This window comes from Cajanus cajan, chromosome 4 (assembly GCF_000230855.2).
Source record: "Cajanus cajan strain Asha chromosome 4, NIPB_CcT2T_4, whole genome shotgun sequence".
NCBI lineage: Eukaryota > Viridiplantae > Streptophyta > Magnoliopsida > Fabales > Fabaceae > Cajanus > Cajanus cajan.
This window is the reverse complement of record NC_138520.1, coordinates 10904526-10976614: the sequence shown is the minus strand read 5'-3', so window position 1 is coordinate 10976614 and position 72089 is coordinate 10904526. Positions and strand designations below refer to the sequence as shown.

The 72089-nt window shown below is 31.6% G+C and overlaps 2 protein-coding genes across 5 annotated transcripts; both read left to right on the top strand.

The window, feature by feature from the left end:
- Nucleotides 1–23270: 23270 nt before the first annotated feature.
- On the top strand, nucleotides 23271–37889 carry LOC109801987 (transcription regulator NOT2/NOT3/NOT5 family protein). Of its 4 annotated transcripts, none has more exons than XM_083072222.1 (17): nucleotides 23271–23494; nucleotides 23593–23724; nucleotides 24454–24591; nucleotides 24731–24781; nucleotides 25185–25274; nucleotides 25357–25503; nucleotides 28678–28785; nucleotides 29216–29296; nucleotides 29957–30658; nucleotides 31443–31610; nucleotides 32480–32588; nucleotides 33031–33176; nucleotides 35799–36077; nucleotides 36171–36305; nucleotides 36376–36557; nucleotides 36686–36768; nucleotides 37578–37889. In XM_083072222.1, the coding sequence occupies exons 1-16, from the start codon at nucleotides 23402–23404 to the stop codon at nucleotides 36750–36752; spliced, it is 2628 nt and encodes an 875-aa protein (XP_082928348.1). In that variant the 5' UTR covers nucleotides 23271–23401; the 3' UTR covers nucleotides 36753–36768; nucleotides 37578–37889. The 4 variants fall into 4 exon arrangements, with proteins under 4 accessions (XP_082928348.1, XP_082928347.1, XP_020218755.2 ...); XM_083072221.1 differs by having other exon boundaries at nucleotides 23272–23494; nucleotides 29972–30658; nucleotides 32423–32588; XM_020363166.3 differs by having other exon boundaries at nucleotides 23272–23494; nucleotides 32423–32588.
- Nucleotides 37890–52122: 14233 nt separating this feature from the next.
- LOC109803025 (glucan endo-1,3-beta-glucosidase 8) lies at nucleotides 52123–55982 on the top strand. Its single transcript, XM_020364479.3, has 2 exons — nucleotides 52123–53095; nucleotides 54738–55982. Exons 1-2 carry the CDS (start codon nucleotides 52761–52763, stop codon nucleotides 55840–55842), a joined length of 1440 nt encoding a protein of 479 aa, XP_020220068.1. The 5' UTR covers nucleotides 52123–52760; the 3' UTR covers nucleotides 55843–55982.
- The last annotated feature ends 16107 nt before the right edge of the window (nucleotides 55983–72089 follow it).

Below are 72089 nucleotides of genomic sequence, written 5' to 3'. Positions count from 1 at the left end.
CGGAGGGGTATAATGGTCCCTTAAAAAGTAGAGACCAAAAGTGATACATACTCCTGTATCCCCTTTATAATAGGTATAAATATAGATTAATTACGATATCATTTATTTAATATTAAATCAGAACTAAGTTATAATTTTAATGATTAATAAATAAAAAAATTATAAATTTCATAAATGACTAAAATTGTATAATTAAAAATAAATGAGTTAAATTGAAGATTAGATATTATAGGAGATAAAAGAAAATAATTTAATATTTTTAATCTAATTTTGTTTTGTGGAATAATTTTATAGTTTTAGAAATCAAAAAAGAGAATTGGAAGGAGGGCGAATCCGGATTGCGCACCATGGGCAATTATATGCATTTTTGCAAAAAAAAAAAATTATAACACTAAAATAATTTCATGTCAATTAATTTATGTACTCGGTAAAATATACATACACATTTAACAACTTGTAATTATCGATGATTAAATGATTAATATTTTATTTTAATAAATTAAATTTAAAGTATATATTTAAGATATAGATTTTTGGATTTTCATATAATTATGGTTGTAAAGTAGCCGCATAAATACTTGTGATTTTTCAATTACATTGAATGTCTGATACTTTTAAATATTGAAGTGTTTCAAAATAGTCATTTCCTATATCAATAAAAATATAATATTCATGTCATCTAAGCTGTTTTTTTTTTTTTTTTTTTTTTTGAGTTTTGCAATTACATGTCCCCAACACCCTAACATTATATCAATCACCATACAAATAAAATAATGGAAACATTTAAATTTTAAACTAAATTAAATCTAACATAATAGAAACTTGAATGTTATTAGTCTATAAATCAACAGTATGAAAACCCTTCAAATTTATAAGAATATAGTAGAATTTCTCTTACACTAAATTTATTTTCCAAGAAGGGTGTATACAAGAGATGAGAATGAACTTGCCATTAGATTTGGTTTGATATTTGGACAAAAATCATTTTACCTACACAATTTGATTTTGTTTGATTTAAATCACAAGATATTTGTATTAATTAGATAACAATAATGTCTTGTTAGATACCTTTTATTTTTTTTATAAAATTTAAAAAATTAATATTATTGTAAATGTAATAAAAACTTATATAGTCACACATATAAATCGATATAAAGGAGGAAAAAAATATTAAGTATGATTTTAATGTTTCTCTTTGAAATGGGCTCATAATGTCTAAGGCCCATTTAAAAGGCAAGTCAAGATAATGAAAAAATAAAAGTAATAAGCTACCTTCTTGTAACTATAATGGTTGATCTCGTGAAGAACATCGAGTGGATGGCTCTTGGACATTAAAAGCTTATGCAAATGTTGCAAAGAGTTTCATGAGGTTTCATACTTTTTGGAAGTTATTAAAAATCACACAAAAAAAAAAGATAGATACTACAAAAAAAAAAATGGGTTGTTTTTGACAATTATTTTTGTAATTTTTGACGGTTAAAAGTCATTACAAATTGTATTTTCAATGTCATTAATAACATTTAGATCTTTAGAAAATTCAATTGGTATGCGATGATTTTAAACTGTCACAAAATGTATTTTAATTTTACTTGATTCAACATTTTTAGCGATTTTAAACCATCACAAAATTATATTTTAATTTGGGACTTCACATTTCTAGTAGTATTACACTGTCAAAAAATGCATGTTTGTTTGATTTGTTTAACATATGACGATTTTAAACCGTAAAAAAATGTACTTCATTTTACATAATTTTGATACATTTTTATTATTTTAAAAATATATTTGCAATTATTTTTAAAAGTACGTTCTTATGATAAATTAATAAATAATAGTCTATATATTTTAGATATTTATCAAATTATTATTTAAATTTTTCACTAATTATATTAATCATGTAAAATTAATAATGATTATATTGTATTATTATTTAATTCAAGTAACTCTTAAATAAAAATTGTACTTATTTAATTTTAGAATCACTTATTTTAGTAAATTCTACCTATAATTTTAATAATATTTATGTTTTTTTTTTATGTTTCTTATTAAAATATAATTACATAATGAAACATTGAATTAAACAACTTTCAACATTATAAAATAATCAAGACAATATCTAGCCATATGTCTAGTATGACACATATTTCTCATTATTAAGACATTAACATCCATCAATTCTAAAACATATCCAACCTATTAAGTAACTCAAAAAACCAAATTTGTAATCAATGCTCAAAAGAAAAATATGTAATCTTGTTCCAAAATTAATCCACTGTTTTCTATTTGGACTTTAATTGGACCGGTAATTCATATTTTAACTAATTTGAATTTTCTGAATCTAATTATTCCAAAATTTTATTTTCAGGGCAGTTTAATAATTATTCGGGCTTGGAATTATTTTCTGGACTTCAAGTGGAGCTGCCACATCATCTGCCATATCACTGCTCCACCATTTTCCACCTCAGCATTTATTTTCAGTTTTTTTTAGTCCATTTTACTGTAGTGGGTCAGACTTGTATTTTATTGGGCCCAATTCATATTTTTTTGCTGATAGGACCCTAGGGCTAGTGTAGGGCTGACATGGCAGCCACTAAATGAAGGGGCTGAGGTGACTACGTGAACAGTAGCCTCCCCTCTCATTCATTCACGTTTTGTCTCCAGGAGTGGCTCACGTTTTTCTCTCTTGTTCTGGCTGAGACGTTTTTGGCTTCTCTCTTTGTTCTTCTGTTTGACGTTTTGCTCTCTTTAGCTGCCATTTTCGTTTTACTTCCTTCTTCTCTTTATATATGCATTTTTGTATCTGAACTAAACCATTTGCATTGAATAAATACTTTCGTTTCCATTTCCGTTTCCAGTTTCGTTTCCAATTTCTGTTCCATTTTCGTTTCTGTTTGTATTATTTTCGTTTCTGTTCCATCTTAATGGAAGGCTAAAAACCCCCGGGTTGGCTCCTTGAGCAGATTGCAATCTTTGTTTGAGGTTCAGTTATGTATGTTTATCTCTGTTCTGCTTTGTCTTCTTCATTTAACCTCTGTATGAGTGTCCATGCTTAATGGGCTGTGCTCAATGCCACAGTTGCTTAATCTGTGTGAAGAGGTTGATGTTGTATACGTTTGCTTAATTCGTGTAGGGAAATCTTGGGTTAATCTTCGCTTAGTTGGTTAACTCGGATGGAACAAGGGTTAAGTGGTTAATAGAGTAATCTTTTGAGAACTAGGGATAAAAGAGTTGCAATCTGAGCAGGAACCAATCCGTTTTAATTGCTGTTTTATTTCGTTTTATTGTGTCACCAACTGAAAATCTGAACCAAACCCCCCCATTTTGTGTGTTTAAGCCTTTAACAGTAAAAAAGACGGTCATTGGGAGACGACCTAGGAGTCACTTCCTAGTACTACACTTAATTGCATTTATTTGACCGGATACGGCTTCGATCACTACAATAATATGAGAACTTTAGTAAAAGTAAGTAAGTAATTTTTTACAAGTCTAATTGTTTTATCTAATTTGAAACATTAGAAAATTTGGGTTTCTCAACCAGTCAGTTGTGTGTAAAAGGACAGTTAATAATTAATATGTTTAATTCAAATTTACTTGTAACTTACCTCAATAGACCTTGTCTCCTCATTGACATAAGATCCATCTTTTTTCTTATGAGTTGCAATATATAGTTCACCTTGACCCACAATACGTCCAAGCTCTTGTTCATAATAGAAATGACATTGTAACTCCAAATGAACATGTAAAGGGATCTTAGAGTTAGTTAGTGATTAGTTTTATTTTCTGTTATTTTGTCCGTAATATTTTGTCCAAGCTTATTATATAGCCTCATTCTCTCTTATAAACATAGATATATTTTTGAATACATTTAGTTTTATATTCTCTTTGTTTTTTCCCTTTCTCTCTTTTCCTTCACTTGTTCGCTGCAACTTTACAACCTTTATAGTATCCAGAGCCTTTTGATCTTAAAATCAATGGCTTCAATTACCCAATCCTCATCCCTCCCTTTAACAATGCTTCCAGTTTCCATAAAATTGGATGAAGAATATTTCTTAACCTGGAACATGCAAGCATTAGGAACGATTCGAGCGCATAAACTGCAAAAATTTCTTGATCAAGCATCCTAGGGAGGCATGCCTGACAGGTTCAAAAGCGACGACGATAAGCTTTCCGGTACAATCTCAGATGCATATGCCTTGTGGGATCAACAGGACCAAATGATCTTTACCTAGCTCTAGGCATCTATGTCTTCCAATCTTCATACAAGAATGATGGGTTGCGAGCACGCATTTCAGATTTAGAATACATTGCAGGTTTATTTTAAATCACAGACTCGTGCGAAGGTGAATCAGCTAAAAACGCAACTCAAAGGTATCAAGAAATCTACCTCTTTGAATGAATATCTTCTTTCTATCAAGAAAATCGTGGATACCTTAGCCTATGTAGGTTCCCCTATTGATTCCTCTGAACATATTTCAATTATTCTTGATGGTCTTCCTAGTGAATATAACCCTTTTGTCACATCCATAATCTCTATAACTGATCCTTACACTGTAACTGAAGTCAAAACCCTCTTAGTCACTCTTGAAAATAGACTAGAAAGACAAAAGAAAGAAGAACATGATGCCCTTACTATGCAAAATATACAAGCCAATCTTGCTCAGATTCATAGCAGATTTGGAAGACATCAAGGTGGAAGGTTTCAAGGTAGAGGAAACAAATTATAAAGGTAACAATTTTAGAGGGCGTAGCAGAAGTTTTGGTAGAAATAATAACAATGGTGGCAAGAATTTTAACAATAAACCACAGTGCCATATCTGTAGCAAACTTGGACACACAGCTCTTGCTTGCTATCAATGATTCAACTCAAGTTATTAAGAAAGTCTTTCTTCCAGTTCTCTGACTCAATACTCAAATTGTCAGAATACTGCTATGATGACAAAAAATTCTTTTGATACATAGTCCAACATCGCAACATACATGGCAATACATTAAACCCTCTATGACCCCTCATGGTACCCAGATACAGGTGTAACAAATCATGTAACGCTAGACTCCACAAATCTGCAAGGTAAGGTGCCTTATAATGGAAACACAAAAATGAAGATGGCAAATGGAGAAACCTCTTCCATAAAAAGTATAGGTACCTCTTTCTTTTTTACTCCTAATTCAATTTCACCTCTTTTTCTCAACAAGTTATTACATGTACCTACTATAACAAAGAATTTGCTCAGTGTTTCCCAATTTGCTAGGGACAATAATGTCTTCTTTGAGTTTTTTCCTGACAAGTGTTGTATCAAATCTCAGGCAACTAGGAAACTCCTGCTCGAGAGCAAATTAAGACATGGACTTTATGCATTTGATGATATTTCTCTTATTACATCTCCTTGTACATTTGTTCCTACTAACGTAGCTTCATGTAATTCTATTTCATCTAGTATCTCAGTTGCTAATAGTACTAATGGTTCTACCCAATTGAGTTTGTACAAACTATGGCAGTCTAGATTGGGGCATGCCAATTACAAAATAATTCAACATGTTCTACATAATTCTAATATTTATGTGCCTAGAAATTATACTTTCAATGTATGTAAATCATGTTGCTATGGTAAATCTCATAATATGCCCTTTTATTCTTCTAAGACAGCATATAATAAACCTTTGCAACTAGTTTTCTCTGATATATGGGGACCTGTACCTGTACCTTCATCAAATGGCAGCAGGTATTATATCCACTTTCTTGATGCCTATTCCAAATATACATGGATTTATCTAATTCAGTTTAAATCTCAGGCTCTTGCATATTTTATGCATTTTAAGAAAATGATTGATAATCAATTAGATATGAAAATCAAATGCTTACAAACAGATGGTGGCAAAAAATATACTATTTTTTCAAGTTTCCTAAATGAACATGGCATTATACATAGGCTTAGTTGCCTTTACACTCATGAACAAAATGGGACAATTGAAAGAAAACATAGGCATATTGTTGAAGTAGGTTTATCCATGCTTGCAAATGCATCTATGCCTCTAAAGTTTTGGGGCGAAGCTTTCTCTTTTGTTGTTCATATTATTAATCAATTACCTACACCTACCCTGAGTTATTCTGCACTTATGGAAACTTTTTTTTTTCAAAAAAAAACCCTGATTATCATCACTTGAGGATATTTGGTTGTGCTTGTTACCCTAATATGAGACCTTATAATAAAAACAAACTTGAGTTTAGGTCTCAAGAATGTGTTTTCCTAGGATACACATCTAATTATAAAGGATATCTTTGTCTGTCCAAAACAGGTAAGGTGTTTATATCTAGACATGTAATCTTTGATGAAGATTTGTTTCCTTTTGCAGTAAATCCTAAATTTCTAGAGGAAAATGATTCTGCAGCTGCGGTCTCCACACCTACTCCTTTACCTTGCATACCTATATATATCCAACCGAATACTCCAACAATACCTTCTAATCTTGAACATAACAACCAACAACTTCTTTACATACCACCACCACAAATTGCCCACCAGCCACACCACCTTGCCCTACAAATACTCATTCTATGATCACTAGAGGAAAAAATGGAATTAGGAAACCCAAAATACTGAATGTAACAACTACTTCTCCCAAATCAAAAGATGATCTCTTCATTGAGCCAAAAACAGTTAAGATGGCACTTAATATTCCACACTGGAAACAAGCTATGGATATAGAATATGAGGCATTGCTTAAGAACAAGACATGGAGCCTGACCAAACTACCTCCAAGTTGTAATCTAATTGGCTGCAAATGGGTCTACAAAGTTAAGACTAATGCAGATGGAAGCTTAAATAGGCATAAGGCACGCCTTGTTGCTAAGGGATTCCATCAAAGAGATGGCTTTGACTTTCATGAAACCTTCAGTCCAGTAGTTAAACCCACAACAATCAAAGTTATGTTCAGTATAACACTTACACAAGGATGGCATCTTAGGTAGCTAGACATTGCAAATGCCTTCCTCAATGGTGATCTTCATGAAACAATTTACATGACTCAACCTCCAGGATACATTAAAGGAGATGGCTCATTGGTTTGTAAACTTCACAAGCCTCTCTATGGACTCAAACAAGCTCCTAGAGCCTGGTTTGTGAAACTCTATACTACATTACATTTAGTTGGGTTTCAAGCTACCAAAAGTGAGTTATCACTCTTTGTACGATTTCATCCGAAACATACAACCTTTATTCTATCTTATGTAGATGATTTGGTGATTTGTGGCAGTTGCAGCATAGCCTTACAACATCTGATCAACTTCCTATCATACAAGTTTCCCATTAGAGATCTTGGTTTTCCAAGTTTTTTCCTTGGAATTCAAGTCAATCAACTAGTGACTAACACTCTTATCTTAACTCAAACCAAATACATTAATGACTTACTCAAAAGAGCCAACATGGTGAGTGCCAAACCACACCAATGGTGGCCAATCTGAAGCTCACTTCTTCTAATGACAGTCCAGACTTTGATAATCCCACTCTTTACAGATCCATTGTAGGAAGCTTATAGTACTTGATAATTATAGGACCAGAAATCTCATTTTTTGTCAATAAGGTGTGCCAATTCATGCAAACACCTAAAGAAAGTCACTGGCAGGTAACAAAAAGGATCCTAAGGTATCTTTGTGGAACTTCTACATATGGAATTAAATTAACAAAATCTGTTGATCTACAGGTATCAACATTTTATGATGTTGATTGGGGAGCTGATATGGATGATAGAAAATCAACAACAAGGCTATGCGTGTTTCTTGGTTCCAATCCAGTCTCTTAGTCTTCAAAGAAGTAATATGCTGTAAGTAGGTCCACTACAGAAGCTGAATACAGAAATATTGCAGCTGTAATAGTAGAGCTTACATGGTTAAAGTCTTTATTGACTGAGCTTCGTGTATCAGTTCCAAAACCACCACTGACTGTGATAATCTTAGTGCTGTTTTACTCTCAGCAAACTCAATTCTGCACTCAAAAACAAAACATTTTGAGCTTGATTTGTTCTTTGTTAGAGATAAAGTTAAGAAAAATGAGATACAAGTTCATCACATTCGATCAGTTGAACAAACAACAGATATCTTCACAAAATTGCTTGTCGTTGTTGCATTTTCAAACTGTACGTACAAACTTAGGGTTCATTCTCATACCCCATGAGTTTTAGGGAAAGTGTAAAAGGATCTTAGAGTTAGTTAGTAATTAGTTTTATTTTCTGTTATTTTGTCCGTAATATTTTGTCCAAGCTTATATATAGCCTCATTCTCTCTTGTAAACATAGATATATTGTTGAATACATTCATTCTTATATTCTCTATTTTTTCCCTTTCTCTCTTTTTCTTCACTTGTCCGCTGCAACTCTAAAACCTTTAGAACAATATAAATAATTCTTTATTAAGGCTCAATAACAAAAGACAAATATTTACCATCTAATGGTGTTTCATAGACAACAATTTTGCACCACCGATATGTGGAATCATTTTTTTTCCTACTTTAGTATTTTTTTTGCACAATTCCTATGAAAAAATTTATTTATTAAAATGTCAAGTTGAAAAAATAATTAATGGTCACAAATATTTGTTAAAACTACTTGATAATTTGGCCTTAGATGATAGTCAACAAATGATGATCATTGATCTTCATGAATGCCATCATAAACTTTAACAATTAATTGTTTTCTTGACAATGAAGGTTATAAACACGGTTCCACATATTCATCTTTCCATTCCTATATTTTTTTTACATGGCAAGTGAACAATAATGCCTAGCAATCAATTCTAAAGCCTGAAAATGAAATAGATTTTTTAAGCAAAAAGAAAAATACATGTTAGTATATCATAATTAAAGAAAACATGGCCACAAAGTTTGACTCAAGCATATACCTTTAAAGTGTTCAAGTAATCATCCTTATATGATTTTGGAACATTTATCCAACTATCAAAGTTAATGGGAATATTTTTTGAATAAGTAGAAATACGCCCTAAAAGAAGTGTCGCTACTTCTCCATAAGCTTGTTTTTGCCTATCAAATGGCACAACTATACGTTCACCACATGGCATCTCAAATACTCCTGGTTTTGTCAACTTAGTCTTTTTTGTATTTTCTTGCTCATCAATCAAAATGTGACATAGTTAGCTTATATAAAAGTTTTCAATGAGTACTTAACATATATAAGAAGTTTTCTTAAGAGATATAATTTTTGTATAGCAAAACAAAAAATAATGTTACCTATGACTTGTACAGTCCATACCCTACTTGACTGACGAACTACACGTGGTCGCTGAGTAGGTACAAGCGACTGTTTAGGAAAAGTCATGGGAGGAATATGTGGTTGTTCAAGAGGAGTCATGGGAGGAATAAGCGACTATTCAAGAGGAGCCATAGGAGGAATATGTGGTTGTTGAGGAGGGGCCATAGGTGTAATGTATGGTTGTTGAAGAAGAGCTATAGGAGGAATATATGGCTGTTGAGGAGGGGCCATAGGTGTAATGTGTGGTTGCTAAAAATGAGTTATAAGAGGAATATGTGGTTGTTGAGGTGCATGTGACAATTGAGTACGAGTCATAAGATGAATATGTGGTTGTTGAGTACGAGCTAAATAAGGGATGAAAGAATGTCTTTGATATGCTTCTTTATTTTAAATGCTTGAATTTAGGATGCATGATTACTGTTAAGTACAACTTTGGGCCTGCAATAAAAAGTAGGAATTTAAAGTATTCTTCTATAGATAACCATATTTGTTTAAGAAGAATGAAAATCCACCTTCTTTAAAAGAAATATTCATCAAACAACTAGTACTAATAATAGGTAAGGACGATCAATTGTGACTTTTTAAGCATACTAAACAATTGCAATTAGAGTTTAATAAGAGAAATTAAAATATAACAAGAAAGGTAGCAACAAAGTTTAAATTAACGAGTAAAATTAAAAACAAAGCTACCAAAATCTAATTCTTACCATAAAATAAATTAGTTTTTGATATTTCTCTTAATTATTCAAGTATATTTGCATCTCCTAGTTGGTTTTCAGTATGACTTATAATAACAAATTCATCATCTACACCATCCCTTACCAAAATTATTGTATCTGTTTCATTTGTAAATAAATTGCTCAAGTTCTGCTCATAGTATAACTCATTTTCAAATATAATATCTTCTCCAACTTCTCCCATATCATACAAATCTCTTGGCATCATGTGGGCAACAACACTCCAACCTTTATTTACCTCATCATCAACATAATACACTATTTGTGCTTGTGAAGCTTCAATATAGGGGTCATATTCTTCACGTTCACCTGTGTGAATTCAGTGAGAAAATTTTACTAAAGTAAATTTCCAAGCATCCTTTCTAATTCCGGTTAGATGTGTAATATTTGCCCATTTGCATCTAAAGAGAACAACTCTAAGAAAACCATAATAATTAAGCTCAATTATGTCTTCCAACTTTCCATAATATGACAAATTTGCTAGTCTCAAATTTGCATCAGCATTACTTGCAACACATGATGTGTTTGAAGTTAGAAAAACTCTATTATTTTGAATTTTTAGGCCTTCATCTCATTTTATGGTTTTAAACTTGTACACATTGATGTTGTATGCAATATATCTTCTTGCAATTGGCATTGAGCCCCTAGCTAAATACTTTATTTCATTTGGCACCACATCCATAATGTCTGGATTTGTAACCTAATTAGAAATTGTGTGAGTCACATAAGTACATTATAATTTTCACATGAAATTAGTTTGGAACATACCTGATGAAGAAACCAACTCGCAAACTCTTTACTGGCTATCTTTTCCAACTCTTTAACTGAAAGCCTTCGATTTCTTGTGTTCCTCTTAGTGAATGTTTTGAAATCACTACCATAAAAGAATATCATGTTAAATCTAAACATGACAAGACTCACACTTTCACCACATACAATATATTTAAATACTTACTCTACATATGACTGAACTTTTGGACAATTTAGTAATAAATATCAATGTGCTTGTATTTTTTGCAATAGGGTAAAAGCGAAAGTTGATGAACTTCCCATCGGTCTACCTAATTAAGGATAAACAATTTAAGATGTTTCATTATCTTTAGGATGATTATCAATACGTCGACTTCTATTCAACCTTGACTCAACTTCTTCATACAGTGAGTAAATATTAAGAGTCTCTTCGGCCAAATAAGCTTCACTTATAGAACCTTTTGGTTATGCCATATTCCATACAAAGGACTTCAAATGTGCCAACTTCCTATCATAAAGGAAGCAATATTTATTTAAAATACTTTTAAAAAAAGTGAGATAAGCATAACAAAACACATTTATCTCTTAATTGGATACACCCAACGATAATACACTGGCCCTCCCAATTTCACTTCTTCAACAAGATGACAAGTTAAATGGACCATCACTGTAAAAAATGATGTGGGTAATAGTATTTTCAAATGACAAAGAGCGAACACAATCCGATATTGTAGCTTATTAAGATCCAATATATTCAATCTTTTACAACATAACTCCTTGAAAAATGAACAAAATTCTACCAACATTGTAGTCACATTATTAGGTAAAATATTACATATAGCTAGTGGAAGTAAATGTTGCATGAGGATGTGACAATTGTGACTCTTCAACCCAAATATCATAGAGTTTTGGTCATCAATGCAACGAGATATGTTACTTGAGTAACCATCTGGCATTCTTACATTCTTTAATGTAGTGAGAAATATCTTTTTTTTTTCTTTTGTCATTGAAAACAATAAAGGAAGATATTTTCCATTTTCATTTGGCCAAAGATCCTTTTTTATGCCCATATCTTGTAGATCCTAATGAGCTTCAAGGTGATCTTTTGATTTTTCATCTTTAATAGATGTATACAACACATTGTCACAAACATTCTTCTCGATATGTATGACATCAAGATTATGATGTAAAAGATTATCCTTCCAGTAAGGCAGATTAAAGAATATGCTCTTCTTTTTCCACTAGTTTGGTATATTTTCTTCACAATTTCGTTTTCCTTCACTATTTAACTCAAGGTTTTTTAAATAATTATTAATTTGCTTCAAAAAATTTTGACCCAAATAATAATCTTGGTTATCCCTTTCTTCAATTGTGCCATCAAAATGATTTTTCATCAACATAAACTTATAACCCTCTCCAAAAATTGTCGATATCCCATAAAACACCATTTATAACTACCTTAATCGATGGGAAAAAGTATCAAAATTACAAGTCAGACATGCATACCCAGTATAAGTATTCCACCCAGATAAAGTACAAAGCCTAGGGAAATCACTGATGGTCCACATGAGAGCTGCTCGCATTTTGAACATTTATTTTAGAGAAGAATCATAAGTTTCCACACCTTCAACCCATAGCTCATTTAGCTGTTTGATTAAAGATTGTAGGTACACATCAATCTTATCCCCAAACATTTTTTTTACCTGAGATGATCATATAAGGAATCAAAGAAGTTTGCTTCATGCATTCCCAAGGCGAACATTTATAGGTTCTAAAGTAAATTTTTGGTGAAATTGATCAAAATACCTCCATGCTTTGCCATCTCTTGGATGTCTTAATAATCCATCTGGGTTACTATTTAAAACATGTCATATCATGGACTTTGCTATTTTGGAACACATAAATAACCTTTGTAACCTTGGTTTTAAGGGAAAGTATTGTAAAACCTTTGCTGATAATTTCTTTTTACCATTAGTATCTTTTTTGTTTCCATTTAGAATTTTTACAATGTTTGCAAATCTCTGAATTTTTATTTTCCCCCTAATGCAACGTGCAATTTCTTGGGCAAGCATCTATCTTGGTATAATTGAGACCAAGCTTGTAAATCACCTTCTTAGCCTCATAAAATGAATTAGGAATGTTTGCATATTCAAATGCATTTTCAGTAACTCTAAAATCATTGTCATCGCCTTGTCGGCCACACCACATAAACATTTTATATGATACAACCTTAATAAAAAAGACAACTTTGAGTACCTGTGACACCTTTCATACAATTGTTGGTTACAATCTCTTAGCAAATCATCAACTTACTTATTTCCTTCATTAGGTGTGGTGTCTACAAACTCACACGATCCTTCATACATGTCATGTTCCACATCAACATGGCTATTGATCCCAAATGCATCATTTATCATATTTAGCACTAGATTTCCATTTTCTAATGACTCATCTATTACTTCAGAGTCCCCTGATGCCATATCCAATGTAATTTTTTGGAAATTGCTTACAAAACAAGTGGTCAACACACAATGTCTTTAGTTTTCCATTTACTAAAATGACATTTAGGACATTGACACCTTATTGCACCGTTGACAAATTGATTTTCAAAATAAAAATCTAAGAATTTATTTAACTTATCTAGATATTTTGTCATGAAATATTAATCCATGATTTATCCATTACTACATCCATCCAACTAAGTTCAAGAAGAAAAAAAAACTAGATAAGTAAATTAATTTAAAAATGGCATATATAAAAATTAAAATCAGATAAGTAGTTTAAAATATATATAAAAAATGAATTAGATAAGTAATTTTAAAAAATTCTAAATGCAAAATTCATGGTTACCTAAGGCGAAACACTTAATTAATACAAGTGAAATAAATTTGAAAAGCTTTTTAGTTAATCCAAGAGAATAAGAACCTGCTTCAATATAAATTTGTATACAAATAAATTAATTAAATTAATTTAAATTTTAGTTAGATTTAACATATATCAACATTCTATTAGTTAATCTACTTTATTTTCAAATATTCAATAGTCAATTATCAATATTATATTCAACTAACATATATCCGGACTAATTTTGCATGATGGTATGTATTGCATAACACCCTTTAAGTGCATGGTCTAACTAAGGTAAAACACACACACACACACACGAAAGAAACCAAATTTAGAAAACTTGAGCCTCAACCAAAGTGTAGTTTCTGAAAACAAATTCACAAAATACAAAAGAGAAACTAATGGTGTTAAACTAGATCCAAGAACCAAAAAGATAGTTAAGGCATCATGTCATGGATCACAAAATATTGAAAACATACAATTAAAATAAGAAGTCAATCATAAAAGTGAGGTTGGAGAACAAAGATACAGTGGCAAGGTTACTACAAAACATTGACCTCTAAATCCTCCAAAATTGTCCAATTATTTCTTTGAGAGACTGAATCAATGATTGATCAAGTTCCCTTTATACTATTACGTCATGAATTTCATGAACCAATTATTCCAAAATTCTGTTACAAAATATGCATTTTCCCACTCATATACATCAAATAAACGGAGGATAAAAAAGAAATTCAAATATACAAAGTGACTATTGATAAAAATAGAGCCAGGACAATTTTTATGTTTCAACTTTTTCTCAAATTTCTTATTCTCTAACTCAAGCATCACTTTCATATTTCTGGACACTAGCAAATAAAGTTACAGTGAAGACATTGCTAAAATTAGGTTATAATCTAAAAGAGAGTCAATTATAAAAAAAAATGTCCACTTTATATATAAAAGAGAAATTCAAACAACCATATCATTCAATTAATTAGCATTGGTATAAAAAAGACATTATTCATGATGTAGATATAAAAAATGCAACACGTTATTCAACAAGAATATAATAGTATAATTATAATTGCACCATATTTTATTTTCCAACAACAATATTTGAATTATTTAACAGTATAATTACATGAATCTCTTAATTCAAAATGACATAGGTGATAGGTGTTTCAGAAGGCTTAAATCAAAGAAAATTTAATCTATTTCTTCTTTACCAAAATTTGCCTCAAAAAGCTATTAAAAACCAATTATTAAATATAACTAATTATAATTATTTACTAAAAATAAGTCAATCCAATCAAATCAAATCAATAAATTATGCAGAAAACATCACTAATCAACCACTAATAATCCATAACTAGATTCACACACATATATACAAGAGATATAGAGAAACTCACACACAATAATAGATAGTGGTGTGGAGTGGCTTTCCCAAATATATATATATATATATAAGTAATTTCAATATCATGAGATTGTGTTAGTTTATATTACAATCTATGATTAATGGAAAGAATACAATGATACTCACTGTTCACTAATATCTATTTGATTTATCAACCCAATCCTATCAACTTAAATTTCAAATTCATTAAAATATTAATAAAAAAGGAGGTAAATGAAAAAAAATTACGTAAGCATAATACATAAATTGTGATATTACTTGTTTAGGATATGCACCATCATCAAAATACAAGTATGGTCTTTACCCTTTACATGGATCGAACCTAACTTTATCTATGGCACTACACTTGTGAGGATTATAGGAGCATCTATACCATGAATTGCAAGAATAATATTTTTTTTATTACTTATCATCACACTAAATATATGGCAATATGGTCTAAAATCAACCAACAATCTTAACCACATGAAACTAATATAATTGACTATTTTATACGAAGAAATATGTAAATCCATACATTCAATACACTGTCCTTGAACCAATATGACTGGCACATCAAAATGAAATTCAAATATTGTAATCCTATTTTATTTTGTGAATAAAATCTTACTCATGCAATTACTATTTTAAAACTGATATTTAGCATGGTACCATACATTTCCATTAGCAAGTTAAAGGCCAAATTAGAACCATGCAATTTGTGTAAACTTATTACTTAATAATGCAATTACTATGTAAATATTTTTTTTGCATTATATCTTAATTTTTAATTTTTAATTTAATAAAGTCTTAATAGTGTCTTTAGTCTCTGACTTTTACAACCGTAAATTTCCCTCCCTACATTTTGAAATATCTAGACTTTAGTTCCTAAAATCATAATTTTTCATCCCTTATAATATTACTAAAAATTGAGTATTTCAAAAATGAAAACTTGTTGTTTTAAAAGCTACTTACTAATAGTACCAAAGATGAAAACTCACTACACACACAATAAAAATGAATATGATTAACAAATTTTAAAAATAATTGAACATGAGAAATGGAAAATTCTTATTTTCAAGGAATTATAAAAACAAAGTGATCGATTCACTATCTCAAACTTGAGACAAGAAGTCCAACAATGGGATCTAAAAACTTCACTCCAAGAATAGACTCACTTACATAGAGATGAAAATCTATGGTTAACAAATGTAAGCAAGACTCAATACATAAATGGATCAAGTATCAAAACATACGCAATGCAAAAAGTTAACTTATTTAGAGGCTAAGGGTCTTACAACATGTAGTCATTATAAACATGGGAAAAAACTTAACCCATTTTTTAGTCCCAAAAGAAATATCCAGTTATCATTTATTCCTTGATCAACTGATCATATAGTTTCTTAACTTGAGCATCAATCACCTCATAGCCTTCTCAATACTATCTTTGGTCACCAATTTTTTTCCTTTCCCCAAATCTAAGGTTGCTCCACTCGGATGCATATCAAATTGAAGCACAAAAAAGGAAAATAATGTTTGCACGAAAATGAAAACAAGATTTAAGTTGAAAATAGAAATTAAAGCATTTATACCTTTTTGCTTGTTGTTCCCTCATTCTATATAAAACCCTCCCTTATGTAAAATGGTTTCTAACAGAGGATTCAATCAAAGATAAAAAAAAAAACACCACCATGAACAACATCTAAAAGAAAGTAATGACCTATTTGGGATTCTATCTAAACCCTAGACACATTAGGCAACACAACCTTCACTTCATAAAGAAACAATTGGAAGCATCTCAACGGAATCAACGAAAAAAATAAATAGAAATGGAAGTGATTCCATGTTCAAAACTCACCTTAAATGGATATGAATAAAAACGAGTGAACGTAACTAATCAATTGAATGTGAAGAGTAGAGAGTTCAAAGAACTAGGTTTTTCATTGTTGAACGAAAGAGGAATGGAGGTTCTCATGAGGTGAGTGAGACGGTTTCTTATTCTTTTAATTAATTTATTTATTTTTATTTATTCTTCTATAAAAAAATATTCATAATAAAAAAATCTTTGACCACTTGAAATCATGAAAAAAAATATTAAAATATTATGACAATTTAAAACCGTAAAAAATGTAACAATTTTGTAGCGTTTAAGAAAATTGTCACAATTATTATATTTTGTGGTGGTTTGATTTAAACCCCAAAAATAAAATGTTACTAAACGCACTATCTTTTGTAGTGATAGAATAATGAAAGCTAAGTGATGTGACACCCTTCTACCCCATAATAGATAAGTAACAACAATAAGAATAATTCAATAAATATAACATCAAGAAGGGTCCACATATTTTAATAAAAACTCATAGGTTCACAAGTCTTGAAATAAATAGAAATAATAATAATAATAATAATAAAGTTTTACTCTTAAAAGAAAATTATCAAGGTCTCTAAAGAAAAATGAAAGGGATCCAAAATTTACAAATATAAGGTGAATATAAAACTCCTAAAAATAAGTCTCCTCAAACGACAAATAACAATTCATAACTAAAGCATCCTAAATTCATGCCCCAATGTCACATCCTATCAGAGCAGAACCCTTTCTATTTAGAACTCAACACTATGAGTGCCTTCATCTTCACCTAAAAGAAAACCACATAAAAACAGGACGGTGAGAGATAGATAACATCATATATGAACATAGAGCTACCCAATTCCCACCCCACACCGTGCACCAAAATATCATCATTAACTATAAACAACAAATACATCTCATATAATTACCAAACATCATTTTTTTTCAATCATACAAGCTTTCATACACATGCTCACTATATGCTCATACACATCTCCTCTCCTAAGAGTCTCAACTTGGCACTCCGCACAATGGGCGTACCTCGTCAATTCCCTTAGTTGTTGCCAATGCGGGCATACCGTTCTCACACCCTCCCAGGGCCGGTATGTTGCACGGTTAAACACCCAGCGGCCCGTGCAAAGGCAATCCACCCACCGTTAAACCCTCTGTGGCCAGTGAGCTGCGCAGTTAAACACCCAACGGCCCACGCATGGAATGCCTCCCGTCATGGTCCCCCCTGTCTCAACCCCTCTCTGGGCCCAGGGTCCAATGCAATATAGCCACGTCTGGCTTCTCAAGCACCACACGCAACTCATAAGTCTCATGCAACTCATGCATCCCACGTAACTCATAATTAATGCATCTCCATTATATAACATCATCACATGTCAATAACAATCCATGCAATATCATCCTCACATGCTAGGTACCTATCATTAAGTTATCAACATCATAGACCACAAATTTCACATAATTCTTCACACACATCACAATATCTATGACATTCAGTTAATAATTTAACCATAACTCGAGATATACATATCCTTTCTAAGTGATCCCAACTCCATTAGAATCCTAACATCAATATCTACAACTTTCATGAAGAACACAAATCCTAATAAAGTCGTTTAGGTTAAAAATTGATGTTGTGGTTCGCACACAGATTGGAAGGCTCAAATTGCAACTCACATAACTTGATCAAATATTAATATTTTTACACGATTCTTGTGTCTAAATGGTAGCCCAGATGTCTAGTTTCTAACAAAACAAACAGCACTCGATTTGGATAACTACACAGAAAGATATCGCAAAATTACAAACATATGTCGGGGTCCCGACGCCCGACGCCCGACTCCCAAAACTGGCGCTGAGCGCCCAAATCTCTGCCCAGACTCCCCTCTGTGAAATTAAACCTGCGTTTTACGAGTTTCAACAAGGTTTTTACCAATTTTCACTACTTCTACACCCCGTTGGTTCAGTTTAACTCCATTTATATTCTTCATACGTTCCAAATCAATCCATACACATCTCAAGCCTCAAAAATTGGTTTCCATTGGTTTTACAAAAAAAAATCTAAACTCTTCTTAACACATAAAATTCAAGTCATCAAGTTTAAGGATAAAGAATTAACAAGAAAGCCCCAATGGAATTCAAAGACAATTCAAGAAATAAGTTCTTCCAAATGAATTAAGAATTTAGAACATCGATTGCACAGATAATCGTTCAGAATTTTAAATAGAGTTCCTAGAGGGACTTAGGGATTGCCCTCACTACCCGAACACCCCTATATTCACATATGAAGAAACCCATCTCCCCCGTACCTGGATGAGCAGAAGATGAATGGTCTTAGTGTGATCTAAGATCGTTCCTGAGTACTCTTCCTTAGAGCTCTTTGTTTCTCCTCTTTTTTTCCCTAACCCTTTAGAACGCAAATGAGGCAGATAGGGTTAAACCACCTGACTCTTTTCTTAAAATTAATCCATTGGACTGGGTCAACCCAACCCATTTTCCTTCTCTTCTAACCTACTTCTAATTTTCCTCAAAATAATTAAATAAAATAAATACATGTATATTATAAAATATTTTTTCTCTATAATAATAATATATTTCTGACCCTAAATATAATAATATAATTTCAATAACAAAATATCATATAAAATCAACCTTCTCTTAAAACATATAAATATTTATTTAAAATGCTAATAAAAATACTTATTTAATACGTACAAAATAATTGTCCAAAATAATAATTATTTAAAACGTACAAAATAATATTCCTCTATAATTATTAAAATAATTATGACCAAATACCATCTAATAATAATAATAATAATAATAATAATAATAATAACCTTTTTGAAAATTGGGGTGTTACAATGTGATGCATGTGACTTATTTAATAGTGTTAGTATATTTGTTTTAAGTCTTATCACAAAGAAGTTTGAGATGGAGATTAATTTATTAAGGTTAATGTCATTCTACATTTTTATTAAATAATTAAAAATAATAAATTATTAATTGCAATATTATAATGTGATCTACTTAAGTTAAAACAATGATCGGAAAACAAAGAACACATCAAGTTCAACATTATGGTCTTTTTAATGAGTTTTATATTGCAAATCGCGCATTAGGACATAGGGGTTTAACTCCAAAACAAATACATCAACCTTTAAACAAAGAATGAACCAATTGATTTGAATGGTGCATGTTATGTTATCACCATGAACATTCAAAGATTGGTAACTTATATGATATATAAGTCTCCAACCTTAAATGTTAAGTCATTCAATCCAACATATGCACAATCTAATAAGTCTATCGGGACTTCTAGTTATTGCATCACAAAATGTAAAGCATCAACGATGAATGTAATTAAAACATAAACGAACAAATTAGCAAATAATTTTAATCGGATGATAAATTTTATTATAAATTGAAATGTTTTGATGGAAAAATATATGATAAGTAACAAATGTTAAGTGACATACAAGTTTTGACAATTGATGAGAAGTGTAACATGATCATCAACAAGTAAAATGTTTTGAATCTATTTATTAATGTTTATTGAAATGGATATATTGGGAGTTGAATATCTATAGTGTTACGAGTTCCTCTACAACAACAAATACGATAAGTGATTATTGTTTGGGATACATTCTTATATGTGAATTTAATCCTTGATTAAAATGATGTTTATATTGGGTTACATTGACGTGTTATATTTGTGATGTATTTTGCAATCTTGTGCAATACTTTATGTAGGGCACCTTGTGGACTAATACAAAGTAGTTTTTTTTTTTAAACTTATTAGGTAATTTACTCTCACAAATCTAATATCAAGCTTGTTATACAATTTTAATGGATTGAATTTCACAACTAATCAATTACATCTTAGAGTCGTGTATTCATGTTCATTGATTTGTCATTTCTATCGATTGAAACTTATAAGTAATTGATTAAAAATATAATCAAGTATTCATGATTTGCCATTTTAATCGATTGAATTTCAAAATTAATTGATTAAATCTTAGGATCATGTATTCATGCTCACAATTTTTCATTTCAATTAATTAAAACTCTTAAGTAATAGATTGTAGCATATAACAGTGTTTTCATGATCTATTACGTGTCATTTTAATTGATTTTAACTACAAAGTAATCAATTGAATCATTTAGACACGTGATCCATGATTAATTATTTAATCGATTGAATCATTTTGCACTAGAAATTTTATATGAATATGATTCCAATTAATAACTAAGTATTACACTTATTAAGTACAATTTGCACTTCAGCTAATGCCTCAGGGTAGTTCAATTTGATAATAATCAATTACACATTGATTTTGGTGTCAGTGTTTGTTTCAACATTATCTTGTATACTCACAAGATGTAGAGATTTTACTGTGATCACTCTTTCTTCATTTTCTCTAAGAGTCAATTATTTTTTAAATATTTTATTTAATTGATTGTAAAATTAGTTATAATTGATTAAAGAGAAATGTTACTCCCTTCGAACAAAAAAAATTGAAAAATCCTCTAAACTACTAAAAAGTGACATGTTATTTTTTAAATAGAAAATATTATTTAATTTTAATCTTTTAACATTTTTTCTTTTCCAAACTTACCCCTTACACTTAGCTACTTAACCCAAAAGACAAACTTCTAAATATTATGAATACTTTGTTGCGATGCAAATGAGGTTGTTATACTCTGACAACATGAAAATGCATATGTTATGGATGGACAACACCATGGATTTTGGGAACTAGCGACACTGTGAGATTATGATAATGACATTTAACACTATTTCACATAGTAAAATTAGTTTATTATTTTATTTTACATGTTGTAATTAGTTTTACTTATTGACATGGGTGAGTTGTAGTGTTAAATAAGAAAATTGTAAGCCAATATAAACATAGGTAATAAAAGAAAATGAACTGATATTAGTAATAGTAGTTGGAAAGATAGATGAAGCAATGACGTTACCATTTTCATTTTGGTTTTCAAACATGGGTCCTTATCTTGTTATAGTTTAAATATTTGTTCTTTGCCCATTTTATAATACATGTTTATTTACAAGAAATTTAAAGGTGTTTTGAGTTATTTTTCTTTTTACAATGTCTAATCATACAGATTTGTTATTATTGACTAGCTCATCCTAAAAAAATAAAATCATCTTAACTACTCAACTCTAATAGAAGGTCCTACATGTGACAACATCTACCCTACACATATGTATAACTTATTTAGGAAACAATAAATATAAGAATACTAAAATCCATGCATAATTAACAAAACAAAACTTCAATATAAGATAAAGAAAGTCACATAATGTAGATAAAAGATAAATACTAAAAGGAGGTTGAATAATGTATACAAAAAAACTCACGTTTTTCGCAGTGAAGTAGTAATGCAAGTTAGATAAGGTAAGAAAAACAGTCAGATGGAACATTAAGTATTTTATTATTGGTTCGCTTCAACCATCGAGATTACGTTCAGTTTTTAATTCAATCAGATTGAATTTCATTATCTTTAAATAAAGATACATATATTCTTTTAACAAACCACATTTGACTCAATTTTAAGTATTCTTTGACTTGCTTCTTCATGCAACTACCCAAATATTTTTTTAACAACAAACCTCTCTAGACTTAACAACCAAGTATTCATTTATAATCAAGCCTCTCCAGGCTCAAAAGAAGTTTTATTTTATAAACAAGTTTCTCCAGACTCAATCTTATAACAATGATTATAAATATTACTCAAATGTTGTGTTAGTCTTATTTAGCCGTTATACAAACAATTATAAAACAATGAATACATATAAGAAAGAATAGGTTTTTTGAGAGTGTTTATATACAAATGTATATGTATCAATTACAATTAATATCTCTCTTTCTTATGATTCCAATCTTTTTATGTAGTTCAAATCTTCAACTCTCTGTCTAACTCATTTTTCTCTTCATTATTGTTCCTTTATTACATATAGTCTACATCACAGTTTAGATTTAGAGTAGAGATGATGCCCACACTAGAATTTTAAAAATCTTTTTGACGACATTATTAACTATGTAGTCGAGTGAGTCATGAGTAAATTTATAAGTAAACAAACAAACTTTCAAAATGTTAAATCAAGTTTGATAAATGTCACCTTCTAAGTGCGTCGTGGGATTGTTCAGTTTCTTCTGTTTAACATTTCTCTTTATTAAATACACAACTTATAAAGTGAACATAATTTCATGTCATGTGTGGATCATATTAATACACTAATAAAGTCATAATCGTAATCTTAGTAATATTCTAACATCCTTCTTTTCTTTGTATCTAAATCATATAATTCCGTAACATTATTTTTCGAATATTAAATTTGATATTAAAAAATACAAAAGAGTTTACCGTAAAAAAAAAAAAAAAAGAGTATAAAAGGACGCAGAAAGTGTTGTCGCGGTAGAATCTCCGCATCTTCTGAGCAAGCAATCGAGCGTGCAGAAACAAACCCTAAAACAGTGAAGTTGATTATTCACAATTGGACCGTCACTCTGGCATTGAGTGAAGTGAGAATCGTAATCAATGGGTGCGAGTCGAAAGCTTCAGGGAGAGATAGATCGTGTTCTTAAGAAGGTCCAGGAAGGTGTTGAAGTCTTCGATAGCATCTGGAACAAGGTACTTCATTTCTTTCTCTCACTTTTTTTCAGTGATTGTTTATTGGTTTTGGATTTCCACTGTTTCCGAACGAAATGACGGGTTTGGTTTGGGGATAGGTTTACGACACGGACAATGCTAACCAGAAGGAGAAATTTGAAGCAGACCTCAAGAAGGAAATTAAGAAGCTACAAAGGTATCGGGACCAAATTAAGACTTGGATTCAGTCCAGTGAGATCAAGGACAAGAAGGTATTGATTGAATTGAGCTCCTTGATTGTTCCAGAAACCAATCGAAGTGCCACATTTCTAGTTTTCAATCTTTTTTTTTTCTTCTTCAAATTAATTAATTTCGCCAGCACTCTGAATGGTGTGTGTATATTTGACTCATTTTGTAGGTATGTTTTAGGTATAGGAGAGATAATGTTAATGCATTTAGGATTTTGGTTTATATTTAGGGAAAATCGCCTCCCTCCTCTTTCCCCTTCCGCGTTAAAAAAGCTCTCTGATTAAGATTAAGCTTATAAGCTGTTTCGCTAATTCAAACACATTGTCAGTGCGAGGAATTTCGGTAGGTAAAATGTGGTGTAAATTTTACAGTTAGACTTGGGAGTCGTCCAATGTTTGGAACAACTGATTTGAAGGTGAATAATTACTTATTTTGCAAGAGCTCTATCAGGATAAGCGATTTGTTTCTTGGAAAAAGTTAAACCAAACATGCATTAAATGTGTTTCGTTGAAAGTGGCATTCTGTGGATGTATGTTCTGGCAAGTCACGTTGCATTGTGTCGTGTTAGTATGAATATGAGCTGAGTGGATTGTGTTAACCCATTCATTGCCTGTCTGGTCTGGTTAGATGGTAGTGCTCCTTTGGTTGCTGCGTGATGGTGTGTTGTGTATAATGTTTTATATATTGAATGCTGAGTTTTATCTCCTCGGCTTTGAGTTGACAATGCTTTCTCTTGTGACATCTTGACATAGGTTAGTGCCTCATATGAGCAGGCTCTGGTGGATGCCCGCAAGCTAATTGAGCGAGAAATGGAAAGATTTAAGATATGTGAGAAGGAAACTAAGACCAAAGCATTCTCCAAGGAAGGATTAGGTCAACAGCCGAAGACTGTGAGTCTTTGACCAGGGGAATATTGCCCTTTTGTTGGTTATAGTTTTACAACTTTTTTGGGCCTTTTCTTGGTGTTCTATGATCAAGTTTATGTCAATTTTGGGCTGAGGAATTTGTTATGTCACTGTCCCCTAATAGGATCCAAAAGAGAAGGCTAAATCGGAGACAAGGGATTGGTTAAACAATGTGGTAAGAAGTCAATTCCTTCAAATAACTTTCAACTTTGCTTTCTTGTGTTCAATATGGCTAATACATGTTTTTTGTAGCTCATGTGCAAAGTGCTTACTCAGGCAAATGGTCAGCCTCATATGCTTTGTATTTAATATTTTATGTTTATTGCCACATGATAAAATGTATGTGCTGGTTGACTGTTGAGACCTTTCCACTATTGTCAATATCTATGTTCATATTGGTTCTTAGGATTTTCTTCTCTTAGAATGCTGTTTATACTAGTCAAATGCCTGGCTTCTGGGTGATTCTCATCAGGATGTCTCTTTGATAATGTTATTTAGATGAGTTCATATTGGTTTGACTTTCACTCGACTATCTCATCATTTGCAATATGCTCTTGTTATTTTAAATATTTAAATAGGTTGGAGAGTTAGAATCCCAGATTGATAGCTTTGAGGCGGAGCTTGAAGGGCTTTCTGTCAAAAAAGGAAAGAGCAGGCCACCCAGATTGGTATGAATTATTGGACATATATTTTGTAGAAATGATGGTTTACCTTTCCTGTGGTCATTGACATGTTCCTTTTGTTTCCCAGACACATCTAGAGACATCAATTACTCGGCACAAGGCTCATATAAAAAAATGTGAATTCATTTTGAGGCTACTAGATAATGATGAATTAAGTCCTGAGCAGGTTAATGATGTCAAAGATTTCTTGGACGACTATGTCGAGCGTAATCAGGTTTGTCTCTTAGAAACCATTCTGTAAAAATTGGACATGAGTAGTGTGGAAGAATGATAAACATTTTTTTTTATTTTCTGAATATGCTTAAGTGTATTTTCCACCCAGCGGAATGGTCTATTTTATATTCAAGAGTATTACAAAGATAATTAATGCTAAATCAATTTACAAGAGAGAAATTACAATAACACTACTTCCTATGATGCATTGAACCTTGCCATACCAAGTATCTAGGCTATCTCCAAAAAGAAACATTAAAGAAACACATTTCCTAAAATACTCCTATTTCCGATACTCTCCCTTAAGCTGTGGAATAGATGTTTTCTATTCTCAGCCAATGTTATCAAATAACCGTTATAGGGATGTCATAAAGGTATAATGTGGCGTTTTTGAATCCCTCCACCATGGTGACATGAGCTCGGCAAAGTTTTCTGGCAAACAAATTTGGCGACCCATAAGAGTTCTTTTTTATTTTTTCTTCCATTTTTTTTTCCTGTTTGTTTTTCATCTTTTCTTCATTTCTTCATATGTTCCTTATCTCTTTTTCTCTCTTCTTATTTTTGTGTGACTGTTCTTGTTTTTCATCTCTTCAATGTTTTTGTGCTATGTTTTTTTCAAAATTTGGGAATTTGGTTCTCTGTTTTTTAGAATCTCATAATCATGTTCTTTATGTTGTTTTCTACTTTCTTTATTAAACTTACAATGTTGTTCCCAATTCTTTTTCACTTATAGCACAATGTTAAGCAGTAAACACCCAACATTTAATTCATGCATCCTAAAACTCTTTATTTTATTTATTTTTGTTTTTGTTTTTTTTTTTAATTTTTACACACACATACATATATAATTTTTCCCCGCCATGACATCCACCATAAGCCACCACGCCATCCATCATATGTATATGTCAATGATAACCTTGTTCCAAGCTTGCATACAATTCTTTCAAAATCTGAACAGCATAATCCTTTGGTAAGAATATCTGCAACTGCAAGTTAACTTTGTGAAGGCACATATGGACTACAAATCAAGCAGCATTTGAACTTTTCCTTGATAAAATGCCTATCCATTTCAATGTGCTTCATTCTATCATGCTAAATAGGATTATGAGCAATATTCAAGTTAACTTTGTGAAGGCACGTATTGAGTACAAATCAAGCAGCATTCGAGTTTTTCCTTGATAAAATGCCTATCCATTTCAACATGCTTCATTCAATCTTGCTGAATACGATTATGAGCAATAAGCTGATGGGTGATTTATTAACATTTATCACGCCATCCATCATATGTATATGTCAATGATAACCTTGTTCCAAGCTTGCATACAACTCTTTCAAAATCTGAACAGCATAATCCTTTGGTAAGAATATCTGCAACTGCAAGTTAACTTTGTGAAGGCACATATGGACTACAAATCAAGCAGCATTTGAACTTTTCCTTGATAAAATGCCTATCCATTTCAATGTGCTTCATTCTATCATGCTAAATAGGATTATGAGCAATATTCTAGTTAACTTTGTGAAGGCACGTATTGAGTACAAATCAAGCAGCATTCGAGTTTTTCCTTGATAAAATGCCTATACATTTCATCATGCTTCATTCAATCTTGCTGAATACGATTATGAGCAATAAGCTGATGGGTGATTTATTAACATTTATCATAGTAGAGTTCATAGGTCCATCCCATTAATCTTCAAGTCTTATAAAATAATTTCCAGCCAGAATAGTTTACCAATATGTTGTGCAGCACTAGGTCATGCCACAACATTCTGTTTTTTACTTCTCCAAGTTACTAAATTTCCTCCCAAGATAGGTGCAATATCCAATAGTGGACCTCTTGCCTGTCATTGACCTTGCATAGTTAGCACTAGTGTAAGACTCAATAATTGCATTCGCGTTCCTTTTATATTAAATTCCTCTTCCTAGGGTTCTTTTAAGGTACTTCAGAATTAAATAAGTGGCCTGTAAGTGGACTTCTCTCAAACAGTGCATAAATTGATTAACCAAACTTACAATGAGTGCCATATTTTGCGCTGTGCGAGACAGATAGTTTAGGTTAAATTTTCAACCAAACACTGATATATCTCCTTAGTCCTTATCCATCAGTGGACTATCATATCTGCATTACCCAATTTAAGGTTTGAATCTATTGGGTTATTACCAGTTCACAAGCTGTCTTACCTATCTCTTGGAGGTAATATGTGACATTTCTGTTGAAATATGAAAATGCCTTTCTTGGAGCAAGACACTTCAATTCCCATAGAATACGTTAGCCTCCTAAGGGTTTTTATGTCAAACACCGTTGCCAGAGTATGGCTCCAGACTCACTCCTCCCAATTGCCACCGATTACAATAATATCTTCCACATATACCAACAATACAGTGATTCCCCTTGAACTCAATTGTTTCTGAATATGCTCTAGTGTATTTTCCACCCAGCGTAATGGTCTATTTATATTCAAGAGTAGTACAAAGATAATTAATGCTAACATATGGAGGCTAGTTGAAAAACAAACGTTAAAGAAACTCTAATTTCCCAAAATAGTTCTATTTTCAACATAAAATCTTATTGGAAGCCCGTAAGCCTTTGTTGGATGGTGAGAACTGAGAAGAAATAAGAAAAATAAAATGAAGAGAAAGAAAATTGAAGTTCTCTCTTCACTATTTTAGTTGGATAAAAAATGGAAGAAAGAAAATATAATTATGTTAAATGACCTTTTTACAATACTTTTAAATAAAACTAAAGTAAGCATATTTTGGTCATTACAACAAAATACCATCTCTTTTCTCCCATTTTCTTCTCAAAACAGAGACCAAATTAGAGGTGTTCCCATGGCAGTTTTCTTCTCTCATCATCTCTGCAGTTTTCCTTTCAGCATCACTGATTTCAGACAAGTGTAAGGATGTGTTTGTTGGGGGTGGAAGAGGAGGGATAGTTTTTTATTTAAAGTAAACATTCCCCTTAATTTAAAAATGACGGATTATCACATATTACCTTCCAATAATTCCTTAATCATTTATTATATAAATTTATATAATTTTAAAATTTTAAAATTTTCACAATTTTGAAATGAAAAATTCCCTGCTTTCCCTAATGATTGATTCTCTACAATGTTTATGATTTCTTTCTAGTTTTCTGTTTTATTTTTTTCTTTTAATTTCAATTTTCTTCTGCAGGAGGATTTCGATGATTTTACTGATGTTGATGACCTATACAGTTCATTACCTTTAGACAAGGTGGAGACCCTAGAAGATCTTGTTACAATTCCCCCTGGTATTTCTAAGGTATCTGTTTAATCGATCCTGCCTCGTTGCAAAGATAGCTTGCACACAAATATAAATGGATGTCTATGTTATAGATTTGTGTTACAGGATTGAAGTATATCAATTAATTTTGGCATGCTGGAATTTCCCTCCCTGAATTATATATACTGGGTGGTCTATTTTCTGATGCTTGTATATTGTCTTTGTAAAATTAAGTTAATGCATGTTTTGGGTTCTACACATGGAAATAACTCCATCTACAAACAAGGGTAAGACTAGACTGAACAGTATTGGGAGCCCTGCCTTGGGAATCAATGACCATTCCTTTTTTATTTATTTATTGTTATTTATTTTGAGCATTTTGGCTCTAGGCTCCTCATCTTTGAAATTCATTTTTTAGGCTAACATTTCCTTCATTTGTGGAATCCTAATTTATGATATATTCTTTCAGGTAGCACCTAGTCTTAGCTTGAAGAATTCTTCGACAGTATCAGTATCACAATCAGCATCTGCATCTGCATCACAAACATCTGTATGTATTTTTTGTTTCTGTAACCTGAAAATATCTTTTAGGAGTCTATTGAAAATTGAAATGGTAGGATGTTGTTTCAGAAATCATCTGTGCTGTTCTTGCTTTTATGTAGTTTGTTTTACCATGCTCCTATTAGATATTTCATTGTGTAGATGAGGTTTATTTTTTACCCCTTCCAATTTTATTTTGTGGTTTGATGTGATGATAAATAGTGAATTCATCTGTTCTGATAGGAAAAATCATTTTCTTTGCTACAATTAGTTGGTAATTAAGATTAAACTTAAGAGGCTTATTTGAAGTGGTACTGCATTGTAGGATGGTGTAGATAAACAATAAGGACACAGTGTAAAGGATTTATATACTAACAACATGAAGAAAGCACTCTCATAACCCAATTTTTACAACATCAATCTTACATTTAGCACTTGATAACCCAAATTAAGCTATTTCTGATGATACATCTAATAGCACCTCATTAAGAATAACAATTGTAAGCAATGGAATTATGACTGGAGTTTCAGCAAGTACATGTGACTGATTACCATTTTACCTGACTAGTAGTTAAAGGGAAGGAAATCTGCATTCTCACTAGTGGCCATTAAAATTGATAAACATTATTATTAATTCCCATTTCATGAAATTGTGATTTCTAATCATCAGGATACTTCTGTCCAGGAGCAAGCTGACGACACAGCTTCCCAGGATAGCAATTCTGACATTGTTGCCAAAACTCCACCTCCTAAAAGTGCTGGAATTAGTTCTGCTTCTTCAACTCCTGCTGGCAACCATAGTTCCCCTGTTTCTGTGAATGTATCTGGTCATAACTTGTCTAGTCCACCTGCTGTTGCAGCCCTACCTGGTTCAAATTCTGTGCGGAATGTCATAGAGAATACCAATGTTTCCAATTCATCTTCTGTAAATCAATCTACCTCTTCAAAAGAAGAAGAGATTAATAGCTTCCCTAGCAGGAGACCATCTCCATCACTTTCTGATGCATCACTTTTGAGGGGCAGAAATGGACTGTCAAATCAAGCAACAGCCAGTATTCCTCTTGGTTCTGGAAACATGGTTTCTGGCAATGGGGCCCTAGGATCAGTCCCCACAGCCTCTGAAATAGCTAAAAGGAACATATTGGGAGCTGATGATAGACTTGGAAGTAGTGGGATGGTGCAGCCTCTTGTATCCCCGCTAAGTAATAGATTGATCTTGCCTCAGGCTGCAAAGGCTAATGATGGAACAGTTTCAGTTGACTCTAGTACTGTTAATGAAGCTTCAGCTGTATCTGGGAGAGTTTTCTCCCCTTCTGTGGTTCCTGGCATGCAATGGAGACCTGGAAGTCCCTTTCAGAATCAGAATGAAGCAGTAAATTTTCTGTCCTAAGTTTGCTTTTGATTTGCTCATTTTGCACTTTGTTCATTTTGCTGATTTGTGGAACCTGAAGTGTGAACAATTGGTTAGTTGCACCCTCCAAAAATTATGCATTATCGGTTGCTGTTTTTAATTGTAATTTGTTTAAAGACATGCTGGTTGCAAGTTGTTTATGTGGTTTCAAAGTACAGGGTTTGTTTATGTTTATTAAAAACTACTTTCAATTAGGTTGTGTTACACTATTGGTTGTTGATTAGTTTGTTCCTGCAGTGGTATACAAGGATATCAGGTATTTGGATTTAAAACCAAAGCTAAAATCTAACTTGTGCATGCATTTGAAATCTAGAATCCATTTTTTTTATGAAATTCAGTCGTACCCAATCATCATAATTTAATTTAATTTATTTATTGGTTGATTATGGTATGCCATATCATATTGAGTACCATAAGATACATTGTCACATTCATACAGGAGACATTGGTTCTTACGTATGTTGATAACTACAGAATATTTATTGCTCAACTATACAATTTCCATAACACACGTATATATGTTTTGCCATGTATATGTGCATGAATGCATTTACATCGAAAATAATTTCATGGCTTCATTAGATAACTACATTGGTGTATTCAAATTCTAGTCAGACTGCTACAAATACTTCATTCAATATTGTTATTGCTAGGTTGAATGAAATTTTCATCCTGATCCTGTGTGTTTTGTTGTATATGTAAATTTATTATTGTTGAAGGGATTTATTTATTACCAATACCTCAGGGCCAGCTTCGTGGAAGAACTGAAATTGCTCCTGATCAAAGGGAAAAGTTTTTACAGAAGTATCAGCAAGTGCAGCAAGGGCACAGTACCCTTCTTAATATGCCTTCTCTTGTTGGGGGAAACCATAAGCAGTTTTCTGCCCAACAGCAAAATCCCCTTTTACAGCAGGTACTTCTTGTGTATCAAATTTGTCTTCTCTTTGCTTATTGGTTCTTTTACTTTTATTGGAAGATTCATTATGGTCCCAAAAAATTGAGTTGCCAAGCCTGAACATGCATGTTCTTCTAATATCACTTTACTCTAGATTTTTACTGTGGTTTTTTACTATTGAAGCTTGGGCACTCTTTATAACATTCAAAGCTAAATTGGAATTCAATTTTAATTTTTTATGTTTCTCTACAAAATGATGGAGAAAGATGAAGGGGGAAAAGGAAGAAAATTCATGTTTCTTTTTCTGTTGGTTATAATATACTTCTTGATTATGGGTGAATGAGTGAATTATATAGTAAGGGAAACACTAAGACCTTCTGTGCTTGCTTTGAGAACAGTAGAAATGAGAGGAAAGAATCTTTTGTGCTCAGGGTAGAATATGAATTCATGGATCATCCAAAATCACCTGACATTTCATCCTGTAGTCTCACTGTCGTGTACTATTTAAATTATTCATTGTAGCCGTAGCGTATGCCTGGTTGCATGCTAATTAACTGTGTATATGTCATTGAGGATGATTGAGTGGTATAAGTATCAGTAAATATGGCATTACTGCTAGTTCACATATTTTAAAATTTTGTTAATGGTATTTTTCTTGAAGCTTTTGTTTTCAATTTTCCTTCCGTAGTACTCTTCTGTATGAATTAGCGGTTTGATTAATATCTTATTTTTCTGTTGAATGATAATATATAAGTTATAACTCCTTGTATGACCACATTTTTTCTACATCAGAAAAATATATTTTGCATGACTTAGTGCAACGTGTGCAGTTTAATTCTCATGGCTCATCTGTTTCTTCTCAATCTGGTATTGGACTTGGAGTCCAGTCCACAAGTCTCAGTGGTATTTCTTCTGCATCACTACAGCAGCCACCCAATTCTGTCCATTCCCCCTCTAGTCAACAGCCATTGGTGCCAGGTGTTTCTAAAGATGCAGGTATGTTTTGTTACTCATATATACTAGTTGTGTTTTGCTGAATAACATTTCCCCTTTTTAAATTGGATTACTTTCTCTCTTTTCTTTATGGGTCCTCAATATGGGGGTGATTAGAATAGTGTAATTATTCTCCTGTAAAAAATGTGTATCTGTTTCTTCATGTTAAATATTGTTTTAGGAGACTATTTTGTCAGCCCCCCATCCTCCAGATAAAAAATATCTTAGAGGTGGTAGTTTTCTATCAAGTCATTAGGGAATAACATATCTGTATAGTTGGACTGTGGATGAAATTTAAAATATTACTGAAATGACTGAATCAATATCAAGTTCAATACATGGACACGTTTGTTATAAGAATTTATTTGTTTAAGATAGAAAAATACCAAATACCAATGTTGGTGTTATTATGAGATGGCTATATCATACCATTTCTATTATGCAGATGTTGGCAATTCTAAGATTGAAGAACAGCAGCAACATCAGAATTTTCCTGATGAGTCAACAGCTGAATCTACTTCTAGCTCTGGGATTGGCAAGAATATCATAAACGAAGATGAATCAAAATCAGCATATGCCGTAGATTCTCCTGTATGTTGACTAATTCCTAATTATTTTATTTTCTTTTAAGATATATCTTATATAAATTGCTGAAGCCTATATCCGTTATCTTTTTATTTCTTTTTTAAAAAATTTCCTACATTTGCTGTGCTTTTATAGCACCATATATCATCAATAAATCCTGGGATCGTAGGTTGTGGAAAACCAGTTGGTCAGCCTTCCTAGTCTTTCAATTAGGTAGGGCAACAAAATGGACTTACATTAAGATTCTATTTGGATGCAAGCTATAAACGTTTTTTGGGAGCTTCTTTACTAAAAATAAAGTGTGTTTTCCAGTACAGAAGCTCTCAAAAGTGCTTTTAAGCTTGTATCCAAAAGACTCTAAATTACACTTGTAATCCTTATCAATTTCTAAGACAATTGTAAAATATAAATTTTGTAAATATGTTTGGGGAGAAATAGAGAGAACACGTGTATATATGGAATTTTTTAATTTTTTTTCTCCCATTTAGTTGTTAGATGTGAAAAAATTTATTCCTTAGCTAGTATCCAAAATACTTAAAAAATGGAAAAGTATCGGTGTTGTACCTGTGTCAGATACCGATACTCAAATACTTTTGAATACGTATCCAAAATGTATCCAATTTTTTTTCAATTATTTTTTAAACTTTTTTTCTAGAATACTTCTTGGATACGTATCCGAGAAGGCGAGAAGTTTCCGAAAAGCTTGCCTTAAGCTTCTTGTGCAACCATATTCTTTCTCATGCTTGAGAGGAATCAGAGTACACACTCCTCAATTCATTCTTTGAAGAAAAACAAAATAGATCCAAGATAGGTAGAATATTTGGTCTGTGTATTTGAACCTTCAACTTTTGTCTATGATTAAGGGTGGCAAGGTTGTGGCACAGTAGTAGAGATATACATCATCCACTTGCTAATGGTGCTAGACTTGAATTGACACAATTTTCTTTGGAAAAACCGACTTAGAAGCTATGCTTCTAAATGATGGTAAGGGGGAAAGGAGAGTGATACAAATAGCATTAAACAATAATATAGTAATGATGCTTTTGAGTCCTAGGCTATTTTATAGAGCTCATATTTGTTTTAAGTTCTACCAAAAATGCTTTTTATAAATATGGTGAACTAAAATTGGTTATGGTATGAGCAAAAACTGTATTCTATATTTTTTTTGTTTTAATCACAAATATCTTTTGTGAATTGTGATCATCATAATTATGAATTAATGAGAAATGATATGTGTGTTTCTTTACCAATATTCTACATCTACATAAATTTTCCTATAATTTTTTAGTACCTGATTTGAAAATCAGTTGACCAGTTCTATTGTAGTGCTTTAATGAGTTAAGCTGGTGAGAGCATAGTTTTAAAAACCGGACCGGTCATTGAACCAGTTAAGGTACTGGGTCAATGGGTCAAAGGTTGAACCGGTGGGTCACTAGTTGAACCGCATGACTCGATTTTTATTTATTTTTATTAAAAAAATATTAATGTTAAATATATTTTATACTTATAAATTTTAATAAATTCATTTCTTATTTTAAATTTCAATTTTTCTATCTTATTTAAAAATATTTTTAGTTTTATTTTGTAAAAAAATACATAAAAAATTACATGTTAAACTATATATTAATACAAATTAAATATATAAATAATATGTACATATATAATATGCTTGCAATTGATATCACAAAATAATATTTAATATCTACATAGATATTATATTATTAAATATATAATTTAAAATTAATAATATACTATAAAAGTTATTTAAGTTGTATATATTACAAACAAATACATTAGAATAAGTAATCATTGTTATATTTAATAAGATTCTTTGTTCTTCGATTAAGAGATTCAATTTTCATTATTATTTTTTTGGTTTATGGTCCCTTAAAAAAATAAAAAATAAAATAAAATAAAAAGTGGTTGAATCGGTTTGACCCACTGGTTCACCGGTTGAACCGGAAAATTGTCCAGTTCAATCCTGTTTGAAACGGGTCGACTGCATAATCGATCCAACTTAAGATTCGGACCGGCTGGACCACCGGTTCCCGGTCCGACCGGCTGGTTCGATCCAGTTTTTAAAACACTGGGTGAGAGGTATTAGTTAAGTTGAAATGGCTATGACTTCCCTGATTGGCAGATACAAAATATGTAATTTGACATTATATCCGTTTATTCTAGGAGTAAGTCTTCTATTCAATAACTCATGTTTTACATCAAATTTCAACAATTCAACCATTGAATTTAAAGTTAATGTATAGGTCAAATCTACAAATTTTTAAAAAATTTGAAAACCATTTGAAACTTCATTTCATTAATTCAAATGAACAGATAATCATAAAATCATTTTATACATATATTTGAATTGATGAAATGAAGTATCAAATGGTTTTCAAATTTTTAAAAATTTACAGACTTAATCTATGTATTTAGAACTTTAAATTCAACAGCTGGATTTTTGAAATTTAATGTTAAATATGAGTTATTAAACAGAATAAGTTTATTAGACTTATTGCTTGAGTAAATGGATCTTCCCCCCTCTCTCTCTCATATATATATATATATATATATATATATATATATAATGCAAGGATGATCTGGGTTGACTATTTGTTGTTTATGCTGCAGGCAGGAGTGTCTGCCTCTCTTCCAGAATCTGCTCAAACATCCAGGGACATCGATTTGTCTCCTGGCCAACCATTACAATCCAATCAACCTATTGCCAACCTAGGTGTCATTGGAAGAAGAAATGGTGCTGAACTTGGAACCATTGGTGATAGTTTTAGTGGATCGAGTGTTAGTACTGGTGGAGTGCGTGATCAATTATATAATTTGCAAATGCTCGAGGCAGCTCACTTCAAAATTCCACTACCCAAAGACTCAGAACGTCCCAGGACTTATACTCCTGTATGCATTGCTAGTTGTAATCATCCTCACGTTCGTTGAATAATCTTTTATGTGCTCATTGGTGGATTTTTTTTTTCCTCTTTGGTTCTGCAGAAGCATCCGGCAATTGTGCCTCCTAGCTATCCTCAAGTACAGGCACCTATTGTTAATAATCCTGCCTTTTGGGAAAGAGTAGGTCTTGAACCATTTGGCACTGATACTCTGTTCTTTGCATTTTATTATCAACAGGTACCCGAACTTTCTGAGTAATTTTTTTGGTTTTCCTGTCATGTGAGCTTATATCCATTTTATATTGCAGAATACTTACCAACAATATTTGGCTGCAAAGGAGTTAAAGAAGCAGTCTTGGAGATACCACCGAAAGTATAATACTTGGTTTCAGCGGCATGAAGAGCCCAAAGTTGCTACCGATGAATATGAGCAGGGAACATATGTGTACTTTGATTTCCATATTGCAAATGATGACATGCAACATGGATGGTATGTTGAGTAAAAACGTAATTCTTGATATTTGCAGTCATAATTTTAACGTATATTTGAACAATGCTGAGCATGTTTGATTCTGCACTTTTGTTTCTCCTAACTAGTCTCTGGATGTGGTTATTCAGGTGTCAAAGAATCAAGACTGAATTCACTTTTGAGTATAATTATCTTGAAGATGATCTTCTTGTATAGAAGATAATTCCATCTGGTAACAATGTTTCTTTTTGATTCTTATATTTCTTTGTACTTGTTAATTTATAAGGAATGTTTTCCTGTTAGACTGATACACTAGTTTTATGTATCAATCAAATCAAATACAAACTTAACAGTAGAAAAATGCCGTTTAATTTAATGTTTTTTAAAGAGTAGTTAATTAGAATAAATTTCAGATAAAGATTTGAAAGTAACTAGTGTAACAATATTGTTTTTCTAGAATTCACATGATTTTATCTTAGTTCATAAGTTTTAGTCTTATGTTAACCTTACTTAGAACCCTTTGATTTAATTTTAAAAATTGATATTACTGGTACAAGCTCCCCTAAAAAGAAAACATATTAAAGAATGAAAAAAGAAAATGCTATTATTTATTCACTTAAAGGCCTGGCCTTTCAGCTTGATCTTTTAAGTTAAGCATATTTCTTCATCTTTTTTTTCTTCTTTTTTCTCCTGTTTCTGCACGAATCTGAGATCTGTTATTTGGAGAAATGCTGTACATTCAGAAAAGGCAAAAAGTAATGACTGATTTCTCTCCCATATTGACCAATATTTGCTACAGAGTACAGACTATTAATTCTATAATGTATAAAGACTGATATTTACGGATTGATTCGTGGTGTGTTTTTAAGAGCATTAGTGATTCTTTGGGTCTGAATGGCTCGTGATTGACCCTTCCAAATCTCTGTTAGTGTGTCACATCCCATTTTAGCTGATAAGCTTATTCTCCTCACAAACATCCGTAGTCTGCTTTTAAAAAAAACTTGTATTGGTTTTAATCATAGCCAGCCCATGTCCTTGCAGGTATTGCGAATTGTGTTTGGGATTATTGACAAGAAAGTTATTTATTCAATGCACATTGTGACTAGCAGGTTATTAGGCTACTGTTCTATGTCACAGCAGTGTCTTTGTATTTGTTTTTTTACGCTAATTGTTCTAGGAATCGCTTGTAGGATTCTTTTTGCAAGCATTAAAACAATTTGTACGTTTTTTCTTTTAATCTTGTCTCTATTTGAGATCTGAATGCTCATTCAGCTTGTTTAGGGACAATGAAAGGAAAGAGAATATGATGAAAGAGTTGAAGATTAAAATAAGGGAAGATTGATTTTGGGCGAATATTCTTGAGTGCTAAATACACTTAGTAAATGATGTATACACAGATATAATCAATAGAGTACAGTTCACAAAAGGGCAATGAAACTATCTCAATTTCCCCAGGTACAATGAACCAAAGCTAATTGGAAAGTGAGATATTAATTACAATAGTAATCAAGTTATTTACAATTCCAGCACTCCTCGAGCTTGTTGTAGGTATCAAAAGCATCCAGCTAATTGATTAACAGTATTTGTGTTGACAAAGGATGTGTGTCATGTGCTAATTTCTCCAAAAGCTAAATTCTTACAAATGATGTGACAGTCAATTCCTATATGTTTGGTTTGTTCGTACAAGGCTGGGTTAGATGCGATTTGGAGAGTTGCCTGATTTTTATAAATTAACTTATTAGTTTCAATCACAATTTTAACTAAAATGTTGTTTCAACCATATGATTTCACATGTAGTGAGAGCTATAGCACAGTATTAAGCTTCAATGCTTGATCTTGCAACCTCGTTTTGTTTGTTGCTTTTCATGAAATGAGATTACCCCCCAAAACAGAACTATTCTATTGGTGGACCTCCTGTAATAAGGAGATCCACCCAGTCTGCATCAATATAAGCAACATTATCTTTATGTCCCCAGTTCTCTTAATTAAGTTTTTCCCATGTGATCCTTTCACAAACCTCAATTTTGACAATTTGATTCCAATAATCAATGAGGTAAATTAATGAACTACCACGTCTCTAACAACAAAAGAATATCTGGTCTGATAACAGTCAAATAGTCCATCTTTCCTATTAATCAACGATATCTTGGATTTGAGTAAAGTTTCCTTGACCTGGAAGCAACTTAACGTTTGGATTCACAGGACTATGAACAGGTTTACAATTCAGCATTTTGGTTTCTTCAAGAATATTAAGATCATTTGTTTTTGGGACATATAGTGATTTATTAAATTTACAAACCAATCTAGATTTCCACTGAGCAACAAACCTAGGAGCTTGCTCCATATAGAGTCCACCGTTAGGTATCCATGCAAAACAAGCATTTTTGATATCCTATTAATTTAAGGGCCACAGAATCAAATGACTGCCATAGACAAAAAAAGTGAACTGAAGCTATTTTAGCAACGGGTGTATCTCCATAGTTGTACCCAAATATTTGATTAAATCCTTTCACCACGAGATGATCCATCAAGTAGTCTACAGTGTCGTCAGGGATCCTACTTTAATAATGAAAACCCATCAACATCCCACAGGGTTAGGTAAATGGACTAGAGTCCAAGTATGTATTTATTCCAAAACTTGTATTTCCTCGATCATTGTGTCATTTTAGATGGGAAAGGGCTCCTAGACAATTTTAGGAATAGAGACCGAAGACAAGGTAGCGTGAAAGCATGCTAAACAGGAGAAAGATAATGATAACTTACCAAATTGTAAATATGATGAGGGTTACACATAGAGTGAATACCGTTATGAATAGCTATTGGGAACATTGTATATGGAAGATGGTCTGTAGAATATTGAGATGTTGGAGGTTCTTGAGGACGATGCTAATAAGTAATAATTCACCAATCAATATTTTCTTGAGGGAGACAAAAGATGTCTTGAAGACTGGATGTTGGAGGATTGAGATGAGTAGAAGGGACTGTAGATGGGAAGATTTGTCATCTTTTGAGGAAGAAAGGATAACCTTTTGTAACATTTGTAATCTTTTTGTGCTATAGAATATCTAAGTAAGACATGTTTGATTGCATGAGCAGTGAGTTTGTCTTTTTCTAGGGATAGGTGGAAAAAAAAATGGGTACAGTCAAAGACACACAGGAAGCTTGTACAATGTTTCGTTAGGGAATAAAATGGAACGAGGAATCTGATCATTCATCACCAAAAATGGCATGCGGTTGATCAAATAAGCACTAATAAGAATTGCATCTTCCCAAAACCTCAAGGGAATATTTGCCTGAAGTCGAAAGGTACGGATAGTATCAAGAAGATGATGATGTTTTCTTTCTGCAACACTATTCTGTTGTGATGAGTGGACTAAAATACACTTGGTTAAATGATATCTATACATAGATAATTAATTGAGTATAGTTCACAAAAGGGTTGTTAAACTATCTGAATTTCCTAAGATACAATGAACTAAAGCTAATTGGAATGCCGGATAGTAATTAAGATCATAATTTAGTTATTTATAATTCCAACAGAAAGAAGTGATATCTGCATTGTGTATAAACATTTCTGCTCATTTGTTTTTGGGTCCCCATTCCTAGATGAAACTTTTCATACGCAGCCTTGCAAGTTGCATGGAGTTGTGCTTGGTTTCATTGCCTTGCGGTCAGCATATCTGTAGTTTAACTTTACATGAGTTTTTTTACTTGGTTTAAGTTGGGTTTCAACAATTTACATTCCGGAAGAAAGGAGCTGCACACATGGCATGTTTCAAATGTAACCTAATAGGATATAATCTAAAGGATAATTTAAGAGAATACATAAATTCTAGGAATTTATTTTGTATTGTGATTTTCTGTGTTAGTTCTTATGCTCCAAGGCCTAGTTTTAAGTGGGAACAGCTCTGCCCAATGAGAAACCTCGTGACGTTACTAGAGAACAGCTCGACCTTAAATGCTACATTACTAAGCGTTGCATGTCGGATTTATTAATAATTCCATTCATATGGAACTTGGAAACTTCTGTTTTTAAATAATGTTAGTATCTTCTATTAAATTCTTTTAATACATTCTTAATTAGGTAAAATAAAGTATTAGTAAATAAAAAATAACAGACACCCATTTTGGTAGTAGTAGAAGTGGCTGGTAGGTCCTTGAAATATTTTTTGTGGTATCTCCGTCTCTAAATTTTAATTCTGTTATATAAGTTAATTTTTTTATTATACTTAATTATTAACTCTATTAATTTCTTGAATAATCATCAATTAAATGTCAAGTTGGCATATATTTTATTTTTTAATTATTTTCTCTCTCTCTTCTAATCACTTAATATAGATCGGCAATTTTCAATTAACAATAGGTATTTGATCATGTTTAAATATTCTAACCATGAGTAGTCTGGTTAAAATGAAAGATTATTGTTAGGTTTCATAAGATTTCCTATAGTTGAATTGTTTTGTCTTAATCATTTTTAATTTCTTTGTTTGTTCTAATTATAAGTTAAGGATTGATAATCCTATATTTTTGAATTTGGAGTTTAGCAAAATGAGTGATTGTTCATAAAAATCTCAAGTAAGGATACATCAATCGAATGAGTGTTTATACTATATTCAATGAATTGTAAAATTCTTTTGGTAGAAGTGGGGGAGAATTTAGTAGTAATGGTCCTCTATGTTAATCAGGATAGTCAATATGTGTTAATATGACAATTAACTGTTAATTGATCATTATATTAACAAAATAATTAAATATAACGAAATGATTAACATGCATAATGAAAATAAAATTTAAGAATCAAATGTCCCAAAAAAATCTTTTAAAGACCAATCATCAACTCTACCATCATTTGTTAATCAAATTGGATATTTTTTCAAATAATAAAGGGAAAACATTAATAAATAACCATTTCAAGACATTTATTTATTTATTTTATTTTCTTTGTAATTAAGAATATCATATTGATTTATGAAAATAATCAAATTTTTTGCCAAGAAAGATGTGGCATGGTTGTTGACTTTTATCAATGAGTGATCCTTGTCATTTTATTTCATTCAGCATCTCCCTTGAATCCAACAAAATTCTGATTATTTCTTCCTTGGCTATCTAGCATTGCACTGTATATTTGTATATTCTAGTGTCCTAGGAAATCGGGAAGTAGCGGTTTACAGAACCAAGATTTTGGTGGTTGTGAATTTTTTTTTTCCCGATTTTTAGGGACTTGTTTTAGTATTAATAGTTTTTTAAGAATAATGTATGAATGATTAACTGTAGTGAATTTTTAATATTCAATAATCGATAAAATACTAAATATTTAATCAACATATTGGTACTCGAGAAAAAAAAAAGGTAACATGCATCTATGAACAATTGAACATAGGTTGAAGTATGAACTTACGTTTGAAATGTGACTTTTGTCAAATAGAGAAAATCTTGGGCTATTAAGAGTTAATCATCTATATATTATCAGTGTAAAAATTTTTACATCGACAATCAATCATATCTTTTAAATTATTTTATTTTATTTTTATTTAATTAAATAAGTAAATAACATGGTATTATTAAAAGATATGATTGGTTGTTAGTGTAAATTTTTTTTACACTGATAGTGTATATGTGATTAACTTTACTATCAAATCATAACTGAAGATAAGATTTTACAAGCCGAATTAATGAAGGGTTCATGGTTCTATATGGAAGTGAAGGAATATATTCAGCTAACATTTTTTAAGTAAATACTAAAAAAACATTCGTAATGACCAATAACAAAATTTGTTTCTACATAACAAATTTCTCAGTTGTCTTTTAGTTTTCTTTTGATAAGATATATATGAGGGTCCTTTACTGAAACTGCAACGACATATTAGATGGATTGGGTTTTCGGATGATAATAAAATGGGGTGAGGACAAGTTTTATTATTTTTGTTTATGTTTTCCTATTTTATATTTATCCTTGTTTTTATATTTGATGGGTAAAAAATTTGTATCCTCATCTCTATTTTTATTAGATATCGGTATATCCATAGATGTAATAAAAATACGAATTTTTAACATAAAATAATAATTATAAAATTATATTAGTTAAATTTTATTTGACATAAATTTAAAATAAAACAAGAATTACATAAGTTTTAAGTAAATTTTAAAAAAATTAAGTTTCTAAAAATTTAAAGTAGGTGTGAAATAGTTAAGTATATATCTACCCTTGTATCCGACTTAATAAATTAGATATACACATATCACACATATTATATGATCAAATTACACATTTGTTATGAATGTATTTGAATATCCAGACGTACGAAATTATTTATCATGGTCTAGGTACTGTAGTTATGTATTGAGCTTATTTTGTTAATTTCAAACTGAATCACAACTTGTTATAGATTCGCATAATAATCAAAATATTAATTATGTCAGCGTTGAATGTTGCCTGATGATCTAATCTATTCCCACCGACGGAAACATGCGTGGAATATTATTATTATTATTTTTTTAAAAACTTTGAATAGAAAATATTGGTTACATTCCCTTGATCCGTTCTTTGTTTATTTGGAGCCGTTTTGGAGAAAATATACTGGAGTGGTGCTGCTGTTTTTAAGAATAAGTGTTGATATTGGAGTTGTTCGTCCTATATTAACTAAGACTCTAAGACTAAGGGTCTATATTAGCCTCTTAACATTTTTTTTAATATATATAAATGAATTGTTTTAGATTACTTCCAGGCTTATTAAGTATTTATTGTACAACTAGTACCATTATCACAATTTTTGAATGTTGTTGGTACAAAAAAGGTGCTACTGCTACATCATTATTTCTAGGTATACAAATACAAGTGCTAGAACCCCCACCCTCTTTTTTTGGGAGTTATTTTCGGCGGATGCTGTGCTAATTATAATCATAAAGACCAAAATTAACAACCAAATATATAGCAGCTTTATTATATCCATATTTCTAAATCCTAATAATGATTTACACAATTGATCAAGCATCCCCCTCCCAACGGATACAGAAAATTTTTTTAGTTCAGAAAAAAAAAAAAAAATAGTCTACAATATTTGTACGTAAGAAAAATATAATGGATTTTTACAAAATATATATTTACATAACAAAAACCTAAAATACCTAGTCTTTTATAAATTACAATTGTTTTGTTACTAGAGTCACACTTTCTCTCTTTTTCTTGTTTGAGATTGTTTTGAGGTGACTTGTGTGATTTTGTATAACCTTTATCAAAATAGAACTGTTAAGGTTAACTTAGTGGTAAGAGATTGTAGTAATATGCAGAAGATCAGTCAAATTTTATTGTTTTTATTATAATTTTGATGGATAAAAATAGTAAAATGTAAAAATTAGAAGGTTAAAAATAATAAAATTAGTATTAATTTATTTTCTTTTTTCCCTTTTATATATTTTTGTTCTCATTTAGAGAAAAAAATGTTTTACAGTAGCCCATACCTATTTTTTTTATGGGGGAAAAAAATTATTTAATTAAGTATATATATTATATATATAAGTAAAATGTAAAATTTAGTGGGGGTAATTGAGCTTATAGTATTCAACATGCATCCATCCGTTCTCTCTCTCATAGATTGATGAAGCATTGGATCTCACATTGTTACATTGTATCTGTACCCATTGATTCAGGAAAAATATAGAGGAAGAAAATAAGGACAAAGAACATAGAATAAAAGAATAAAGGTGGTTAATTTTGCGGGATCCACCATAAAATACCTCAGAAAAAATATAGAATGAAAAAAAATAGGAGGCAAATTATCTCTCTTTTCTCCTTTTTATTTTTTTTTATAAAAAATAATTTTATGTTAAAAATGTTATATTAATTTTTAACTATTATAAATATATATTATATATAATTTATCTATTTATTTTCTTTCTACTTTTTATTTATCAAAAGAAGCATGAAAAAATTCTCACTTTCTTTATATTTTTATCCATCCAAGTAAAAACTTTTTTTATTTTTATTTTTTATTTATCTTCTATTTCTATTTTTTATACTTCTTCCCATCTTATTTCTTTCTTTTCAACTCATTCAATTAGAGCATGAAATTATGTCAAATAAATAGCGTTAAATCATTTAAACAATTAATCATGCATATCAAGGATAAGAGATGGACAAATTTAATAGTGTGGTAAAAACATGGCGCCTATATAAATTATATTCTCCAACATGTTTAAACTATATTTTTACATTTTGAAAAAAGATAGTGCATCTTAAAGAGATTATTATGTGTTAAAGGTTCATCTATTTTAAATACTATTTCTTATCATTATTTTTTTTTTTAAAAAAAAAACCATTCATAACTATTGTCGATTAATTATATCTCAGTAGAATTACAAGGAATTCAATAAACTTTAGTATGCTCAAGATGCATACATGTGTGTAACTTTTGTGATTGTGAGAGGAACACTCTCAATATCTCAGCTGAAAATTAGCTTTACTATATAAGGGTGTGAGAGGGGAAAAAGTAACTGACTAAGGGCACAATATTTTTAAGTCAGTGTGCTTAAATAATGTTAATCATGTTATGATAGGTAAATGTTAAATTAAGTAATCTATTGCACTAACAAAAACATGAGACATTTTGATGAGTTATTGAATTCAAGTGATTACTAAACTTTCTAGGTCCCTATCATTACATGTGTCAAACTAACTCCATGAAAGTTACATGGTCCACTACAGATTAGAGTCACTTTTTTTCAAAATAGTCGGTTGATTGTTGCATACTACCCGCATTAATTGATTTCTTGTTTTCCTTTTTATCTCCTTTGTTTTGCTTTTCAAAGGAATGCTCGTCCTTCCTTTTCAAAATCTTTAAATATTCCATTTACATTATTTCTTCAACATTTTAATTCCCTACTCACTTGAAACTACTAGATCCTAACCTGGCTAGTTCATTACTTTTGAATTACTATCCCTAATATAATATTGATTGATTCGATAAAAACAAAAAACAAAAAAAGTGGCAGCAATAATCTGCCACTATTGACATTGAAATATTAATTAATATTAACTTTCTTCTACGTTTAACCCTTTGACTCAATGTTTGTGCGCTTAACGTTTGTTTGAGGAAACACTGAAATAGTCACTGTCACAGTGTCACTTGAAAGTAAACGAAAAATATATAGAAGAAATGCCAAAATTCCAAACACTTTAACATGTTATTAAAAATATGCAATTTCGTATTTGCTATATGTGACATAGCAGGGCCACTATCTACGAATGTTAGATATTGGAATTGGAGTTATTTGTCAGTTATGTTATGTGGCCTATGGCCGAAGCTAATCTTATCCTCTCATTCTTTTTTTCTTTCTCAAGCATTTTTAAATATTTTCTAATACCATAAATAAATTAATTTTTGGAAAAATATTCATTGATATTTTCTAATGTTAGATATTTTTTAGAATAATTTTTTCTCTCTTGACGTATAATATTTTTTTGTTCATTACTAAGATATTAAATAGATGGATATTTTTTTCAGTTTGAATTTTCTGCATTTGGAAGAGTATGATTGAATTTCTAGACAATTGATTAAGTGATATAAGTCCCTTATCATTCTTACAAAACTAAATTGGTTATCAATGCTATCAAACAAAACGAGAAAAACATGTATGCTTTTTATTCTTAATAGTGTTTAATCTATTGTTGTTGAGTTTTTTTTTTAATTAATCATATTTAAATACTCCTTCACTCATTTGATAAATTTGTTTTGACTTTCTATCGCAGTATTTTTTTTTTGCTAATGTACAGAAGCTCATTCACACTATCAATTGGTGATCTATATAAGTCAATATGCAAATTACAGTAAGGTATTTATGCACAATATATAGTGAAAGACCCATTATAGTGTTTTGCTATTTCCATCGATCTTTAGGTTAGAAATACTTGTATTTTGTAATTATTGATCTACACAAACACACACACACAAACACACACAGACACAGACACACACAGACATAGACACACATAGACACAAACACAAATTAACACACACACAAACACAAACACATAGACACATATAGACAGATACACACACAAAGACTCACATACACACAAACACACACAGACACAAACACACAGACATAGACACACACAGACACACATAGACACAAACACAAACACACACACACACACACAGAGAATCACATAGACACACACACACACAGACATGCACACACACACACATAAACACAAACACAGACACACACACAAACACACATAGACACACATACAAACACACACAAACATACACAGACACAAACCACTACAAGAAAATTTGTTATTACAGATGGCCAGAATCTGTGGGAAATGCCAAAAATCCGTGGGTAATAGTGCATTTCCGATGATTACCGACGGACACTAATCTGTCGGTAAATTGCTCGTCTGAAATATTTACCGACGGATTTTTATCCGTGGGTAACTTTCCGACGGATTTTCCCACAGATTTACCCACGAATATATCCGTGGGAAATTTTCGTCGAAAATTATAATTTTTTTTAATTTTAATAAATTTATTAATGTAACAACCTTCATATTTGGCCTCTCAAGGGTTCTATTTCACGATATTTCATTATTTAACGTGTTTTATCCTTATTTGTGCAATTTCTAGGAAACTTCCCAGAAGGTCACCCATCCATGTACTACTCCAGGTCAAGCACGCTTAACTGTGAAGTTCTGATGAGTAAGCTACCGAAATGTATATGTATGTTGTCGGTATAACTTGTACAAATTAATTCATTTAAGTCATCCTCAAATATACAATCTCATATTTGTACTGTAATAATAATATAAAATAATTTTATATTACAAATAATAATAATATATTTAATTATTATTTATTTATATGTACTTACTTTTATAATAATAACATCTACTTATTTTTATTTAAAATTATAATTTAAATTATTTATAATGATAATATAATTTATAAAATTATAAATATTTATTTATTACATACTTATAAATTAAATTTTAATATTTTAAATAAATTATTAATTAATTTAATATATTTATTTACCTTAAATCAAACATATAAAATTCAAAAAATGTATTTATCCTTGTTTTTTTTTCCTTCTAATTATCAACTATTAGTAAAATACTAACTTAAAATCTTATCTTATTATATATAATATTCTCATATCAAATTTAAAACCAGATATTAGTTATACAAAAATATTAAGATCATATAGTAAATTGTCAATAAGATTTTAGTTAAATAATTTAAAATAATTAATGTTTCAATTATATTGTTAATTAAAAAATAATTTATTCTAATACTAATTAATTTTTTATATTAATTATTAGTAAAATTTAATAACTTTTAATTTAACAATTAATTGGATCGATAAAATTCAACACACGCCATGAGTTATTGAGTGGAATAACTTTACCAAGAGTTATTTTGTAAGTTATCTTTAATCAAACACACATACACACATAGAGTAGGGTATTTTATGCGCAATATATAGTGAAAGACCCATTCTAGTATTTTACTATTTCCATCAATCCTTAGGTTAGAAATACTCGTATTTTGTAGTTATTGATCCACACACACACACACACAAACACAAATACACACAAGCAAAGGGTGGTGGGCTCGCACACGTAAGAATGGGCCTTGTGAGATCGTTGTAGTTCAAATCTGTCAATTTTCCCCCCTACGTGTGCGAAAATGGGATCCGAAAATATTTTTATTTTGATTACATTAAATTATTTTGCGAAAATGACTGTTTCCCTTAATTATCGGATGGTTTACATAGTTTTAGGGTTTCTAAGACTATAAATAGAGGCCTCCACCATGCTGTTTTTATCATCCAAAAAACCTATTGTATCTTGGGGGACTTGCGCGTATCTCGCGGATAAGTCTTTTAAGGTCAATGCCACTACACGCCTCAGGAAGATTTATCTAATGTATTTGTTCAGTGTTTCATGGCAATTACATGACATAAATATCACATGATATTGTCGATGGTGACACTATAAAAGCATCATGTGGTATCACATGAAGGTGACATGTCATTCTTATTTAGGTGTCATGTGTATCTATGCTACATAATTGATGTGTTATGCTAACATGTATTTTTGTTGAACAAGTCAACACTTAATAATTCTAATTCATTGATAAGGATAAAAATGTTGATAAAAAATAAAAGTTCAATTGTAATTTTGGTTTTTTTATTTTTGTCAATATGTAATTTTTGTTCTTCTATTTTAAAATAGGAACATTTAATCCTCCTATTTTCTAAAATATGAAATTTTGGTCATCTCATCAATTTAATGCTCATTGATTGTTAACTTTAACATTTATCAATAATTTTTTATTACTTAAATAACATGATATTTAATGAAGTGACACTTAAAAATAAAAATTAAAAAATAATATAAAAATATCTTTGTGTATATATTTAAATGAGTGATTCATATATTTTTTTTAATAAATCTTATTTGCACAAATTTTTTTGTTTTTTTTATTTTAATTTTCAAATGTCATGTTACTAAATGTTACATTACTTAAATATGTGTAAGTGTAAACATTAAAACCTAATTAATAAATGTCTAATTTGATGGAAAAACTAAAATTTTGAATTTTTAAAATTTAAGAGACTAAATGTTTCTATTTTAAAAATAGATGGATTAAAATTGTGAATTGACAAAAATAGAAGAAACAAAGTGTAATTTAACAAAAAAAAAAAAAAACAAGTGATTAAAAATGAGCAATTTTTTTGAGAGATAAACATTTTGAATTTTGAAATAGTTAAAGGAAATAAACTTATTTAACAATTATTATTTGTGGGAATCGAACTCTGTAGCAAGAGAATTTGCAATAATTCATGCACCTTACTCATCAGAATTACACTTCCTTACTAGTTGATTTCTCATATATCACATGTTTGGTTGAGAAACACTAAGATACATAAATAGGAAAAAATTTCGATCCCTATGTTCAAGTTGTGTGGAAATTTTGAAGAGAGCTAGGGTCTTTTCAACATTTTAATTATTTGGATATGAAAGTTTTGCATCAAACTGAAGGTAAGTTTAGGATTATATTATTGATATCCATTTGTGCGTAAAAAGAAAAGAATACAAAGAAAATTTAAAAGCATAAGTATATGAAAGAGGAGAAGATAATCTGTACCAATAAAATATCCATTTTTTTTAATATTTTCTTTGTCTTGAAGTATACACATGGAAAGAAACATTTAATTGGGATCCATAAAAAAGTGTTTTGTTTTTCTTAAATAGGAGAAAAATGTTAGAAAAAAAAAAAAGAAGACAGAAAAAATACCTTCAACATCTAATGTTTAATTTGAAATATTTATATCATTTTATCTCATATGAGTTATTCGACTTAGATAATTGGTCAATCACTAATCGAGGTGTTTAACTATGATTTTATGTAATATGTGAATACATTGATAAAAGATATGTGATTCTAATTATTTATTAAATTATGGCAATATAGGTGAAAAAAAAGGGATAATATATATGTTTCATGATATAATGGAGAGAACAGAAAATACAAGAGGTGAATCATTATGTTAAGATAAAAAAAAGGAGCTTATTATTAAGAGAAAAAATAATAAAACAATATACCTCAAGTTGTTCGTAAATTACTTATCAAGCGACCTAGAAAATATCAATATCTCACTATTTTGTTTCATTTTTTTTTTCACTTTCTAAATATACCTAAAGTTGTTCATATATTTCTATATAATTAATAAGTTAGTACTCCGTCTAAACTCAAATATAAGTATAAAAAAAAATGAATAGTAAAGTAAAATGTAAACAAATTTTAATTAATTTTACTTTTTTTTTAAATATAATATCATCTTTAAAATATCTTTCATTATATTAAAATTCTAATTCTAACGACATTTTTTACAGCTTGATATTAAATCCATTCAATTTGGAGTACTAGAATATTTTCATTAATGATTAATAAAATTAAAAAATATTAATTATTTTTTAATTAGCACATACATTAATTTAAATAAAAAAAACATCTTAAACTGTATATAAATATAAAATTTTGACCGCCCAAAGACCAAAATATTATGTTTTGGAGGAAATGCGCGTGAAAGTTGATCTGCCGCGTAAAGTGTTGCACTTGCAGACGTGCAGCTTGCATCAACATTCAACACAATCTTAAATCAAATCTTAAATCAAATCTTAAATCAAATCTTAAATCCATCTAAATAGTTCTTCTTTGAATGTTAGATGTGGTTGGGACTGTTCTTTAAATTTTATTTCGATATTATATATTTTTAAATTTTATTAATATACATTTATATATATATATATAATTATTTTATACTTTACTCTTTATAATATTAAAAATATAATGTAATTATTTAGTAATTAAATAATTGAAATAATAATAATAATAAAACTATGCATTTAATTAAAAATATAATTTAATTCTTAAATTGTTTTAAGTCCTATATTACTTATTAACTTTTAAATATTGTTTGAATTAAATTATAATTAATTTTTAATATATATGATTTATTTAAAAATATGTAATTAAATACATTTATTTATATATTTTATTATAAATTTTAATTTTTATTATATAATAAATAAATATAAACATTGTACAAATTCAAATATTAAATTTTATATCTTTAAAAAATTCTAATTTTTATGTAAAAATAATTCTTATATCGTATATCTACGTTAACACACTCTATTATGGTAAAATCTATGAGAACTTATTTAAGAACCCGATTTAAAAAAAATTACCTAAATTCAGTCTATATTCTATAGTAAAATCAAATCAAAGTATACTTGCCGTTTATGTACCAAAAACAATATATTTGCAATTTACATAAAAGAAACCGACACAACACAGTCATTAAGAATGTGTTTGGAACCTAGTTGATTTCAACTCTATTAAGATTGAAAAAAAAGTTATATGTATAAATTTTTGTTTTTTTGCATTGGAACATGTTTTTTTTTATTCAACGTGATTTTAAATTGATAACTAAACATATTTTAAGTTTGTTTAGATAAAAGTTAAATTCAAAATAATAATTTTATTGCCTTTTGATTTCATATATCACAAAGTAGAAACTCACATTTTAATGTTTTAAAATCGATAATCAATCACATTCAAACTCAACTTCGTATCTAAAAAATATCTCACTTTAAGCCGCTTTTCAGTTCCAAAAAATTCGGCAATTTTAATTGAAGCACACTAAATCACGTTATTTCTTAATCGCATTATACATCTTATCATAATTATAAGTCATAATTACTTATTTATCATGATTTATACTAAAAAATACACAAAAATTAAACTCTAATTTAATTGAGAAAAAAAAATCTGCCATGACCTTCAACACTTCTTAATCTTAATCCTTTGGTTATTCCTTCAACCAAAAAGGCTTCCGTCATTCTCTAATAACCAATTACAGAAACTTCTCTTTTCATGTAGTCTTTAATTTGATTATGATTATGATTATGATGATGAGTGATGAGTGATGAGGATGATATTGATACCTTTCTCCTTCAAACTCTAATTCCTTCTTCTTTACTCATCAATTGTTCTCTCTGTCACTTCGTTTCATAAGTGGTAGCCGTTGTGGCTATCTATAACAGCGGTTAAGGTCGCCCCCACAATAATAATAATAATAATTTAAAAAGCGTTACGGAAATTGTTTCTATCATTTTCCCACTACCACACTTTCCCTTTCACAACTTCCATACTTCTAATCTTCTCACTCCATAAACCCTTCTCCTCTCTCTTCCTCACAAGAAGATAAAGAAAAAACAAACTTGGTCTTGTTCATTTGGTTTGTGGACATCACATTCTCTGACCCTGTGATAGAAACAAACCAATAAGAGACCAAGGAAAAACAAAAAGTTTTTTATTTTATTTTTGGTTTTGTTTACATGTGTTGTTAGATCAAGCTTTTGTTAACTGTGATCCTTTATATTGTTCCTCTCGTCATTGTTTGTTTTTATTTATGCCCTTTTGATCCTTCACCGTCTCATTCATCGTGGCTTCGTGGGGGGGTGAAAAAGTTGCTAAATTTTCGCTGATTCTTCTAACCCCACTTTCAAAAACGGTTGCTTTCTCTTTCTCCCTCTATCTATAGAAAGAAGAGAGGGTTTCTGTTTATGTTTTGTTAGCCATTTATACATATTGCATATCCTTTTTCTTCTTCCTTCTGGTGTGGTTTGTGTTATTGCTGTGTCTTGCAATGGAAAAAAAGTGGGTTTTGAGATTGGTGTTGGTGTTGGTGGTGGGTGTGATGTGTTGTCATGTGGAAGGGCTTGGTGTGAATTGGGGGACTCAAGCAACCCACAAGTTGCCACCAGACACTGTGGTTCAAATGTTGAAGGATAATGGGATTCAGAAAGTGAAGCTTTTTGATGCAGATGACTCCACCATGAGTGCTTTGGCCGGGACTGGGATTGAAGTCATGGTTGCTATCCCTAATAACCAGCTTGCTGAGATGAATGACTATGACAGAGCCAAACAGTGGGTTAAGAAGAATGTCACACGTTACAGCTTCAATGGAGGAGTTAATGTCAAGTGAGTTTTTTTTTTTTGCAACCTATTTTGTTTTCAAATTCAGTTGATTTGTTTACTTGTTATTATTCTAAATCTATCATTGGCCTTTCTTTCTTTCTTTCTTTCTTTCTTTCTTTTTGTTTTGTATGAAGTTTAGAGATTATTTGGTATAAGATCAGACGATCCTTAGTTACTTGTTGGTTTAATTTAGCGTTTTGTCCAAGTGCGTTTGATGCCTAGTCCTTTATTCTCTATATTGGATTTTGTTGGATAATTTATTCTTGGCCTGTTGCTTTCAATTCCTGCATTGATTTTTTACTTCATGGTGATCAACTTGTTGCTTGTGTTTATCCTTATGGAAAATCTGGAGTCCCATTATTCAATTATCATTCACACGAGCGAGCAATATAATAATGATATAAAGAGCAAATTAATCACACTACACCCGTGTCTTGATATTGTACATCACCCTCTGCATTTTTAAGGTCTACAGCAATCCCTTTGTAGGGTTATATGGTAATGTGCTTGTTGGATAATAGAGAGCGTGTCAGTGTAACGTAATGTTTTTCAAACAGGGAGGTTGATGCAGGGATAAGAAGGGGAAGGGCATAAGTGGAAATTTTAAGTAACCTTTTGGGCTAATAGAGTAATTTACTCTCATAATAATGTTTTTTGGTTGATGAGTTTAGGAACCAAACATGGAAAAGTGTGAAGGGAATCTTACAAAAGTGAACCCTAAAGTTGTCCTTTTTTATCAGAGAAGTTATCTATGTATTGGGCGATCCCCCAGAATTAGATTCTTTTTTTGGTAGTGGTGCTTGATAAGTCCTTTGTATGTGGCTGAGGAGAAGGATATTTGCTCAAAGAATCATTTTTCCATTCTAGGAGGTGATTGTTAAGTATATTTGGGAGAAGAGATATATTCACGTGTCCAAATTCTCACATAGGATGACTTGTGCACATTTTCTTACCATCCATTCTAATTCCTATTGATCTTTGCAACTTTGCAAGTAATCCAAGACTGGTCAATTTTGTATGTGCATCTATTATTTTTTGGGGAAGGGAATATTCCTTTGTGTGTGTTTTATTAATTAAATGATTCCATGTTTGGACAAGGCCACTAATAGAACAATGAGAACTCTTGCTGATGCTGTGGCTTACAGTTCTGCAGTTTTTCCTTTTCCACTGGTTAATGAGAAGTTTAAATAATTTTAAAGGAGCTAAAAGTTTACAGTTTAAATAACTTATTTCATAGTTTCATGGGACTTGTCGATCATATACATGCAAAAGGCTGGTTATTATTATTATTATTATGTTTAAAGATCTTATGCTTTATTGGATGGAAAACCAATGTCATTTGTATAACAACTTCTCTTGGAATGTTAATTTTTGTCATTGTTAGGCAAACTTGCAAAATTTTCATGGGAATAATTTGGAGCTATGTTAGGTTTAGGATCTCAGCTATATAACATAAGTAGCAACATTGGTAGAGTCTGATTTAGTCATGGATTGGTGAAGCTCACAAATATTGGTCTTGCAAGCAAATTCTTCATTAATGTATCAGTATCACTGCCCCTGGCAAACTATCTTTGTCGATTTTCCTTTTGTCCAAACTCAATGTATATTTGTGCAATTCCATGATTCTATCTATATTCTTATGCAGGTATGTAGCAGTTGGGAACGAGCCATTTTTGAAATCCTACAACAATTCATTCTTGAATATCACCTTCCCTGCACTGCAGAACATTCAAAATGCCCTTAACGAAGCAGGTCTTGGAGACACCGTTAAGGCCACAGTGCCCTTAAATGCAGATGTGTATCAGTCACCAGAGAGCAACCCTGTTCCATCTGCAGGAATATTTAGGCCTGATATCACTGGTCTCATGACCCAAATAGTCCAATTTCTCAGCAAGAATGGTGCACCATTCACCGTGAACATCTACCCCTTCTTGAGTCTTTATGGCAATGACAATTTTCCCTTCAACTACGCCTTCTTTGACGGTGTAGACAACCCCATAAACGACAACGGAACACCATACACGAACGTGTTCGACGCGAATTTCGACACCTTGGTTGCTGCTCTCAAATCAGTAGGATATGGTGACCTGCCAATTCTGGTGGGAGAAGTAGGATGGCCTACAGAAGGGGACAAGAATGCCAATGTTGGCAATGCTTTGAGATTCTACAATGGCCTTCTGCCAAGGCTTGCAGCAGACAAAGGCACGCCGCGCCGACCGGGACACATCGAAGTTTATCTCTTCGGACTAGTCGATGAGGATGCCAAGAGCATTGCTCCGGGAAACTTCGAACGCCACTGGGGGATTTTCCGGTATGATGGACAACCAAAGTTTCCAATGGACCTCTCTGGCCAGAACCAAAACAAGTTTCTGATAGGTGCACAGAATGTGAAGTATCTTGCTCCAAGGTGGTGCATGTTTAACCCTGATGCAAAGGATCTTAGCAAGCTTGCTGATAACATTAACTATGCTTGCACCTTTGGAGATTGCACTGCACTTGGATATGGCTCTTCTTGCAACAATTTGGATGCTAATGGTAATGCCTCTTATGCGTTTAACATGTACTTTCAGGTGCAGAATCAGAACACCATGGCATGCAATTTTCAGGGCTTGGCTAAGCTTACTACGAACAATATCTCAACTCCTACGTGCAATTTTATCATTCAGATAGTTCCTTCTTCTGCCTCTTATTTGGTGCCTTCGCTTGTTGGTGTCTTGTTTGTTTCTTTATTCATGATTTTGTTTTCGTAGGATTTGTTTGTACATACGTTAGAGATGCTATTTTTTTTTTTTTTTTTTTAAATTTATGGTTTCATTATTTATTGGATAGTCTGGATGATATTGATCGGTTTACAGATTCATTCAATAAAGAATTTCACACATTGAGCTTAGATGGTACTAGTCTGGATATTATATAAGCCTTGTCATCTTGGATTGACAGATGGTGTAGAGTTCGGTTTGAACTTTTCTTTTTCATTATGAGAGTTTAATATCCTTACGATCATTAAAATTTTACTTTCTTGGTGTATGTAGATCTTTTATTATGGGAGTTTAACATCTTTTAAGATCATTAAAATTCTACTTTGATGATAATATTTATTTAAGAAGATTTTTAAGTGTATGCAGTTCTGTAGTTTGACAAATAAAATTTTAAATTAACCATTAAACATTATTGAGTTTTGACTAATATCTAAATAAATAGTCTTGTTTAGTTTAAAAATTTTCAATATATTTTTGACTTCTAATTTTGTAGTAACGAGGTGTCATTCTTCATCTATTATTTTATTAATAAAAAAATATGTTAAGTCTTGTTAAAAAGAGGTAGTTGCTTTTAATATTAATATTTTTATTTAAAGAAGAATGTTAATAACATAATTTTTAACATATTTCTTCTAACAAATTCTCTTAATTTGTTAAAATCTATTAAAAATCACAAAATTTGGTAGATGAATATGACTTTGAATGATGCTTTCTTAACATTTATGGAGATTTTTTCGCATTGGTTAAAATAAAGAAAACTAGAATGTATCGAAACAAACAAAAGCCATTTAATTGAATATCTCTTAATTGTAGAAAAACACTTCACCTTTCACACATCTATAAATTATAATGAGAGAGAGACTAACGAAAAGCAGTGTCATCGATTAGGTGAATGCCGACAATGAAATGAAACTCAACGGGAAGAAAAGGAAGAGGATGCCACGATGGAAAACATTAAATTAATGGGTATCAAAAGATGTTTTGAAAATTGTAAGGTTAAAATATTTTGGCTCTCAAAACATTTCAAAATTCACTTTTAATTTATATGAAAGTTTAATGTTTTTAATTCATGTATTTATTAAAACTGGTGTGATTTTAATATTTTATTAAGGACTAAAAACTTGTGTTATTTTTAAAACAGAGATTAAAAGTATATTAAATCTTTATATCGACTAAAATCAGATTTTGAAAAACTGAAAAAAAAAATAATATAAAGTATGTATAGTCATATATAAGTTTTAATTAATAAAGAGATATTTTATTTTTTTAAAATTCCAAGCGTTTAGCGATAGCGATAGGGGTTGATCCACGCTTAAGCAAAGTCAGAGTTCGAATCCTGCCTTGTGTATGCAGTCGCGTTAAATTTTGGGGCCAGCTATCCCACCCTTTGAGGTGCGTCCAACATAGCGAGGAGATTAATCACTGCTATCTCTGGATACTCCAGGGATAACAAAAAAAAAATATTTTTTTAAAAGAAATTAAAAGTTCAAGTTATTCTCGACTGGATGTATTTAAATTTAAAAATTAGGTGCAACAATTTCGAAGAACCAAGATAACTTCTCAACTTTAATTAAATTAAAAAATTAATATAAAAAAGTAGGAAGTTGTCTTTTTCATACAAATGATGTAAATTTCATAAGGACAATATTAAAAAAAAACGAATATTTGAATCCTATTCTTATGCCTTTTAAAGATAACGAGACATTAATTAAATTCCATTCTAGAAATATTTTAAACATTAATATAGTTCTCTAAATCCAAAATGAGTATAATAACTGAGACCAATTAAATTAACATTTAAAATATTAAAATACTAAATCAATACCCAATTTAAATCTGGATAAATTAAATTGATGTGCATGATAATGATAATTGATGAGCTTGATCTCTAGATCACCTTTTAAGCAGTTATATTTGAATTGGGCCAATTCCAATCACACATTCACACTAAGTACTTTTCAGAATCAAAGTTACCTGTTCCTCTCTCTGCCCTTCATGTGATCCCTTATATATTATGGTGGGACCATATTGATTTTGAGGAGGCAGACAAAGAAATTGAAACTCATTTGCAGAGGTTACTTTCTAGTCTCAATTATGCATGTATCCCCAACACCTACCATGCTCATCCGGGGTATTTGGCTGATGTGATATTTGTCCCAAAAGAGATCATAGCACAGTAAGCACACCTCATTTTGGGTACATTAGGTGAAAAGAAAAGTGCCATAAGAAAAAAAAAAAAGACTGATATAAAAACTGATTTTACAAAGAAAATAGAAATAAGAAAAAATAAGATGAAAAATGAAATAAAATAACAAGTGAGTGCAAGAATATAAATTATAAATTGAGTTTAATGGTTAATGATCTAATGTAAAGAAATTTTATTCAATTCCTTGAAGAAATTAATCACTCTTCTGTCAATAAATACTTAATACTATATATAGTTACCTAAAATACTACCTACCAATTATAATATATTGTTGGTATGATTTTTTAATTTTTATTATAAAAATCAATAAACTTATTACATATGATAATTTGTGATGATGATATAATAATTTATTATTTATTTGGGTGAAGGAAAAAGACTGATACATTGATACACGTAGCACCACCTCAGCCAACAAGAGATTTACACCTACCTAGCTGTTACTATTCCTGATAAAGTGATAGATGCATTTTCAGTGTATACATTTTCCTGGGGCTTCTTTTGACTTTTGCTACTAATAATTAGACACCATTTAAACATCTTTTCAATAATTCACATTCTTTTACAACTCTAAGATAGGGTCATTCTGCTTGTGATATGCTTATATTCCATGTGCACTGTGATGCGAGTTAAAGTTGTTAACTTTTGTACCTAAGTATCAGACACTCACAGGCCTCATAATCAGCGATTCCATCTTTGACCAACCTCACATTTCAAATTTAAATTTTGGGTTAGTGGGAATTTGATGGATTATTGCTTTAACGTTAGTAATAGTATCATCAATCGTTTCAAGGTGGGTAGATATCTTTTGAAATTTTAATATTATGGCTCGAATCTCCAACAAATTGATGACTTTATAGGATTGCTGTATGCAAGTACTCTACAGAGTCAGGTGCATGGTGCATGGTGCATGGTGCATGGTGCGTGATGTGTCAAAACAATGTCGGCTTGGATTTGGAAGAAGGAATCATAAGAATCTTTGGATTTTTTTTTTGATAAAAACAACAATTTGAATTAACATCTTATAAAAATATGTATGAGTTATTCCTTTTTAAACTTTTCATAACGAATGGTCAGAACCAAAACAAAAAAAAGTAACAAACAAATAAGCATAACAGACGTACGAAAGTTGTAATTAGATATCTTGAAATGGCAAATAAAGGAAACAAAGAACAATGCTATACTGGCTGCACATGCCATATCGATAATAATATGATTAAAACGAGCTTAATTTCAATGATCCAAGGCTTATTAGATTTATTTCTGACGGAGATAATGAGAATGAAGTTGGTTCATGATGTTTGTAAAGAGTTTTATTTTTACTAGTACAAAAGAGGTAATTTACGTCGATTATTTTAAAAAAAATTTTTATGTCATAAAAACGTCTGCATGGAGAACGGATCGTTCTGTATGGAGAACGGGCCATTCTGCTTGGAGAACGGGTTGTTCTGATGATAGAACAACCCAGAAGAAAAGGCCAACAACCCAAACAAATAGAATAACAAAAAAATCGAATAGAACAGATAGTTACAATAGCAATGCGTAGCAAATAGGTGTTAGTGAAACTTGATTCATACCTGATAAGTAACGAAGAGTTCACCCCACTCTGCAGAAGACAAAAAAAAAATGATTCAGTAACAAAAGAGAGGGAGGGGGTTTACAAAGAAGAATCTAGAAAAATGATGATGAGATCCGAGTGAGTGAATGCCTGTGAGTGTGCCTCGCACTCTCTTATTCGCTTTCGCGTCTTTTTTTACGTCGGACCCTACTAGGTTCAATGCAAAAAAGTTCACAAAAAATTACAAAAATACCACCGCATCTTTTTTACGTCGAATTTTAGTGTCTCCAATATTAAAGAGATGACGTAATATACTAATTTTTCACTAGTGTCTCAAGTTACTGGATGAACTAATAGAGTAATATTATATGGAAAAGTGTATCTACTTTATAGATCTTTATATATTATATTTATATGTTTGGTGGTACCTGGGTGAGCCACAATTAGGATACTATAAAAATAAATCTTAAAATATGTGATTTCTATTAATTGTAGAATATTTTAAATCGATCTATAATTTAAGAGGTGAAGGTGAGAAAGAGTTTAGGGACTTTGTTTGTTTTTATTTAATCAACAACAATAACAATAAAGTTAAAATCTAGAATTTTGTATATATACAACAATCTCACTTCTAGATTGATTCGATTAGTTGAGTCTTGAGTTTAAATATATAGAATATTAGTTGGCAACAATTTTGTCTATATATTTGGTCTAATCAATCTCAAATATGCATTTGGTCCAAACTATAATGGATTGAGTTGTTTCTATTTCCTTCGTTAGTATTTGGTAGATTGACCTAATAAACCTTATTTGGAATAGGAGGCCTATCAAATTATATTAGAGCAAAGAAAGTTAACATTCCAAAATTTTGTGGAAGATAAATGTTAACATACATTTTCGAACAAAAATTTTTAAATATATTTTTTAATTAGTTAAAATTTATTAAAAAAATACAAAATTTAGTAGGTCTCACACCTTATTGATTCTCTTTCTCCTACTTTTATAATTTTCAATAAATTCTACCAATAAAATTAGTGTGTTAAAAGAAATGTATTAGAAGGTGTATTACTAGCACTCAACTTTTGAGTAATAGTAAAGTAAAAGACTTCATGATTTTTATTTTTATGAAAAATTGACCGATATATTTAGTGTAAAGATGATTTAAAATAATTTTATAAATTGGAGCATGTGATATGAAAAAAAATAAAAATATTCAAGTGTTTGAATAATAACCATCTCATACATTTGAATCAAATGTAAAATGTCATATAGGACAATTCAATGACCTTGATAGATGCATTGTTAAAGTCACCTTTTTTTCAAAAAAAAAATATTTTGAAGAACCCATTCTTATACCAAAAATGACATAACAAGATGGACTAACAACAAAAATAACAAATTGTCAAGCTTAGTTTGGAAAGTACCATTTGCAAAGGCTATAAAGTAGGGAAGATAGCTACATGAACAAGAAAAGAAAATAATTTTTTCGAAGGGATATCAAAAGAATCATATTTCTTCCATTAAATGAATGACACATTATTAAAAACTTGTGAGCTTCATCTCCAATGGCTTTAAGGAAGACAGAAAGTAACACTAGTGAATGAAGAATTCAAGATATTGGACTACTATGTATTAATGCATTCGATTCAATTAAGCTTTTAATTTCTTTGTTATTTTATTTATTTATTAGATATCAGAACCTCTTTGTAAAAATTTATAGATAGCATTAATTATTTTTCTTTTATTTTTAGAAATTTTGGGATGTGAAGTCTAATGAAAGAACACCTACAATACAAAATATACATGGTGAGTATAAATGGTTTGAAGATAATAAAAATCTTAATTGATTAAGGATTAAATGTAATCTTAGATTTATAGGTGAACCAATATTAATCTTTGTATTCTTCTTCTCTATCCATTTTATTTTCTCTAATCTTTGTGGTAATGTTGACTTGAGATATTTGGTTTGAATTTTTTTTTTTTGAAAAGGTTTCTTTTTTAGTAATGGTTTATAAAATGCTAAACTTGTTGTTTAAGTAAGTGATACACATATTCAATTGCATTTTGAGATATCCTTATTTTTAAGAAATATATTTTACAAAGTTTTAAAAAGGAGGAAAAACTCAATCCAATTTTCTTCTTGTGTTTTTCTATTTCCCCTTTCCAAAAAACTCATCATCTTTGTATTCAATCTCACAATGTACAAATGCTTTAACTCATTGGAATTGTACAATAATGGTTTGACTCTAGAATAATGGTTTCACTTATATTACACTATGCACTTTCAATAACAACTTCTGTGTTGGTGACATAACCTTTCAAGTATAATTGATATTGTTGGTTAGGCATACCACCCATAATGGTGACAATTATCTACGTGTTTTGTGACCCTCGTTAAGGCTCTTAATGATAATCCATTTCTTTCTTTTGATGTATGTGTTATCGAGGCTTTTGCTTAAAAGAATATTTGATCCCTTTGCACGTCTTATAAAAATATTCCTGAATTTTTTTTTTGGCATTTAAGATTTTTCAAAATTTAAATGATTTCTTTAATTTCTTTGTCTCCCTTCTTTTTACTTTCTTTATTAGGTATTAGCTTAATTAGTGTTTTTCTTTCTTTGCTCAAGAGTTTTTTTCTCTTTGAAAGGTAAAAATTATTCCATTCCCCTTTTTTTCTTAATTGTGTTCACTGTCTTTTTCCCTTTATTTTTCTCATTTACTATGTCATTAGCAATCTACTGAATGCCATTATTTGTTTTCAACAATGACAAAATGAGGAAAATGAGAAGGAAGGAAGTGATAGCTCACTCTATTAAAGGATCTTTTGACCTTTCCTCCTTCATGGCCCTAACCCTAGAGGAGAAGAAAGGTTGTATTTGTTAGAAATTTTATAATTTTTAATTAATTAACGTGAGTTACATATTTATATCATAACATTTATATTAATTATTTACACTTAGATGGATTAATATAAGTGATTTATTTTAATGACCCACTAGACTGCTAACAAAAAAACTTATAAATTTAACTAATTAGTGAATGTCTCATTTAATCTAGGTTAAAACCTTTATTTGGTTCCTGATAACATTTTTTTGTTTCAATTTAGTCACTTTAATTTTTGGTCTCAATTTGGTTCCCAATAATTTAAATTATTGCAATTTGGGACTTCTGTCCAAATGATTTAAACGGAGTTAACTGTTGGCCACGTAGTATCCACGTGGATGCCACGTAGATGCGTACGTGAATGCCAAATTGCATGAATACACCTGGAACCAGAATGGCCCGTTCTGAAACCAGAACGGGCCGTTCTACTTGCACATGGTATGTGTTAATTTTGCAACCAGAACGGGCCGTTTCAAATGCAAATTTCACACACCATCAGTGCATCAGAACGGGCCATTTTGAAACCAGAATGAGCCATTCTGGTTTTAGAACAGGTCGTTCTAGAAAGCAACTTCATGCATGCGTTGACCAAAATGCTGCAATGTGATTCAAAAATTGAAAATAAAAATTCAGAACATAACATACTAAAAAGTTCAAAGAAATTACTGAGAAAGGAAATCATCTGGGTAACGCTCAAGGGAAAACACCATTTTGTTTCATCCTTGACTGTATAGTGTCAATTTGGTAGTAAGTGATTCACTCCAGTTTGACTAACAATGAAATAAAATCTTCTACCATTGTCTTTAGTGATACACTACATTGTCCTTAATGATACACTGTATAACCCAGTTGTTTAGCAATTGAGGCTTTTTGGCCAATATAAATAAAAATAAAATAAAAATACACAAAATAAATATAAAAAAAACTTATTATCGAAATACGTAATTTTTGACACGGTGGAGGCCACGTGGATGAGAAAACGCAGGGGGCTGGGCGCTTTTCAGAAAACGCCTCCCCCCATGCGCCTTTTATTGAATGACGTGGCAAGTGGGTGACGTGGAGAAGAAAGAGCAAGAGGAGGCGTTTTGTAGATGGAGCCTCCCCCCATGCGCCTTCTATTGAATGAGCTGGCAGGTGGTGACATGGAGAAGAAAGAGCAGGGGGGAGGCGTTTTGTAGATGGAGCCTCCCCCCCAGGCGCCATCTGTTAACAAGCACCCTCCCCGTTCTAATTGCACTCATGAAGGATGTTAATTGAAAATTTTATAATTATTATGAGGGATTAAATTAGGCATTTAGGCATTTATAAAATTTATAAGTAATTTGTTGTTTGAGTTTAATATTTATTTTGTTTGTTTGCTTAATTATATCAGGATGTCTACACAGATGATTCATGCAGGACCTATGACGATTCGTTATTAAGGCTTCAACCATTCCATATATCTGAGCATATATGGAATGGAGCTGAAGATAAGGTTTTGAAGGTTAGGAGAGCAACACAATCAGAGTTGCGTGGTGTTGAGATTCCAGCTGCTATTCAGGATCTTCTACAGAGGGCTGGTTTTATGGGGATGGCGCAGATCAGTTACTTTCCTGTGGACAATCATTTAATTTCTCCCTTAGTTAAGCGATGGAGACCAGAGACCCACACGTTTCACATGCCCTTCGGCGAGTGTACTATCACGTTGGAGGATGTTGCAATGTTACTTGGGTTGAAGATCTCCGAGGCCCCCATTACTGGATACGCAACTATGGATTGGGGAGCTCTTGTGCAGCGCCTTCTTGGCATGACACCCCCTAAGTCAATGCTTGTTGGCGGTCGATTGAGGATGAGCTGGATTGACCGACACTTTTCTAATGTTTCTAAGCATATACATATCCAGGAACAGTTGGAACGCTATACTAGAGCGTTCATTTTACGCATAATCGGGGGATATCTATTAACTGATCACTCTAGCTTGTTTGTATCCCTCAAATACCTGAGTTTCCTAGAAGACCTGGATGTTTGTGGTCAAATGAGTTGGGGGTCATGCGTGCTGGCGAATATGCACAGGGAGTTGTGCGTGTGCACGAATTATGATCACAAGGAAATTGGTGGTTCAGGTATTCTACTGTAATTATGGGCATGGTATCGGTTTCCATTTCTTGCACCACCTCATCCACCTTTATCTACATTTCATGTTCCTCTAGGGGCAAGGTTAGTAACTATATTACTTGTGATCGATTTAAGAATAAATATATTTAGAATTAATTTGTATATTGAAGTATTAATGGTTTTTTTGTTTTTATAACAGGTGGAATTATGCCTTGCATAAACCTAGAGAGGAAACAAAAGATAAAATTGTGAAGTATAGAGAGTATTTTGACCGTTTAAAAAGAGAGGATGTAAGTCTTAATTTATAATATTTTATTTAAGATTTATATTAAAAAATTGTAATTATAAATGATAATTGCTAACTACTTATTTGTTATGTTGTTTTGCAGTTTGTATGGCAACCATACTTGGAGTTACTACCTACATTACCTCCTTACTGTTTTGAGGACTCACAAGTATGGAGGTCAACTGTCCCATTGATTAATTTTCACATCGTCGAGTATCATTACGCAGATCGTGTCATGCGATAATTTGGGATGGTCCAACACATTCATGCACCTCCTATTCATCCGGAGAAATTGCATGATCTTTCCTTGAGAGGCAAGGATAACACGGGCTGGTCACGCATGCACGTTCAATTTGTGCAGGAGTGGCAATCACAACTTCATCGTGTATGGACATAACCTGTGTGTGATACACCACACTTGAGCAATAGCTCAAAATACATGGTGTGGTATAGGAAACATACAAGGCGATGAATTTGTCCTTCTAGTGCAAAGGAAGGATATGTGGTGAGTACAAATCTAGGGATGTATTTAAATAATTACTTGTGACATATTTACAAATTTAGTGTTCTGATGATATTTGTTATGTTATTTGTAGACCGATGTTTTGGAACACATGTATCATGGCACCAGTGAAGAACATATGGATTCCTTTGATTTTACCATGATGCATGAGAGGATCGGCCACTGCTTGCAGTTGCGAGACGAGGTGAGCAGGGTGAGTTTCCCTTTTACACCGGCTCCAGCTGCAGCATTAACACAACCAGACGCAGTTCAGGTGGAGCACATTGGGGCAGGTCGACGAGAAGGAAAGGGGCTAAGTCGTTGACGAAGGCGAGTTGATCACCACGGTTTACAGATGCTAGTTCCTCTGACTGAGCCACCGACTGGGACATATTATCCGACTACATTGACCCCGGATGTAGATGTCACACAATATGTGTATGGTAATGCACAAGACACATCTGTTGGGTTTGACACACCAGCAACGTTTGGTGCAACTAATTTCCCGGCATCAGCGTCGATGGGTTATGTCCCGAGTATGTCGGGTGGTAGTATGTTCCAGTTTACACCTAGTCCATATATTCCAGACATGATCTCTCCATCAGCACCTTTGATGGATTATCGAGATTATCGATTTGGACAACCCTCAATTCTGATAGGAGGATTTTTTGGTGGGGGTACCTCTTCCCAACATTCAGGTTTAGGGCATGATCTTAATACATCATTCGCAGTGGAAGCTGGAATCCCTGAGGGAGATGGTGATGAGGTAGTTCGGAGGAACCCAGATCGTGGTGCTCGCCATAGACAACGACAATGTATACTAAGTCCCCATGAGCAGTACATGCGGAGAAATGAATAGGTAATTTGAATAATAAGTTGTTAGTACTTAAACATAATTGATCGTTGTAAATTGTTTTGTTTACCTAAATGTTTAGTTTACTGATATTAAATTTTTTTACAGTTGATATGCCACTGGACCATGCTGGTTACACGTTCCAGAGATTACGACAATATGTTGAAGAACTAATTTTTTTTATTGTGTAATAGTTAATGTAAACATTGTTGTCATTATTTCATTGTATAACAGAACAGTTTAATTGAACCACAAATAACATATGATTTAACTTTGCATGAATTTTATTCTTTAAATAAATAGCAAAATACAAACTTTTCATACGTTATTCATAACATCTTCAGCCAACATAGGACAATTAGTTCTATTATGCCTTTCACGCCTACAATGTCCACATCGTTGTCTCCTTTGGGATTCAGTCCAATCCATTTCATTTCTAATGCGGGTTGATTTTGGGCGTCCCTTTGCACGTATCATTGTCTCATCTGGGAGTATACGAGGTCCATTATTAGGTTCAATATTTTCATCACTTCCAAGTGGGAACCATTGACTTGAATATGCCGCTTTGATGTATTCGTTAATATATGCGGCATCAACAAAAGTTAATGAATCTATACGAACGTGTGCACAAGCTGCTATTGCATGTGAACATGGATATCTATATGCCTGAAAAACACCACACTCACATTTTTTTTCAGTTAAAAAAACATTGAAAACCTTCCCACCTCGTTGTGTTACTGCATTGAAGATTTCATCAACTTCAAATCTTGTACACTCATAATCATACATGCGAACGAAATGAAAGCTTGCTTGTTCTTGGTTTGTTTCCATAGCATCCATTAACTTTTGACAGTAACGTTTATCCAGAGCATAGGGATGGCAATGGGGCCCCATGGGGGTGGGTAATAGTAAACCCGACCCCGCCCCGCTAAATGAAAATTGGCCCCATACCCACCCCATATCCGCGTGGGTATCTATTAAGCGGGTATCCATGAATTTCTTGAATATCCACGGATATCCATGGATATTTATAAAAATTTTAAGAAATTAAAAAAATTATATTACAAATAATTTTAAGTTTATATTTTAATGTCATTGAAATATTAAAAATAAAAATTCAATTTTAATTTTGAACTTTTATTTAACGTTAATTTTTTTGAAATAATAATAAAAATTCAAGATAATCAATAACTTAAAATACATAAATCTCACAAGTAAGTTAAAGTCTCATCACAAAGCTACAATAATTCAATCTCATAATTCTAAATGAAAGTAAATAACTTAAAATACATAAATCTTATTGGTCCAATCAAAGCTAGAAAATTAATTAAATTAAATCCAACATAATTCTATAACATGCTTAACACATATCAGTAACTTCATCAACCTCACTTTTGTAAGAAAATAAGATGAGAGAGTGTAGTTTTAGGGTTATGTGGTACAAGGATAATTAGGATATTTAAGAAATAATATTAAACGGGTACCCGCGAGTATGGATATCATCATACCCGCCCCCGCCCCATTTATAAACGGGTAAAAAATTATCCGTCCCCATTATCTGCGGGTATCCAATTAGCTTATCCATTTATTATCCGTAGCGGGTTTTATCCATAGATACCCGTGGGTGTGGGTTTTTTTGCCATCCCTACCAGAGCAAGGTCAGCGTTTGCCTGATCTAACCTTTGAAGAAAGTACTCCACCAACCTAGCATATGTGCATTTAACTAACGCAGTTATAGGCAAGTTTCGTGCACCCTTAAGGACTTTGTTGATTGCCTCAGACAAATTTGTTGTCATGTGTCCATATCGACGTCCTTCTTCGTCGTGTGCGATTGCCCATTTTTCAAGAGAAATGCCATCAATCCAACGACAAATTTCAGGGCTGACATCACGGAACCTTTCCAACCTTCTTTGAAATTTATGCTTGTTGGTTGTGTACCCTGCCATATATGAAGTTTATGTATCAATATTTATAAGATTAAACTCAACAGTACACCATATAAAAAACACTAACTCCTTTAGTACCTATGTGAATCAATTCTTCTTTAAGTTTAGTATTCTTGAATCGGTGGTTGAAGTTGCTAGCGATGTATCGAATGCAATATACATGATATGCTTGAGGTGGTTTCCACCCTTGGGCATTTGCCACTGCTGACTTGATGCTTTGGTGTTGATCACTTATTAAACAAATACCTTATTTTCTCGTAACATAGCGACGAGTGTTAGACAAAAACCATGACCAATCGCTTAGTGTTTCTCCTTCTACTATTGCAAATGCAAGTGGTAACACGCGAACATTTCCATCTTGTGTCGTAGCGATTAGTAGTGTGCCTCAGTACTTTCCATACAAAAATGTCCCATCTATTTGTATAATGGGTTTAGTGTAGTTGAAGGCATCACATGCTAGTTTAAATGTCCGAAAGACTCGACGAAATTGACAAAAATTTGGATCCACTATATTGTTTGACACGTACTCAGTGGTTTCAAGTTTATACACAGACCCAGGACAACATTCAACCATCCTGTCCAACCACCTTGGTATAAGATCATATGAGTCACTCCAGTCACCATAAACCCTCTCAATTGCCTTTTGTTTGGCTTTCCATGCCTTCCGATACGACACCTTATAGTTGAATTGTCCACTAATTCTTTCTAGAATTAGAGAAATTGAAACGAAAGCATCTTCCCTAACCATGCCTACAAATAAATGTTAACCATGTTAGAAAAAGTGATAAGATAAGTTTTAAGTGGAAAGTTAAATATGCACTTACCTAATATACAACAACATATGAACTCAGAGTCCAATTTGTTGTGATCTTGAGATAGCATCGGGTTAATACATGTGTGTCTCCCGCCCCATTTCTTGATGACCCATTTGTTGTTCAATTTACTAGACATAATTGCCCTTAGTTTCCAAGGACAACCTTCATTGCTGTTAGGGCATTTGACAGACAAAACTCTTTGGGCAGATTCCACAACAACAAAAGTTTGATGTGCATTCATAGAATAATGTTTAACATCCATCTGTACATCATTTTTTGTGTGAAAACGAAGCCCAATATACAGCTCGTCGCCAACTCTCCAAGAATTATGGACATCTAAACCACGGTACCAAGTCTCTTGATCAGGATGACTCCAGTCAATATAACTGTAATGTGGAGTTTTTGTCCAAAATGGATTATTTGAGAGTTCTACATGGAAAAAAATGTTAAGTAAGTACCCATATTATTTATCAAAATAATAGAACTTGAAATTAACCTGTTTCAGTTGGCTGGGGAGGTTCAACTTCATATGGTGATTGCACCCTCACATTGTTGTTTGCATTGACATCTTCTTCATCCTCTGTATCAGATGAACTCAAATCGTTGGCTTCATCACCTTGTCCCAGATTGATATCATCGTCACTCAAGTTTGTCTCAAAATTAATGTTTGAGTCAGGATGATTTCTTGGTGGTGAGATTGGAACATTTGTGAGTTGTAAATTAGGGATGTTAGTTGTCGGATAAGATGTTGTTTGTTCGAATTCATGATGACTAGTGGTTTCCTGAGTTTCATTAAAATGAATTGAAGATGACACAACCACATCTACATGAACATACAATTCAATCATATTTATTTTATATTGGCTCTCAAAGCTATCAAACATACACTCAAGATCTTCATCATCACATACATCAAGACTTTCATATGATACAGGATCAAGAGAACGCAAATATCTACATTGTATGTTGGAGATAGTTTGATTAGCATTAAGATTTAACTTTGCATGAATTTTATTCTTTAAATATTCAACATCAATACCACGAATAATACGTATTGTTTTATGACTTCCCATGAATGAACAACCCTCAGCAGTTTGGTTAATTGTACCATTGTAATACACTACACAAATGAAAGACATGATTTAAACGAAATTTGACAGAAACTAAATCACAAACACATCAACTATTCAACAAATCACATAACAAAACAAACAAAAGACAAATAAGTTCGATGGTGAAATATTTTTAATGGCATTGGTATATTTATAGACCCATGAACAGTACATCTGTCTACAAAAGACATCATCTACACCGTTGATTCTGTCGGTGCAATCAGGACCGTTCGTTTCCCCTATTACTAGGAGACAAAACTTCTGACCCATGAACAGTGTTTGTTGCAAATTCGAGATGATCTACACCGTCAATTCTGTCGATGCGATCAGGGCCGTTCGTTTCCCCTGTTACTAGGAGACAAAACTTCTGATCCATGAATAGTGTTTGTTGCAAATTTGAGATGATCTACACCGTTGATTCTGTCAGTGTGATCAGGGCCGTTCTTTTCCTCTGTTACTAGGAGACAAAACTTCTGATCCATGAACAGTATTTGTTACAAATTCGAGATGATCTACACCGTTGATTCTGTCAGTGTAATTAGGGCCGTTCGTTTCCCCTGTTACTAGGAGACAAAACTTCTGACCCATGAACAGTGTTTGTTGCAAATTCGAGATGATCTACACCGTCGATTCTGTCGGTGCGATCAGGGCCGTTCATTTCCCTTATTACTAGGAGACAAAACTTCTGACCCATGAACAGTATTTGTTGCAAATTCGAGATGATCTACACTGTTGATTTTGTCGGTGCGATCAAGGTCGTTCTTTTCCTCTGTTACTAGGAGACAAAACTTCTGATCCATGAACAGTGTTTGTTACAAATTCGAGATGATCTACACCGTTGATTCTGTCGGTGCAATCAAGGCCGTTCATTTCCCCTGTTACTAGAAGACAAAACTTCTGACCCATGATCAGTGTTTGTTGCAAATTTGAGATGATCTACACCGTTGATTCTATCAGTGCGATCAGGGCCATTCGTTTCTCCTGTTACTACGTGCAAAACTTCTGACCCATGAATAGTATTTGTTGCAAATTTGAGATGATCTACACCGTTGATTCTGTCGGTGCGATCAGGGCCATTCGTTTCCCCTGTTACTAGGAGACAAAACTTCTGACCCATGAACAGTATTTGTTGCAAATTCGAGATGATCTACACCGTTGATTCTGTCAGTGCGATCAGGGCCATTCGTTTCCCCTGTTACTACGTGACAAAACTTTTGATCGATGAACAGTGTTTGTTGCAATTTCGAGATCATCTAAACCGTTCATCTTGTCGGTGTGATCAAGGCTGTTGTTTTCCCCTATTACTAGTAGACAAAACTTTTGACCCATCAATAGTCTTTGTTGCAAATTTGAAATCATGTACACCGTTGATTTTGTCAGTGCGATCAGGGTCGTTTGTTTCCCCTATTACTAGGACACAAAACCTCTGGCCCATGAACAGTGTTTGTTGCAAATCCGAGATGATCTACACCGTTCATTTTGTCGGTGCGATCAAGGTCGTTCTTTACACCATTCATTTTGTCGATGCGATCTAAGCCGTTAGTTTTACCTACTTTATGCTTTACATTTTCAATTGTTATTTTTCATTGTAACGAAAATATTATTAGATTTCTTAATCACACACGTAAATATTATTCATACTTCAACACTTTAGTACTACATTCAAATTAAGACAACACTTTTAAACTTTAACAAACACTTAAGTATTCTTTAACAACAACGACAACAACAACATGAACTTAACTAAGTAAACACTAACTGTTAACAAAATAAACAACGATACAAACAACACAGTCCTTTGCAAAACTAAACATTATAACTTAACAAAGTAAACATTGATTGTTAACGTATACGGTAACCTGCATGAAGTTTAGTTGTCTTTCAAATGAATTGACCATGTTCCACATCTGCAATAATTGAGGCTCCAGATCTTCAAAAGTAACAAACAAATTCAGTAGTAATTCATTCGGGTCTTCTGCAAAT

Coding starts and splice junctions, on each gene's coding strand:
- LOC109803025 (XM_020364479.3), top strand. CDS start 52,761: ATGGAAAAAAAGTGGGTTTTGAGATTGGTGTTGGTGTTGGTGGTGGGT. Junction 53,096..54,737: donor AATGGAGGAGTTAATGTCAA/GTGAGTTTTTTT, acceptor ATTCTTATGCAG/GTATGTAGCAGTTGGGAACG.
- LOC109801987 (XM_020363166.3), top strand. CDS start 23,402: ATGGGTGCGAGTCGAAAGCTTCAGGGAGAGATAGATCGTGTTCTTAAG. Junction 29,297..29,956: donor CATCTGCATCACAAACATCT/GTATGTATTTTT, acceptor TCTAATCATCAG/GATACTTCTGTCCAGGAGCA. Junction 33,177..35,798: donor CATATGCCGTAGATTCTCCT/GTATGTTGACTA, acceptor TTTATGCTGCAG/GCAGGAGTGTCTGCCTCTCT.